Source organism: Erythranthe guttata, chromosome 4, assembly GCF_056151865.1.
Source record: "Erythranthe guttata isolate IM_541 chromosome 4, IM_541, whole genome shotgun sequence".
NCBI classification, from domain to species: domain Eukaryota; kingdom Viridiplantae; phylum Streptophyta; class Magnoliopsida; order Lamiales; family Phrymaceae; genus Erythranthe; species Erythranthe guttata.
The window spans coordinates 14,394,359-14,455,306 of NC_142536.1; the positions used below are offsets into that span (position 1 = coordinate 14,394,359).

At 35.2% G+C, this 60,948-nt stretch overlaps 4 protein-coding genes and 2 long non-coding RNA genes across 9 annotated transcripts; 1 reads left to right on the forward strand and 5 right to left on the reverse strand.

The window, feature by feature from the left end:
- Window positions 1-9,582: 9,582 nt before the first annotated feature.
- LOC148771213 (uncharacterized) lies at window positions 9,583-12,864 on the reverse strand. Of its 3 annotated transcripts, none has more exons than XR_016030872.1 (5): window positions 12,232-12,864; window positions 11,204-12,125; window positions 10,995-11,127; window positions 10,212-10,296; window positions 9,583-9,822 (listed from the first exon to the last, which is right to left on the reverse strand). It is a non-coding gene; the product is annotated as an uncharacterized LOC148771213 (long non-coding RNA). The 3 variants fall into 3 exon arrangements; XR_016030871.1 differs by lacking the exon at window positions 10,212-10,296 and having other exon boundaries at window positions 9,583-9,647; window positions 9,744-9,822; window positions 12,232-12,861; XR_016030870.1 differs by lacking the exon at window positions 10,212-10,296 and having other exon boundaries at window positions 12,232-12,863.
- Window positions 12,865-15,650: 2,786 nt separating this feature from the next.
- On the reverse strand, window positions 15,651-23,131 carry LOC105973538 (cycloartenol synthase). 2 transcript variants are annotated; one of them, XM_088816952.1, is made up of 18 exons: window positions 22,846-23,131; window positions 22,241-22,435; window positions 20,625-20,714; window positions 19,429-19,623; window positions 19,216-19,300; window positions 18,972-19,138; window positions 18,705-18,893; window positions 18,513-18,626; window positions 18,238-18,360; window positions 17,917-18,030; window positions 17,705-17,803; window positions 17,565-17,621; window positions 17,388-17,434; window positions 16,662-16,805; window positions 16,393-16,570; window positions 16,232-16,312; window positions 16,074-16,157; window positions 15,651-15,982 (listed from the first exon to the last, which is right to left on the reverse strand). In XM_088816952.1, the coding sequence occupies exons 1-18, from the start codon at window positions 23,044-23,046 to the stop codon at window positions 15,869-15,871; spliced, it is 2,277 nt and encodes a 758-aa protein (XP_088673078.1). In that variant the 5' UTR covers window positions 23,047-23,131; the 3' UTR covers window positions 15,651-15,868. The 2 variants fall into 2 exon arrangements, with proteins under 2 accessions (XP_088673078.1, XP_088673077.1); XM_088816951.1 differs by having other exon boundaries at window positions 18,972-19,144.
- A 4,133-nt stretch (window positions 23,132-27,264) lies between these two features.
- LOC105973418 (cytochrome P450 71A8-like) lies at window positions 27,265-30,129 on the reverse strand. Its single transcript, XM_088816953.1, has 2 exons — window positions 28,388-30,129; window positions 27,265-28,057 (listed from the first exon to the last, which is right to left on the reverse strand). The coding sequence occupies exons 1-2, from the start codon at window positions 29,303-29,305 to the stop codon at window positions 27,440-27,442; spliced, it is 1,536 nt and encodes a 511-aa protein (XP_088673079.1). The 5' UTR covers window positions 29,306-30,129; the 3' UTR covers window positions 27,265-27,439.
- A 6,555-nt stretch (window positions 30,130-36,684) lies between these two features.
- Window positions 36,685-37,760, reverse strand: LOC148771214 (uncharacterized). The gene is made up of 2 exons (XR_016031052.1): window positions 37,619-37,760; window positions 36,685-36,971 (listed from the first exon to the last, which is right to left on the reverse strand). It is a non-coding gene; the product is annotated as an uncharacterized LOC148771214 (long non-coding RNA).
- An 8,849-nt stretch (window positions 37,761-46,609) lies between these two features.
- Window positions 46,610-47,530, reverse strand: LOC105973302 (inactive disease susceptibility protein LOV1). The gene is made up of 2 exons (XM_012998324.2): window positions 46,896-47,530; window positions 46,610-46,733 (listed from the first exon to the last, which is right to left on the reverse strand). Exons 1-2 carry the CDS (start codon window positions 47,528-47,530, stop codon window positions 46,610-46,612), a joined length of 759 nt encoding a protein of 252 aa, XP_012853778.2.
- An 11,605-nt stretch (window positions 47,531-59,135) lies between these two features.
- LOC105973430 (transcription factor MYB8) lies at window positions 59,136-60,523 on the forward strand. Its single transcript, XM_012998448.2, has 3 exons — window positions 59,136-59,342; window positions 59,448-59,577; window positions 59,886-60,523. Exons 1-3 carry the CDS (start codon window positions 59,210-59,212, stop codon window positions 60,355-60,357), a joined length of 735 nt encoding a protein of 244 aa, XP_012853902.1. The 5' UTR covers window positions 59,136-59,209; the 3' UTR covers window positions 60,358-60,523.
- Window positions 60,524-60,948: the final 425 nt, after the last annotated feature.

Genomic DNA, 60,948 nt, shown 5'->3' on the forward strand with positions numbered 1-60,948 from the left:
TAATTTTCATTTGGATTCAAGAAATTTCGGTTTTAAAAAATGGCATGATTAAGGACTACTATTGTAATTCCAAAATGTTTAGGGACAGTTTTGAAAAAGTGGGTAAAGTATGAGGACGAAAAATGTAATTTTCCCTTACATTTGACGAAAAAAAATAACAAATTAACAATCACCCTAATAACCCTCGGAAGAACGAAGTAAAAGGGGAAAATTACATTTTTCGTCATTATAATTTACCCATCTTAAAACAACAATTTTCATTCGAATACAAGAAATCCCGGTTTTAATACATTATAATAATTCTTTAGACAATATTTCTAAAAATATTTTGAAACAATTTATCATGTTTTACATTATTAAATAATTAGGGTAAAGATTGGAACAAATGTTTCTCATTCTGCCTGATATGCCTAATTGGCCCAACCCAATGGGTTTACAAATTATTTACCTACTGGGCCACGAGCCCAATATCGAAGACCACTATCACCGAGGCCCAATCACCTTCAAGTAAGGTTTGGGCCCGACAATCTCGACTAAGCTATAAATAAAGGTTTGAACTCATTCCTTAAGGTACGTCCTATTAACTGAGCAATACTATTAACTGTATTCTCGGGACTATTTCCACTATCAGCACGTCTGACTTGAGCGTCGGAGGGGTTTCCGCCGGATCAACCCCCGGCGTAGTTCACGTGTGTTCATTTCGCAGGTACCTCAGGATCATCAAGTTGTCAAGCTATTGATCTGCTTTGCTCTCCCAGTTCATTTTCTACACTACCCCAGATGATCTAAACATTTTAGCATCATCATTTTGGCGCCGTCTGTGGGAACGATGCAAACCAGATCACGTAGCCAACAAGATCCTCCTGAGGCGTCAGCTCGGAGAAAAAATAACACAGCTAATCAAGATCCTCCTGAGGCGTCAGCTCGGAGAGAAAATGACACAGCTAATCAAGATCCTCCTGAGGCGTCAGCTCGGAGAGAAAATGACACAACTAATAACCTCCCAGTCCGTGGAGGATCTGGCATGCCACCTCATCCACGTGACGCGGAGCCACCTCCTCCACATACCGCGGAGCCACTTCCTCCACGTGCCGCGGAGCCAGCTCCTCCACGTGCTGCAGATCCACCTCGCGAGGTTCAGGTGATCCCCTCTCGGGACCCACCACTCGCCGATCCACCACTCCATGCTCCTCGAATGGTTCAAATAACCGAGGATGCGCTTCAACGCATGATAGCAGAAGCTTCAACTCGCGCTGCCAAGGAGGCCGTGTTCCAATATATCGCCACGATGGAAGCAAATGCTCCCAACGCGATACCAACACCTGTTCCACATGTGGAGCCACATATGGCACCACCGCCATCGACTCCCTGGGGGCTTAAACTGCCCCCAAAATATTTCGCTCGCCAAGGGTTATCGACTCCCTGGGGGCTTACATCTGCCCCCAAAATATTTCGCTCGCCAAGGGTTATCGACTCCCTAGGGGTATACAGTGCCCCCAAAACATTTCGCTCGCCAAGGGTTATCGACTCCCTGGGGGCTTACATCTGCCCCCAAAATATTTCGTTCGCCAAGAGTTATCGACTCACTGGGGGTTTATAGTGCCCCCAAAATATTTTGCTCGCCATGGGTCATCGACTCTCTGGGGGCCTACTTCCGCCCCCCTCGAACGGTTCAGATAACCGAAGAGGACTTTCAGCGTATGATCGCCGAAACTTCAACAATATCAACTTCTACTTGCTCCTCTAACGGTTCAGATAACCGACAAGGACCTTCAGCATACAACCGCGAAAGCTTCAACTCGTGTTGTCACTGAAGCAATGACACAACCGTGTGCATTCACCTCAGACCATAGGTTTCGAGCGCCTCATCCTACAGTGGGTGGTTAACCCATCACAGGGTTGGGCATCACCCTTACCTTTCAACCCCAAGTGGGTTCACTTCACATCACATCGCAAGAGACGAATATAATCTTCCTACTCAAAAAATAGAACATCCCAAAGGGTGAACATCAACCACCAAAAAAAAAAAAAAACAAAAAAAGGGTAAAATCGCGCACGCGAAACCCCAGAAAAAGAAGAAGGTGAAAAAAGAGCAGAAGAAAGAAAAAAGAAAAAAGAAGATTAAGAAATAGAAGAAAAAAGAAGGAGATGAAACAAGAGAAGAAGAAAGAAGAAGAAAAATGAAGAAGATGAAAAAATAGAAGAAGAAGAAAAAAAAAAAAAAAAAAAAAAAAAAAAAAAAAAAAAAAAAAAAAAAAAAAAAAAAACTAAGCCGGTCGCGCGCCCCAACCACCCGCAAGCGCGCGCCCCGCGCCCTAACCGCCAGCAAGCGCGCGCCCCGCTCCCCTACAGCCATCGCGCGCGCTCCCCGCTCCACAGCAGCCCGCGAGCGCGCGCCCCACGCCAGAACCGTTCGCTCGAGCGCGACCCGCGCCTTAGCACCCCGCAACCCGACCGCCCGGCCGCGCGCGCCCCAGCAGCCCCACGCGCGCGCCGCGCCCCTGCTCCCCGACACATGCGCGCGCGCGCCCCTGCTCCCCGACACGCGCGCGCGCCCTGCTCCCCGACACATGCGCGCGCGCGCGCCCCGCTCCCCAACACGGGCGCCCGCGCCCCACTAGCCGCGCGCGCGCCGCCCTCCGACGCGCGCACGCCCGTGCCCCCGCTCCATGACACGCACGCGCGCGCCCTACTCCCTGACACGCGCGCGCGCGACCCCCTTGCCGCGCGCGCCCCGCCCTCCGACACGCGCGCACGCCCGCGCCCCGCTCTCCCACGCGCGCCCCCCCTACGATCTTGCCGGGTGCGCCCTCGCGCCCAGCTCCACGCCTAGCGCCCCGCGCCCCGTTCCCCGCGCGCTCAGCTAGCCTGCGCCCCGCGCCCTATCATGCGCGCACTCTGTGCCGCAAAAAGAAAAAAAAAAAAAAAAAAAAAAAAAGGGTAGAAACTGCAGCCAAGCCGAGCCCCGCGCGCGCGGCTTTATTTATAAAAAAAAAAAAAGAAAAAAAAAAAAAAAAAACAAACTCGGGCACGATTTCCGAGACTCGCGCGGGCACGAATCCCGAGGCGCGCATCCGGCACGCTTGCCGAGGCAAAAAAAAAAAGGCACGATTCGCAAGGCAAAAAATACTCGGGCACGATTTCCGAGACTCGCGCGGGCACGAATCCCGAGGCGCGCATCCGGCACGCTTGCCGAGGCAAAAAAAGGGCACGATTCCCGAGGCAAAAAATACTTGGGCACGATTCCCGAGGCGCGCACGGTCATGAATCCCGAGACGCGCATTCGGCACGCTTTCCGATGCAAAAAACGGGCACGATTCCCAATGCAGAAAATACTCGGGCACGTGCACGAATCCCGAGGCACGCATCCGACACGCTTCCCAAGGAAAAAAAAACGATCGCGGTTGAGGCGCACATTCGGCACGCTTCCTAATGCGCGCATCCGTCACGCTTCTTGAGACAAAAAAAAAACAAAAAAAAAAAAGAGAAGAGAAGAAAAAATGAGTAAAGCAACATGCTGCGTCACTCTCGAGGAAGTCTCTATCAGCTCCTCATAAAATTCTTAATAGCTCCACACTCTCTCTCTCCGTGCACTACATGCGCGCGTGCCCCCCCCATGTGGGCTACTGCGAGCATGGACCCTAAGTGCACGCAAACTCAGGCACATCAGCGTCCTACAATGCGTGCCGCCTCTCCTACCTCGTAGCGCGCGCATACCTGAGGTCGCGCGCAACTCTCAAAATTCTACATCAAATCACGTGAAGATTTTGACGCACTTTACTAAATCGCGCGAGAATTTCTGTGCGCTCCACCAAATCACTTGATAGTTTCACCTCGCTTAACCAAATTGCGCGAGCTATTCAACGCGCCTACCAAGTCGCGCTCGCTATCAAACGGATAAAAAAAAAAAAAAAATCTCCACGCCATGCCAACGATTAACGAAAGACTACAGCACCGATGTACTCTCGACACGATCCGGTACCCTTTTCGACTTGGCTCCCACATCGTCTCGAGAGTGGGGGGCTTGCGAGACAACTCCCACGAAGAGCCAACTCGGTGAGTACTACAACCCACAACGAGATTAGTCCCACGAGGAGCCAACTCCCTCGGGTCTACGAAATCATAGCGAGATAACTCTCACGAGGAGACCACTCGCTCTGTCCTACAACCCGCAGCGAGACAACTCCCACGATGAGCCAACTCCCTCGGGTCTACGAAACCATAGCGAGATAACTCCCACGAGGAGCCAACTCGCTCGGTACTACAACCGGCAGCAAGACAACTCCCACAAGGAGATAACTCGCTCAGTCATATAACCCGTTGCGAGGCAACTCCCACGAGGAGTCAACTCCCTCGGGTCTACGAACCCACAGCGAGATAACTCCTACGAGGAGACCACTCGCTCCATCCTAGGACCTGCGGCGAGGAATCTCCCACGAGGAGCCAACTCGCTCGGTACTACGAACCCGCAGTGAGACAACTCCCACGAGGAGCCAACTCGCTTGGTACCACAACCCGCAGCGAGACAACTCCCACGAGGAGCCAACTCGCTCGATACTACAAATTCGTTGCAAGGCAACTCCCACGTGCAACCACCTCGCTCAATAATAAGACTCGCTGCGAAACAACTCCCACAAGGAGACAACTCGCTCAGAGCAACCTCAATCCGCACGCGCCTCAATAGCGCATCATCCAATGCTCCTACAACTTCGCTGCAAGACAACTCTCTCGAAGAGACAACTCGCTCGCAATGCACTACATAATCGCAAGCTCAAGTTAGCACGATTACAACCCTAGAAACACTTAGAGATATTATGAGAATCTATATAGCCTGGCCAGCTTGATTACTCAAAATATATCTACTTGTTTTCGATGGGTCCTTCATTAAAACGTGGCCACGGTCCAAACATACTTACGACCCACGAGGTCTAACACAGGGCACGATCCCCATAAAAAAAATCTTGAGAGCCTGATCCCCTCCTCAAGTACATCACGCACAAGGCTATATGTAAACACATACAAGCACCGCGTCAAAACATTGACAATGTCGATAAATAACAACTCCCACGAGGAGAATACTAGCTCCGCGCTACTACATTATCGCGAGACAACTCCCACGAGGAGATAACTCGATCAACTCTATTACCCCACGACGAGATAACTCCCACGAGGAGATAACTTGATCCGCGCTACCACATCGTCGTGGGACAACACTGACGACTCAAGTAACTTACATCGCGACAACTTGGTCGCGCTACGCGCCAACGCGCCTTCACACCCCTCCGACACACGCTCTAACGTGTTTCGCACACCATCGACTACTACATTTTTTACTCTCGACACGATATGTCACCCATTTCAGCATGGCCCCCACATCGACTCGAGAGTGGGGGGCTTAATGATATGCCTAATTGGCCCAACCCAATGGGTTTACAAATTATTTACCTACTGGGCCACGAGCCCAATATCGAAGACCACTATCACCGAGGCCCAATCACCTTCAAGTAAGGTTTGGGCCCGACAATCTCGACTAAGCTATAAATAAAGGTTTGAACTCATTCCTTAAGGTACGTCCTATTAACTGAGCAATACTATTAACTGTATTCTCGGGACTATTTCCACTATCAGCACGTCTGACTTGAGCGTCGGAGGGGTTTCCGCCGGATCAACCCCCGGCGTAGTTCACGTGTGTTCATTTCGCAGGTACCTCAGGATCATCAAGTTGTCAAGCTATTGATCTGCTTTGCTCTCCCAGTTCATTTTCTACACTACCCCAGATGATCTAAACATTTTAGCATCATCACTGCCTATTCCTATTAAAGTTTTATTTTATTTTGAAACAAGGTTTCTCATTCTAATTCTGAAAATCGTGATTTTGAAGCAATATTTCCTTTTTTTTAAAGAATATTTCTCAAAATATTTTAAAACAAGACACACACACACACACACACACACACACACATATATATATATATATATATATATATATATATATATATATATATATATATATATATATATTGTGTTTAATTTCGAATTTCAATTATGAAAAATATATTTTAACAGAACGTAATGCGTTTTGTTAAATGTCCATTTCATGTAGTGTTGTAAATTGAAGTCACTTGAGAGTTGAGAGACAAATGTCATTTCAATCCAACTTAATTGCATAAATAGACGGCGGACCAATTCTGTCATGTAACTCCATCATGTTTGGGTACAGTTTTTTAAAAGTGGGTAAAGTATGAGGACAAAAAATATAATTTTCTCAAGTAAAAGCGATGACTTCTCTTAATTATCGCATTGGGTTGCAATTTTTCTTTTATGGTTTATTTATATTTAATAGTGACTTTTTGCCATTTCATTTATTTAGAACTGAAATATTATCAAAAATCTATTAAAAATAATGAAAATACTTGAAACCTTAAGAAATACAAGAATATTTCCAATATATGTAAAATCGATTTTATTGAATAAAAATAATAAAATATAAACAAAAAATACAAAACAAATCAAAAAATTGAATGTTACACGATATGTGTAGTTCATTTATATATATACTAGCATTTTTTTCTCCGTGCAATGCACGTGATCGTATTTTAAAAGTGAAAAAGAAAAAAAAATCAATTTAACAAATCGAATTTTTATCTTTATTTCTTAAATTTGAGATATATTGAAGGAAAATAGGAGATTGATGCCGAAATGATTTGTCACATTTCAGTTAGTTTTGTTAATTGTTCAAAATATAGTTAGAAAATTAGTACAAGGAATAATAAATTAAATAATTATAGCAATGACATTAGGGTTTCTTAGGGTTGCCCGGCATTTCTTTATTTTCTATATATATATATATATATATATATATATATATATATATATATATATATATATATATATATATATATATATATATATATATATATATTCTATTTTGAATACTTATAAAGTGAAGAAATACAATATAGTTTTAAAATAAAAAATAACTATGGTTTTCTTAAATATATTATAATTTACCGGCCCCCAAGTAATTAATATGCTTACAACTATTCCAAGGGGATTTTTTTTTTTATTATTATTATATTTTGCTTTACGAGATTTCCAATAATTCAAAAAAAAAAAAAAAAAAAAAAAAGTAACAAAAACAAAGATGACTATACTAGACAAAATAATTGAGCCTAGGGAGTGAACTATTCATTTAAAGCTAAAGGGTTGGTTGAAATAGAACGCATTTATAAATTAAAGATTAGATGAGCGAAAGATTACAATACTAGACATAGTAGTTGAAGCTGGGGAGTCAACTATTGATGATATAAAAGTAAATGGGTAGTTGAGATACAACTTTCATTATGAATTATATATAGAGATACAGAACGTGCACACCATGATCTCAAATCATTGTTAATGATTCACGAGGTAAGTACACAATATTTTTAAAATCGGAGCAGATATTAATGACTTGGACATCCAACTTATTAATTACAGTCCTCGTCGGACCGGTTCACTTATTAATTATTACTCCCTCCGTTTCTTTATAATTGTAGTTTTTAGCTTGTGAACAAGGATTAAGGATCAATAAATATTGCTTGATTTTAGAAAAATATATGTTCTCATACTAAAATGCCCTTGCCAATAATTAATGTGAGAGAATGTTGGAGATAGTTTATAAGGGTAAAATTGATAATTACACAATTAATGCAGTATTGGAAATATAAAGTGACAAGATAATATGAAATAAAAATATTTAAAAAAAGAGACAGTTAGTTATTGTGGAACAGAGAGAGTAATTATTAAAAGAATGAGTAAGGCGCAAATAGTATCCATGTGTAATCTCCAAATAGCAAAAAAAAAAAACCCTGTGCAAAAACCCTCCTTACAAAATTATTCCTATAACATACTCTGCCATTATTTATTTGAGTGTTGACTTAATATAAAAAGACTCAAATACCCCTAGGGTTTTGCAATTAATAAATACATATATTTTATAAATATTTTAATATTTTATTTTTGTTACATCATAGTTAGAAAAGTGCAATGGGGTCTTTTATTTCTATTTTTATTATCAGATAATTCCTGTATATATTTTAAATTATCCATACATCAAAAATAATTCATGTATATATTTTAAATTATCCCTACATCAAAAGAAAACTTAAATTCCATTATTATGTATTTCTTTATTTTGTATTTAAAAAATATATATTTAACTTGATTACCAATTTTTTTTTCTATATTTTCAATTTAATTGTTTACTAATTTTTTAATAATATTTTAATTTCTAAAATCAAATTAAAAAGAAAATATTTATTCATATAAGTACATTTTGAGGGACAATTTTGTCATTTCACGTCCAAAAATCAAATACCAGCCCCATATCCCGCGTGTAAGCTGCACGAAACTCAACCAGGGGGGTTTCTGTCTTTAACTAAATTTCACATGGGGTTTATACTAGTTAATATATCATCGGGGTTTTTTTCTATTTGAAAATTACACAGGGGTACTTTCACGGTTTACTCTTAAAAGAATGGGCTTATTTTATATACACCCATGGGTACCAAATAAACTAGGGATAAACCCAAGCCAAAATTATCATTTGACATGCCCCCTGGAGAGGCGAAACTCAAAAATACTATATTACCCTAATATGCAATTTTCGGCCAAACTGCATTCAACATTTCTGGTCCTGCATTTAGCATTTTCACTAATTTACTCATTATTATTTTTCTTTTTCTTTTTTTTTTATAAACCTATTTCTTTAATTTATATATATTTTTTATTAATTTTTTATTATTATTTTTTTTATAATTTTATTTTTTAAAATCATGTAATTGTAGTAAACTATAGTAATTCGTACAAGAAATATTGGTTTTAGTGACGATTTTGAATGGTCGCTATAAGTTAGAAAATGGTAGTTAAAACTTCTAGCGACCAAATTAAGCTTGGTCACCGGTGGTCACAACAGGGTAGCTACTAAAAGTACTCAGTGACAAAAAAAATAATTGGACGCTAAAAGATGAGATTTAGCGGCGAACTAATAATGGTCACTAAAAATATAATTATTAACGACCAGTTTTTGACTCGCTAATGTAAATTTTATGGTGGCAATAATATTAATATGGTTGCTATAGCAACATATATAGTGGCCATATAATTTTGGTCGTTAAATGATATATGCGTATAGTGACCATATTTTATTGTTGCTATAGGATATATATATTTGGCCACCACATTTTTTGGTTGCTACATAATATACATATAGTGACGGTATATATTGGTTTATAAATACTATATCTGTGGTTGCTAAATATATACATATAGTGACCATATTATTGGTTGCAATAGTTTTTACATGGTTTCAACAATTATTAAATTTACTGACCAATTCAAACCAATAATTAGTTGGTTGCATTAATCATTAATATTTATTTGCAAAAGTGGCTGTAAAAAAAATTAAAATAAAACTAAAGATTGCAATCAAATGTGAATATTATAATTTCAATCTATCGTACTAAATACAATAATAAATCAATCATTCCAAATAACAAGAAATATTACTATAATTATTTCATAATAAACTCCACTTCATAAATTGTTAAGCGACAACAAATATGACTTCCACGATAACGTTCTTTCACTTCATCAAACAGTCCAACCTGAAAAAGGGAAAAACAAAATCAATTAGAAAATAAGAAATCATATGATAGAATCAATTCCAAGTATGCAATCAAAGTACATAATACTAAGTATACCTGGATCCACGATAAATAAATCTCGTATAAACGTGAGCAACACCCGATAATCTAATATTATTTTCTGTATCAGCTCCATCTAAAATAAGAGTATTGTTTAAATTTATACATGTCAAACAAAAAGCCAGCTTCTTGTAGTAACAAAAGAGAGAACAAAATATATGGTACCAAAGAATAAAATTGTGACGCCCACTATCGAAATACAATAATCCTAAATGGTCCAAGAGTCGAGAAAAGAACGATTTGCGTTCAATGAATCACTGTAGAAACAAATCATTTGGAATCATAATAGAAGTGGTTCCAACTAGTATACAAGTAAAGATGTGAAAACAATTCCAAATTGATAGATAAACAAATTGAAACTCGTTGAATTATTCAAGGTAGATAAAAGAACTCAATTGAGTAATCAACGAATCGGGATGAGAAATTACTCGAATAATTCCCGAATCAAGAAATAGAGATCCTCACCTGAAGTCCCATGCAAGTGCTATAAAAACACCTCACTCTCGAGTCATGCTCAAGTCTTGAATGAGAGCATAAATATACTCAACACCTATCAAATATTAGAATTAAATAAGTTATCGAATGTTAACATAATCGTTTACTATTCGGTTCTATTTCATATAAACATCCTAAATTAAATCTTATGCCATAATTGACAATCGAACATAATACACAATTTCTATGGCGTTCTATTTACCAAATACAACACACTCCAGGCATCAATTCACATGGTACGGAGTTGACTCGTGTTTGTTTGACAAGTTCTCGAAACAAAGGTTTAAAACATTTGTTTCCACAATTTCTTTGAAAAATCATAACAATTGGTACAATTATCCAAATTGGGAACGTAATATGCCAAATGAAAGCTAACAACTGCATCTACATGTTCACTGGAGACTCTGATCACAAATTATGATCCCAGCATATTCAAAACAGGCCCAAAAGATGATTACAGAAAACTACCAGAATTTCGGATAAATTCTCTTTTCTGGTACAATTTATTGTAAAATTCATAACTATTTGTAAAGTTATCCAAATTGGCCAAACAATATACCAAATCAAAGCTGACAACTTCATCTAAAAGTTTACTTCATAAATATATCCCAAATTATTATCCTAAGACGGTAATAAAACCCAAAGAATATGATTCATCAAAACTGCCCTGTTTTTGGCAGACTCACTGCCGTCAAATTCTCATATCTAAAAGGCTATAAAACTTGCTCGAATTAGAAGAAATTTAACACTTACATATAATTATCAAGGTCCTCGACGAGTTTTGTGAAGAGACTGATTCGAAAATCTCACTCCAAACCCTTTGATTTCGACTCCGAAAACAGGTGCGGTAGAAGGTTTACTATTTCTCCGAATTTCGCCAACATAGCTGTCGGGTTAAATTTGGTTATATAACCTGAAGAAATAACTAACAAAGTCTTTCTCAAATAACAAAGTCTTCTCACCTCGAGTTAGCACCAAAAGCAACATCATAGACCGAATTTTCTTAGGTACACAACCACAAATGACACACCTGAAATAAGAATCCATTAGTTTCTTAAGCTTCACCTTCGATCACATTACTTTAAACTTCTTGCTCAATGTGCATAAGACAAATTTCAAATAACTAATGACTCAAATAACTAATGACATAGATAGATGCTAACTATGGACATTAAACTAGAAACCAACGTTATTTGTTGTCACATTTTCTTCCAAAAATCGTAGCAGGCCGTACGCTTATCCAAATTGGGAAAACAATATACCAAATAAAATTTCACAACTTTATCTACAATTGTGATGAAGATACCAACCACCAATTACTAAGATAACACATCAATAACAGCCCAAAAAGTTGAATACAGAAAACTGCCAGAATTGTTTTGGACAAACTTGTTTGCTGTCACAGTTTATTTGAAAAATCATAACAATTTGTAGAGTTATCCAAATCGACCAAATAATATACCAAATCAAACCTCACAACTCAATATACAAAACATCAGAAGACACATAGCCTAAATTATAACTCCAACATAACAAAAACAGCTCCGTATGATGATTAGGCAAAACTGCCCTTTTTTGACAGATTCGCTGTCGTCTGATTCCGACCCCTAAAAGTCTATAACACGTGCTCGAATTGGAAACAATTAAACACTTACTCACAGTTTTCGAGGTCTTCTACGAGTTTCGAGAAGGAATAATTCCCAAATTCACACTCCAAACCCTTCGATTTTGGCTCCGAAAACAGATGCGTAGCAGATTTTATTTCCCTTTCCGGCGAGCAGGCTGAATTTCATACCAAATTTCGGCGTGCAAATTTTTGTTCATTTTTTAAGATAATAAGCCATGATAAGTAGTGTTTTTCCCAATAGAACTTTTGACAAACACCTAGCGTGCACAATTACATCATAAGAAGAAAAGAAAAAAGGAAAAGGGAAAAGGGAGGTGGGAATTGGGTTGGAGTTCGGAGAAGAGGGTTTGTTGTTAGTCATACCATAACCTCCGCGATCGTTGAGCTTGGCCTGAACGATCATGGTTGAGATGAAGCGGGTGGCCTCATTCGCCTCCTCGATATGGCGGTTGAGATCGGCAGGGGAGGTCACGAGACAGTTCTCCTCGAATTTCTTCCGGGCTTCGGCGACGGACTCACGGAGCATAATGGTGTCACCGGCAAAAGTCTGACGTGTTGCTCTCAGCACCGCTCTGTATGCCCTGATCGACGAGATTCATTCTCGAAGGTCTCCAAACCATTGTTTTTCCTTAAAACCCAAATCTGAAATTGTCTTTTCAAATCCCCAATTCTTTTCCTGTAATCAAATCTTCCGAATCTCCTTTATAGAATTCGAAATTTTTTGAATAGGGATAGGAAGTAGGGCTTGGGGATTGGGTGAAATCGGCGAATACTTTTTGGGAAAACAAAAGAGGTAATATAAGAGGGATTTTGGTGCAAACATAATGAAGAAATTAAGAGATAATTTTTTCTTGATTTTCTGCAATATTATGCGAGAATTGGTAGAGATTGAGAGAAAGAGAGCGGAGAGAGTAACAGAATGTTGTGTGATGAAGAAACGAAGGAAAGATATGGCTATATTTTTTCATTATTTGCATTTTCGCCCTATCTTTCTTTTATTTTATTGATTTGTCTAGTGACCAAATCGAATTGATTTCCGTAAGTAGTTTCATAGTAACCAAATTCAAGTGGTTGCTAGCAACCCAATTAAATGGTTGTTAGTAATTAAATTAAAGACTCGTAGTAACCGTAAAAAAAATTGATCTTAAATTGGTCACTATTAACACAAAGTTATAGTGACCATTAAAATTGTCGCTACAAACTTTAATTTTAGTTGCTATAAGATGTCTAACTATTAGTGACCACTTATAGCTACCAAATGTTCGCTGGTCGCAACAAGATTTAACCTTTCCCACTTTTGCTACAAAATTACGTTTGGTCACTAAATGTGAACATGCAGTGACCATTTAGTTATGGTCGCTGAGAATTTGGTCACTGAAACTAGTTTTTCTTGTAGTTATGTTCTTTTGTTTTACCACATATATTATTAGTCGATCTATTATATACACACACGAATGCTCGCTTATACAAAAGAAATTCATAAACCCCAACAACAAAAATTTACAAGTGTCAATATTTATATTATAAATCACCTCAGAACCAATAAAATGCAAATCGAAAATACACAAATATATACATATATATGTAACTACATGTCACTATATGTAACTAGCAATGTATAGTAATGTATAATGTATATTAATGTACAGTAATGTATACAGTCTGTTGAACACTGTAACTTGAAGCAGATGTAACTTCAACTAAAATTTTTGACACCTGCAAGGAGTGGATCAATGGCTTTCATTAAGCTCCAATAGCAAAATCAAAAACACAAAAATATTTTAGTTCAAATCAACGAAAATTGAAAAAACATCAAAACACTTAAAAATCAAAAAAACACTATGAGAGAGAGAGAGAGAGAGAGAGAGAGAGAGAGAGAGAGAGAGAGAGAGAGAGAGAGAGAGAGAGAGAGAGAGAGAGAGAGAGACTAGAGCTGCGAAATGCTACGAATTTTAGACCAAACCGCCAATGACTCTTCACTCCAAGCGCCTCCTACTTCCATACTCACAAATGAAAAAAAATATAGAACTAAATCTGAACATATAAAAGTAAACGAAATTTCCATCCAATTCCGACTGGCGGAACACAAATTACATCTCCGGCAAGACCCACCCTCGTTGAAATACGCGTCGACTGAAAAACAATTACAAAAACAGATCCAGCATTCCAAACTGAATGAAATCACCAAAAAAAGAATAAGAGCTAGACGAGAGGAATCCAACGGTAGTTAAACCATCAAATTCCGACAATCCGAGAGAGAGTTATGACTCCGAGAAACAATATCGCTGGTTAGAGACCTTGGGGGTGGGATTTGGATCTAGGAGTTGAGAGAGGAAGATAGAGACCGATATGAGTTGGCTAGGGTTTAAAACTGATTTAAAAAGGTATTATGGGTACTTCAATATCTGCCGAGGGGATATGTCAAATTATTATTCAAATGGAAGGGGTTTGCACTAGGATGCAAACAGTATGATGGTTAGTTATATATATTTTCAATATGAGGGGTTCCTAAAATAATCCCTAAAAGAATATCTTGTAACGAAGAACCGCAGCATATTAATTCAACTTTTATAATCATTTATTTAGTATTAAGAAGTCTTACACAAATACCCTTCAAATGTATCTCATTGAAGGGGCATTTTTGTAAGCACAAAAAATTAAGAAACCTTACGTAACATTCACACTTTTATACATAAAAAATAAAAAATAAGGGAAAATTTAGCAACAACCCGTATCTAAGTGAAAATTCCCCTCTAAAAAATAATTAGAGAAAACATCGTTAGATAATATTCTACTCAAATGTTATTTTCATGATTCTAAAATTACTCTTAAATTGTCTAATATACCATTCTACAACCCTAATCTTCTCCCGTCTCTTCTCTGTTTTTTTTCTTTTTTTTTCTACTTTTTTCACTCAATTCTCTAGTTTATTCTCTCTTGATCGGAGGATGAAGAACCAACCATCAGCATCACCGCTAGAACAACTACACCAATTCCGTTGAAGCCGTCGTCGCCGTCTTCGTCCCCGTCCGCTGTCCATGTTAATGCATCTTCTTAGGCTTTCAATTCCCCTATTGAGACGTCTCCTCCCGCTCTCTACCCCTTTTGCAAATCTGAACAGAAGCTCTAAAGATGATGATGATTTTGATAGCGATTCTGAATTCGATTACGAAGATTGGTACATCGGCGGTGAAAAGGGGTAAAATTATCGATTGTTCTCGGAATTGGATTTTGGTGGGTGGTGGTGCTGCTTTGGTTGGTGGTGCGGGTTGTGATTTACTTTATTTGTAATAAAAAACCGTCAGAATATCGAAGTGGGGTGGTGATGGTGTGATGTGACGGCAGTGTGGTGACGATGGAAGCAAATCTAAGGTTTTTTTATAGATTGGGCAGAGGACGGCGCGGGTAGAGAAATTGGCGCAGGTTGGACCCTTAATCGACTATGCTTTATCAAAGTCGATTATGTTAATCGACTATGCTCTGATAGTCGATAAAAGTGTTAATCGACTGTTTTGGTAGTTGATTAAAATTACTCGATTTCATTTTTAAGTTCGTGTTTGGATTGTTGTTTATTGATTCCGATTTGTATAAATCAATTACAATTTATGTATATTATTTATTTTGTAGAAAAAATGTTGATTTTCGGTTTTAAGTAGATGTGTTTTTTTTTAGTAGTTAGTTCCTTAATCGACTATGTTTATCATAATCGATTAATATGCTTGATAGTTGAAATACCTGATAGAAAAAAAAAAAAAAAAAAAAAAAAAACTGATGGGCAGAGATAGTGTTGATGAGATGGTTGGAAAAATTGATAACTGAAGTTAGGAGTAAACTTTTCTCGAATGGTGCAAAATAATTTAGATTTCTATTGGAGATTATATAAAAGAATAAAAAAAAACATAAGTATAGATATAGATAAACTCACTTGTTTAAATATTATATATACTAGAATTTTGTTTCACCACTCTTAATTTGATATGCATAACATTGGCCGTGCTTTTCACGCTTTCAAGACCTTGTTGAGGTAAGCTCCAAGTGCCCATATGGGGAAAATGTTTCTGTAAGCAGTGCAACTTATCAAACTGTTTATGCTGACGAACGTGCTTATAATTTCCTGCCAAATTAATATCATAAAACAAAAGAGATAAAATAAATACGTACGCACAAGTTTCACAAACTCGCCATTTCAAAATAATTTATGAAACCTGTTGTGGGAAACCGCCGTTCTCTGTTTGGGAATTAATCAGCACTTTAGCAGCACGGTGCAGTGGGCCCGGATCCCGGTTTCCCTATACAATAAAAGGGTTTTTATAAATAAGTCCCTGACCAACCATCTTTGTCCTAAAGAATAAATATCACTTACTTGTCCAGCTTCAATAAGCGCCAGCATAGCCCATCCGGTGTTTACATTGTGCGACTTGTCTTTCGCAATGTTTGTGTATACCTGTTGCAATCAATATCCGAACTAGCTCGTATAATTTTCTACGTATGTAATTTTGAAATATAATAAAAAATAATTTATACCTTGTCTTGGCTTGAAAGATAACTTTCTCCCCAACCACCACATGGGAGCTGTTTGGATAGCAGAAAATCGCAAGCTTTTCTTACAGATAAGCTGTTTTCGTATGTCTTACCACCTGCGACTAGCCCTGTTATCCCGAACCATGTCCCGTAGGTATAGCATATTCCCCAAGATCCATACCTATAAATATTAATAATAAATTAAAAATGGAGTTATTTTCGAATTAAAGTATCATATATATATCCAGTAAAAAAGAAGGAAAGAGACTTGCCAAGAGCCATCAGATAACTGTATCCTTTCAATGAAGTGAAGTGCCTTGTCAATGCATGCCTCTATTTCTTTTCTCCGATAATTGGGATAAACTTTGTTGAATTGTTTCAGACCTTGAATTGCTGAAGATGTGCATTCTACGTACCTATATGTTTATATATAAAGGAGGAAATTAGCTCAGAAATATTTTTTTATAGATAAAAGGACACGCGACTTTTTTTGTTTTTTGCTAAAGCGACTTTTTGAGAGGTTACTTAATTAAACAGCTTAGACTAAGTGTTACACATAGAGCTTAGTTGCATAGTTTAGTGCGACCTTAGTTATGTTCAGTGGTCATCTATTTGCAATCATCTATCTACCATATCCTATATAGCTAACAAAATACGTAGATCTGATTTTCCAAACAACGATTGTGCGTGAATGTGATTTACATGGTACGCGTGTGAGGTGCGCGTGCGTGTGGGTCACTACGTGGGCGTGCGCGTGTGTGTGTGGCTTTGCATGGAAGAGTTTCGATGATGGAAGTAGATCTGCAAAGATGGATGGAGTGGTGGAGAAGAAGACATGGATAAAAGATTTTTAGCAAAATACCAAAAATCTCATATTGCCCTTTATATAAATGTTGACGGTTTAATCAATCTCAGACAAGTACAATACAACATATTTGGTTCTTAAGTTACTGTAGGAATTAGAAAACATGGTTAGCAATAAATACTCGAACACTTACTGGTAGTCGATAACTATGTTCCCGAATGTTTCTGATGGATTAATCACCTGTTCGTCAATATAAGTACACTCTGTTAATATCATAAAACAATTACTATAGTTATTATTATTTAATTTCTTCTTTCTGTAAATTAAACACTCTGTATGTATGACTACATGTTTCGATTCATTTCATTACCTCAATCCAAGCGTACGATCGTGTGAGCTCGTATGTTGCAAACCCTCCACTACTATTCTGCATGGAAAAATATACCGTTATTTAAAATTCGGTTAATAAGCACAAATGCAGGGTAGTTAGAGATTATAAATAATGTACACCTGAAGGGATAAAATCAAATCTACTGCGTCGTGTAGCTTATTCTGCTCTAATGCTTGTCCAGCAATCTCTGATGGCAGCTCTGATAACATAATTGCTGCCTGCATTTTGAGCAAGAAATTAAAAACAATTATTCTAAATAACTAATTTTTTTTTAAAAAAAAAAACATAAATTAAATTCACATCACATGTGTTCTAATTAGGAAAATCAGACCTTAAGGCCTTCGGCTGTACAATCTGAAACTGGCCAGCCATGGTCTGCGGTAGAAAACGGCCACCCACCTTTAGAGCTGTGGCGATACCGGGAACCCGAACTATCGCTTGTAATCTTTCAAAAATTATAAATTAAATGGATAAAAATAATGTAAGGTATATGTTATTATGCTACATAATCAAATAAAGGGTAAATCGATGCAATCGAGAGTAGAAAGGGGTAAAGTGATATCGAACCAAAGTACAAGGGGGGAAAGTGGAATTTACCCTTAAATAAATATATAGAAAAAGAAGTAGCTAAGTCTTTTTTGGTGAATCTTACTTGTGATATTTTGATGAACTCATGTGCCCTTTTAAGCATGAAACCATATTCTTGAGGAAGGTTGGTTCCAACTATTGCTCGAACAGCCAATGCTGTATCCCACAACTGACTCCCATTGTATCCCTATACCATAGAGTTATACATATATTTGTTTTTTCGTTATAGTATATGATTAGTGACGGAACCAACATAGGGCTATGTGGGTGGGGGCCGGGGGTCATGGCCCCCATTATTTCTCAAATGATCGAGAAGAAAAGTATTATATATTTAATTACCTTCATCTTCAGCCCATCTTCAGCAACCCATAAGTAATCCTTTATTCTTGAGAGATGTCGTTTGACGGCCACAGATTCCGGATCGTCTATCCAGCAGCATAGCATGTTCAGTACCTATATTTTTATTTTTATTTTAGTTACCATGAACGGAAAAAGAAAAAAAAAGGGGAGGATCGGATTAATTATAAGTACCTTATTTACGGGTCCGGCACAGAGATAATTAGTGGTTACATCTTCATTATGGATATGTTTGATGACAGTGGTAAGTGCTGTATTCCTTAGCTTACAGAAAGGCCACTGCATTGCGAGTGGTTCTCCAAACTTGTGCAAACAATTCCATATAATCTCTTGTAAAAGTGGACGTGGGAAATATACATCCTCCTGCAACCAAACTTCAGATATTACATAAATGTATCATTTAATATTAATATCTCCAATAATATATATATATATATGTACCTTAGAACATTGGTTTCTGGCCAAATTCCAGTCAATCATATGGTAAGATTGAGTATAAAGTTCTTTACGAAGAGATAGGATAAGGCCATTGATTGGCCCTACAAATCTCTTCCCGTATAAATACGACATGGGCAAGTACACCAGCCGAGTTTGACACCACATACGCCCTACATCTATAATTAAATATCCGGGTTTTTTCTTTCTATTACCATAATTAAATAATAAGATAAAAAGTAAGCAAAACCTGGATGAACGGGAACAAAGTACGGAAGGAGCCACAGCTCCGGTGGTAGAGGGTTGCTGCCTTCCCATTCATACACGCCAAGAACCTATAGTAAATATATATATCTATCAATATATATATAATAGGCAATATTAATTATAGAGTGTAGTGTGTGTGTGTTTTGTTAAGAGTATATATATGTATATGTATATGTATATGTATATATGTATTCACCGAAAGCCAGCACTTTCCCCATGAAGAAACAAAGGTAGCACCACCATGAACGAGAATCCATGTTCTTGCTTTATGCATGGCTCCATCTCCACCGTCCATTTCTTGACCTAGAAGCCTTAAGGCAACATAATTCAATGTTGTGGAAAACATGCTGCTGCGTGCTTCTGTATGCAATCCCCACCCTCCATCAATATTCTACACAATATTATTCCTTAATCAATTATAACTATATTTATTACACTCATAATTCAATGTAGGGAAAATTGCACATCAGCCCCTGTACATTTCTAATATATTTTCGCAGTTTTCCCCTTCAATTTTTTTTAAAAGTGAACGCCCCCTTTAAAATGTTAATTCTTGTTGCACGTTGCCTCAAGAGCAAAACTCTAATGGATTATTCATCGGAATATAGTATTATTGTTGCACATTGCCCCTTAAAACACTACTTTTTTTGTACGTTGCTCCATTAAAATGTTATTTCTGTTGCACAATTTGCCTTCCAAAAACTGCCTTCTGGAGCAAAGTGCAACCAAAATAATATTTCCAAGGGACTATATCCATTTTTTGAATTTTTGTGGGGGGATAGTGCGAAAATGGAATATTTATAGGGGGAAGTGCATGTAGGGCAAATTGCACTTCACCCCCTCAAAAGAATATTTTTTTTTCACTTCCCCACCTCAAAATACAAAAAATGAGACTCCCCTCCTTTCAAATATAGAACTCGGTGTAGTTTACCCCAAATTTGTGTTTGTGGTCTAAGTCTCCCCGAATTAAAGGTGTATATGTCATTTTATTTTTTTCCGCTTGAAAGTCCTACTTTCAAAGTTACTTATGGTTCCCAAGCTAACAAAATTCTTTTCCCAATTTGATGAAATTCGCTTCCAAATTAGACGAAATTCTCTTCCAAGTTCGACAAAATTTGTTCATTGTTCTTCATAATAGTCGTAAGATGGGGTGAAAAAAAAAGGTTAAATGACATTTAAGGCCTTGAAACATGAAGTTACCCTTCCAATTTACTCAAATCAGATAAGAATTAGACCGAAAAAACACGTTTGGGGCAAAATGCACCGAGTTGTATATTTTGAAGGAGGACAATCTCGTCTTTTTATTTTGAGGGGGAAAGTGCAAAAAAGGAATCTTTGAGGGGGCGAAGTGCAATTTGCCCTTATTAAACGGAGAACAATTAAACTACGTACCTGATGGTTATAGAGATAACGAAGTATCTCTTTCTTATGCTCGTCCGAGATGATGCTTTTTACAGCACCCATTACAGTCAAAGCTATCACCTGTTCATGAAAACGTTGAGATTAATTCCTTTTTTTTTTCTTTTTCTTTTTTTTTATGACAATGTGTTTGGACATTTTCTTGATATTTTGAATTGAGATTAACCAGATGTTGATTGGTTGTCAATATAATGTCATGTGTTTTGATATAAGATTAGTAATAATTGTAGCTACATATCTCAATATAATTCCTTAACTTGTTTAGACATGATTTATGCATGGGTAGATATCATTTTGTCATCCGTACTTTATCCGTTTTTTCGCATTGTCAGCTTAACCAATTTTTTATTTTTTATTTTGCACGGAAACACCTAAAATTCACATACTCTCTATTTATATTTATATGTATATAAAAATACCTGAATATTCTTCTTATCTCAATAATAATTTATATTTCTTTTATCTATAAAAAAATTACATTTCTTTTACAACCTTTATTTTATATTAATATATTAATGGGACAAAAAATTAAAACTTGCACATTAAAATATTTTATTATACTTCATTTTATTTTTTAAAAAATGTCAAATGTCATATCAACATACATAAAAAAAAAATATTTAGTTTATTTAATGTATAATTTTATATTATTATTTTTATTTGAAAATTAATTTGTAGATACTATAATAATATTTTAGAAACAAAAGTATTGTGTCGAATTAGTTTGAGAGTTATAATGGCGTCATGTACTTCTTTGTCATTATAGCGATAAACAAACTTTTTATTTCCAAACACCTGAACAATTTATAAAAACAAAAAGTAACTGATAAGCTACATATTCAAACACCTGAAAAATAATTTTTAAAATAAAATCTAACAGCTGATCAGCTCCTAAAACATCTTCTCAGACATAGGAGCTTGTAAGATGTTTTAAATAAGCTTAGCCGAACAGGCTCTAAGTAGATAATTTTTTTTGTCTTTTTATTTGAAGATATCAAATAGGCTGAAATTGTAAGTTTCAATGACTCAATTAAAATTAATTTAAAACTTTCCCAAATTCCAAATGAATAGAAAAGGAGTTCTGGTCCTCCTTCTTCTTCTTCTTCCATAGGAGATTCTATCAATTGAAAAAACTAATATTATTTGTGTGAACTATGACGGTCCGTTTGGATGGAGGGAATTGAAATCCATAATAATAAATTTCTTGGACATGTTTGGATTGATTAACAAATTATTTCAAATTCCTTTCCCCAAATTAAATCTCCCTCCAAATCCCTCTATCCAAATAGACCCTATATAAGTTCATATACGTAGGAATTGTGTGTGGATTAAAAATGTGCATTTGCTAAAAGTCGTCATGTATTTATTATTTGAGATGAGATATATATGATAATAATAAATTAACAAAGTTTAATCATTATTAAATATGTTGTCCATGATCAAGAACAGAGATGCATATACATTATATCTTTTTATTTTTTTTATTAATCTGTTTTGTCTATTTTAGTACATAGATCTATATCACATGTATGTTTTAAAGGGAAGAAAGAAGCTGTAATAAATAAAATAAAGAGAATTTTTTTTCTTACCAAGCCTGGGAGAAGAAACAAAGGTCCAGAATAATCACCAGGCCAGTGTCCATCCTCAGCCTGAAGAGTTGAGTAGAATCTGAGAGCCCTTGTCAATGCCTTCACCACTGTTTCCTCACTTTTAATTTCTTCTTCACTTGCTACCTTCACCTGCTCCATATCCAACTCACCACAATTCTTCTTCTTCTTCTTAAACTACAACAATTTCATATAAAGAATTAAAAATAATAATAATATTAATAAAGAAACTCGACAAATTTACAAAAAAAAAATGTTTGGATTCGTTTTGGGAGTTATTTTCATTTTATTTTGGGGAAAGATGTTTTGCGGGAATAATTGGAGAATAAAAGTATCGTAGAAGAAGAATTTGAAAAAAATAAAGTAACGTCTGTTTCTTTTTTTAGTGACGACGATTTTAGCTGCAACAACAGTCAAATATATTTACCGTAGCAACACTGCAAATCTTGTCCAAAGATAGATGAACTTTAGAAGTTGTTCCGGGAATTTGTTTTCGGAAACTTTAACAATCACTAATTCGTTTCGGCGAAAAAATAAAAGTGAAATGAAAACAGAACCAAACATTGTCAAGAGAAGTAATTCGTCACCTGAATTCCCATTAGGGCATCAGAACTTTGTTTGATATGATAACGGCGACTCCGAAAACAATCACGAGCTTTTTCTACCTGAGCTTGTTCTTCAGGTGTTCCTGGTATTCGATCAAATTCCCAAAACTGCCTTCCGGCATTGTTATTCGTGCTCGTAATCCATGGATCTTCACCTCCTTCAGAAAGCTTCAGTCTCCACATTTTTCTTTCTTACCACCTTAAATGCTGTTCAGTAATCTTAAGTTTCAGAAAATATATGCGTGCTATTCATCTTTACATAACTATATATATACACCTAAAATCAAGATGGCCCATATAATATAATGGGTAAATTACACCCACACCCTTGAGGTATGCTAAAATAACTTTAAGGTCCCTGTGATATCGATAATTACACTCATCCCCTTGAAACATAGTTAGAAACTCTAATGGAATAATGCATTGGATACGTTATTCCTATAGAGCTTTAACGGACTATTAGTTTACGGAAGTGGTAGAGACAACCAATGAATTTTCCCATTAGAGTTTATAACGAAGTTTCAGGGGTGAGTGTAATTATGGATATCACAGGGACCTATAAGTTATTAAGTTATTTAAGTATATCTCAGGGGTATGGGTGTAATTTACCCTAATATAATATATATATATATATATATACACACAGATCGAGAGATAGATATTTAAGAAAAAAATTCATCAATAATTGTACAGTGCACAAAATACGTAGTAAAAAATTAGAAGTCAAATGCAAGCATCTTCCTTCATAACAACTCATAGATATATAAATAAACAAAATAACTCGTATCACACGCAAGATGGCAGGATCTCTAAAAAAATAACTCGTGTGCCACGCTATTTGGACCGCTTAGCTTAATGATTAACTAATTGTTTATGTTTTGAGTTTTGAACAAAATTGTTTATGTTTTGAGTCATGTCTTTATTAGAAAAAAAATATTGGCCCTTAAAAATTAGCGGCTATTAGTAAAAACTCCCTCTAACATTTTTTTAATAAGGATAGATCTAGTCACTTTTTCATTATTAGTGATAAATCCAACTTTTGTTTATTCTCAAATTTACCCTTTTCTATTATTTGCTGCACATGTCTTTTTTATTTTTTTCTATTTTCCATTTTTTATTTTCGTTTTGTTTATTTAAGAAGATAGTTTTTTAAATAATTTTTATAAATATTTTTTTAATAACTAAAAAATAATGTTATTTTCAGCATTTTTTTAGTTTCGTTTCTCCAAAATAAACTATAATATTTTCAAAATTAGCTACAATTTTTTCTGAAAATCAACTAAAAGATTCGTTTTTTTTCATATCATTTACTTCGAATCCAAAACAAATTATTTTTCCAACTAATTTATCAAATTGACAAATTACTACATATTATTGAAATAACTATAAAAAATCAAAATCAACTAAAAATGTGGAAAACAACTAAAATACATCAACTAATTATTTTAATTCATATTTTTTTTTTCAGCAGGTCATATAATTGGAAAACAAAATAAAAAATCAAAATCAACTACCAAAAAATTGAAAATCAACCAAAAATGTCGAAAACAAATAAAAAATATCGAAAACAACTAAAAACTATCGAAAACAACTAAAAGAAATAGTAGGATAACGAAAATGGCTATAAAAATAGCAGAATAACAAAAATAACTATATTGCTGTAAAAGATACCTAACATCAAAAGTATCAAAAAAAAAAAAAAAAATCAGAACGATGGCGATGATGGGGCAAAGGCGGCGGCGGCAAAGTCACTATATCCGGCGGTGGAGTTGAGGGGTGGAGGGAGTGAGGGATTTTTAAGATTTTGATGTTCTCTTCTACAACTAAATCGAGATCGCAGCGATGGCGGCGACGGGACGAGATCTTCAGATCTGGCGGCTTGGACATCAATGTTGAGGGAGCGTAGATGCGCTACGAGCCTACGAGCACGTCCTTGAGGCTGTTCCTAAAGTCGTCGGCTCATGCTATGCTTTTCAGGGGTGGGTGATGGAGACTACGGTGGAGTGGTTCTTGCTGCACCATGGATTTATTCAATAGATAGAAAAAAGGGACATAAATCAACATATATTATTATTTAGACTACATTTAGTATTTTGTTTTTCTATTTAAAATATTTCTTTTTTCCATTTCTCTTTTGGAGTTTTTTCCCGATAAATTTACTACATCGAATATAACTATATTTGACTACAATAAGCTATAGTCCATTGGAGATGGTCTTAAGGGTACAATATATATTCTCCCCTGGGTCCCAAATACGCCGGACCGGCCTAAACGCAAACCAAAACTGGAATTGAATAGTAAGGTTCGGTTCAAGTTAAGAAAAATGTTGAACTGAATCCGGTGGTTCAACGAAAATTAAAATTATAAATAAGAATTAAATGAAAATTGTAGAATGTAGATTAGTCGTCCACCAGGTCCAACGGTCAGAGTTTTTAAATAAATAAATAAAAAAAGAAAAAGAAAAAATCAGCAATAAACCAACCACCAAGGCTCAAGAACGGTCATGTTTACAAAAGGAAGGAAAAAACAAACAATTAAGTGCAAGCCCTTTTAACTTTTCTTTACAAAAGGAAGAAAAAAACAAACAATTAAGTGCAAGCCCTTTTAAGTACAAGTATGAATTTGTTTTCAGTGCTTTTACTAGTATAAATATTTTGTTTTTAAATTGTTTACAAGTATAAAATATTTTATATTTTTTTATAAGTACGAATTTTTTTTTAAGTTTTTACTTTTTACAAGTGTAACTAATTATTTTAAGTTTTTAAAATATTTTATTTTTAATTCTTTAAAGTACATATAATATTTTAAAAGGTTTTTCAGGCATAATATATATATATTTTTTTAAAACAAATCATTTATATACAAATAAGAACAATTCAAAAAAAATTGAGATAACCGATGCAACCAATTTAGTGGGCAACTCATGCCACATTTTTGCCAAAAATGGACTTCTAAGTTAATGGTCCAACCAATTAGTAAGTTCAGGCATGATCATGCAATTTTTTTTATTTAGGGGGGCAAAGCGCAAAAACGACCTAAGTTCGTGAATTAAAGTGCATTTAACCCTATTTTTTATTGTTAGCCGAATTCGTTTTGATCCTATATATGAAATATACAATGACTTGCACACATTCTCCATTTTTTTGGGATTCAAAAGTCATAGAAACTCAATACATTGAACACATCGTCTAAGCTCATCGGATACAAGTTATCAAGAGACAAACACATTTGCAAGATTGTTAAAACAACAACATGCATTTCATTTATTCAACAACAACAATAATAGAAATTCGTATAAATTAAACGGGTTTTTTGCAAAAACCACCCCTCTGTAATCTCGAATTGCTGAAAAACTCCTCGTGTTAAAAATATTAGCACAAAACCCCCTATGAAAAATAGTCAAAGTCAAAAATAACCCTACGAGCTCGATGTGTTATACACTCGCGCTTTATGCAACTGGGCCTCGTATTTTGGAACGAGAAAGACCTAAATACCCTTTAAATCAATTTTTGAAATTTATAAATTTACCCAAAATATTTTTCATAAGCTCAAAATGAAGTTTTCAGAATTTTCAATTCAATCCCCAATGATTTCAGAAAAGCCCTCTCTCCAAATTGCATAGAACCAAATTGCAATTTTCATAATTTCACAAAACTTCATCATCTTCTTCCCCTCTCCAGATCTGCTCCTCACCAAATAAATAAATAAATAAAATAAATAAATAAAACAAACAAAAACCAGCAATTCATCTTCATAACCTTCCCATTTGCAAAAGAAGAAAAAAGGACCAAAGTTGTTTCCTCCATCTAATCTACCAAATTTTATTAGTATTTCAATTTCTAAACAATTAAAATAAAAAATATAATATTAAAAATAAGAAAAAAATCAGAAAAAGAAACAAAGAATGAAAATTCTGGACAAACTTGGCCGCTCCATCTCCGACAACACCACCATCGTCTTCCCACTCTGAAATTGAATTCCAAAATACAATAAACCAAAACTTTCAATCTCCCTCTTTAATCAGATCGAGAAAAAGAAAAAAAAAAGGGAAAGATTTGAGCTTCTGCAAAACCCAGCAACAACCCAAAAAAAAATTCCACAAAAATCCGTCGAACATCAACGCAGAAGGCAGGTGGTGATGCGGCGGTGGTGCCGCCGTGGTGGTGGTGATGCGGCGGAAGTGCGGCCGATGCGGCGGGGGTGCGGCCGTGGTTGTGGTGATGCCGCGGTGGTGCGGCTGTGGTGCAGCCGTGGTTGTGGTGATGCGGTGGCGGATGATAATTTTATTTTTCTTTCTGCATTTTATTTATTTATTGGAACATAAATTATTAAAGAATATAAGGGTTAGTTTAGTCATTTCATGTAAGTCAACTACTAATTTCGAAATAAGGGCCAGTGTGCTTTGTCAAAAATAATATAGGGGGGTCTATGCTAATATTTTTAACATGAGGGGGTTTTTAGCCATTCAAAATTTCACAGGGGGTCTATGCAATTAGCTCAAATTAAACGGTGCATGCAATAATAATAGTAATAATATATATAAAATGCAAACAACATTTCCACCCCAATTTATTGTTTACTTGTGATCGGTGGCAACTGCAAGAAGAGGAATAGCTCTATGAACTATACCCCCAGGGCGTTCACTCATGTCCAAATCCTGTCCTTGTGCTCCATCGGGCAATTCCCAGTTAAATTTATGCACAATATTTGCCAACACCAACTCAATAGTAGCAACAGCAAATGAAATCCCCGGACAACCCCTTCTCCCGGACCCAAACGGAATAAGCTCAAAGTCGAGGCCCTTATAGTCTATTTTTGAGTTCTTCAAGAATCTCTCTGGATCAAACTTTTCCGGTTGGTCCCAAGATTTAGGGTCCCTCCCTATGGCCCAAGCGTTAACCAATACCAATGTTCCTTTAGAAATATCGTACCCGTTTAATTTCACATCCGTGACAGCTATCCGGGGTGCTAATAAATGGGCTAGGGGGGTGACGAGACGACGAAGAGTTTCCTTTATCACTGCTTTCATATAATCCATTTTCTCCAAGTCCTCATCTGTTATGCCGTGTTTGCTTCCAACGATTTGTCGTACTTCATTTTGCAATTTTTCCATCACATTAGGGTGTCTCAAGAGTTCTGCCATCAACCACTCCAGAACAGTGGATACCGTATCAGTTCCACCAGCAAACACATCCTGCACAACAACCGATAATATAAAACAAAAATAAAAAATAATTAAAAGTAGTGTTTTAAGGGCCAACGTGCAACAAAAATAACATTTAAAGGGGCGACGTGCAACAAAAATACTCAATTCTGATTTAATAATCCATCGGGGCAATCTGCAACAAGAATAACATTTTAAAGGGAGACATTCAGTTTTAAAAAATTGAGTGGGTAAAGTACGAAAATTTAAAGGGGGTGATGTGCAATTTGCCCGGAAAAAAAAAAGATGAATTAACTAATCATCTTACAATAATTATACTCATCAGACTAATTAATAAAAAAAAACACTAATAATTATTACCAGAAGTAATGCTTTGATGCTATCTCTGTCAAAGGATGAGACATCTGCAGTGTTGCTATTGCAAATCTCAAGCAAAATATCGACAAAGTTTTCTCCGGTTTTCCCCTTTGGAGTAATGGATGCCATGTGTTGTTGAATCACATCCTCCAAGAAATCATCCATTTCTTTGGCGACTCTATTCAATCTCTTATCCAAACCATTAACACGAGTAATCCAACCAAGCCATGGAATGAAATCCCCGATATTAACGGTTCCCAACAGCTCCAAAAATTCCGAAAGCAGCATCAGCGCTTTCTCGCCGTTTTCCGACACGCTGTACTTTCGGCCGAATGCAGATCTACAAATTCCATCGTTGCTAAACTCAGAAAACATCTTACTCAAATTGACCACACAAGTTTTTCCGTCCGAAGAAGAATATTCTGCGATCCTTTTCACGAAAAGGGCAGTTTCTTCTTCCCTGATGGAACGAAAAGACTGAACCCTTTTCCCGCTAAGAAGGTGGAGAACAAAAACGCTCTTGGCCTGCCTCCAGTATTCGCCGTAAGGGGCAAGCGATATGCTTTTACCGTCGTAGATAAGCTTCTTGAAGGCCTTTATCGGGGGCCTGTTGGCAAAGTTAATATCATGAGTTCTCATGATTGCTCGCGCCGCGTCTGCTGACGACGCGATTAACACGGGGACACTGCCCAAGTTAAGAAGCATCAGTGGCCCCTGTTTTTGGGCCAAGATTTGGAGATTCCGATGGGGTAGTATGCCCATTTGGTGGAGATTTCCGATTATTGGCAGCTTTTGCGGTGATGGTGGCAAGTTTTTTTCGTTTCGGCTCAACCATTTCCATTTGGTAGTAACAGACCACAACAAGAACAAAGATATTACAAGAACTGGATAGGTGAACTGCAATATTTGAACTTCCTCCATTTTTTTTGTTGTTGCAGTGTGAGAAGCTGAGGTTGTGTTTCTGAACAGGGCTTTTTGTGTTGATGGTATGTCTCCACTAAACTGAGGTCAGATAGTTACTTGGGGATCGATATGCATTATATTTGTGTCTCGTGGAGCCGTTAATGCTATAATAAAATAATAAAGGATTTAAGAAAGGGTTTTTTGCAAAAACTACCCTTGTGTAAGTTCTAATTGTTAAATAAGACCTCGTGTTAAAAAAATTAGCACATACCACCCTATGAAAGTTAGTCAAAGCTAATAAGGTCCCTATGAACCGAAAGTGTGCTACACGCGCGAATTGTGCGACTGAGGTTGTGCTTTTAACGTGAAAAGACACAATTATCCTTTATCATAAATTTCAAAAATTATAAATTCACCTCAAAATCTTTATGAGGCCCAAAACAAAATTCCAGAATTTTCAATCCAGTCCCTAATATTTTCAAAAAGGCCATCTCTCCAAAATATTCCCCCAGTCTCTCGTCTTTTCTCTGTTCGCTCGTTTCTGAGCGCTCCTGTCATCACATGGAATTGGACGGCTCCGATGACCCCATTAACGCCACCATTTCAGCGACAGAGCTCGTACCGTAAATTGGTCCGGCGAAGGGCGGCGTCCAATCTATTTGGGTTATCGATCGGACTTTTGTTGCCAACTTTATCGGAGCAATCGAAACAAAAATCGACGCCGCCGTCGATATGGACTGGGGAATGGAGAAGTTTTTTGGGGTGGGGGGCTGATATGGTGGTGGTGGTGCGGTGGCGGGGGCTGGATGAGGAAGAAGGCTGGTTTTGGGTGGGGGAGGAGTGGGAAAAAAATAAAAATAAAAATAAAATTTATATATTGATTTTCATTTTCATTTTCAGTTTCTTTTAATTATATTATATTGAATTTACATTTTTGCTTATAAAATTAAAATGTTATTAAATATTAATTTGGATAGTTTAGTCATTTTATTCAAGTCAACATAAAATTTTGAAGCAAGGGGCAGTGAACTTTGTAAAACACAACATAAGGGGGTTCTTGCTAATTTTTATAACATGAGGACTTTTTTAGCAATTCGAAGTAACACATGGGGTTATGTGCAATTAACTCATTTAAGAAATGTTAGGAGAACCATGTTACTCCCTAACTCTTTGTTGTCTTTATCACTGTCTGAAACTAATAGTCTGTTAGAATTGTAACGGAATAACTTATCCAATGCATTATTCTCTAACAATGTTTCAGAGGGTGATTATAATTACTGATACTATAGAAACCTTAAATTTATTTTAGCTCAGAGGTATAAATATAATTTACTTGTATTATTATATTAAGTCACCATGTGAACTGCATAGGAGAGATTTGACCATTTGGCTATTGACCCACCCTATCTCTTTTTTAATTCTAACATTGTGGGAGAGTGCAATTTTAATTTTTTGTGCAAAATTATATTATACCGGAAATCAACGCAAGAGATGTTAAGCCAGAACCCTCAGAAACCAATGAATGGCCGAGAAGAATACAGCGTCAAGAAGGTGGCCATTAACAGACAAAGTAAGTTATAAGTAACCAACCCTCGCGAGGAGAGTTGTGTTGAGTGTAGATTTTACGCTTAATACGCTTACTTTACGTGGATCTTTTGTTTAGATTTAATTATATTTGTGCTTTAATTGATTGATTTTGTGTTTTATAGGTGAAAAACAAGAATTAGGTGTTCATGAAGGAAAATAGATCAAAAAGGAAGGAAAAAGTTGCAATTAAACAAATAAATCAAATTGGAAGGAGGAATCTCGCCACAGCTTTGGCAGTGTCCACCATTTCGAGCATCTCTCTCTCATAAGAACTTCAAATCAGCTGATTTTGGCGGCAATAGAAAGCTAATTTCAAGGGCTACAATTCTTATTTACACAATATTCCAAAATTCGGACTCCAAGATGGCGAAAATCGAAGAACAAGTCATGATGGGGGAAAGTGGCGGAAATTGATTCCTATTAGGTTTCCACTACTTCCTTATCAAGAAAAGCCTATAAAAACAACAAGTCTCTACACCATAAGCACGAAATTTTACACCACAATACGCGAGGAACGAAGATCAACGAAGACTCAAGCATTATTTTTCTTATTTAATTTATTTCTTTTATTTTCTTTATCATAAGAATCACGAGTAGCTAAGTCTTAAGTTTCTAGGATTTTATTTGGAACCCTATGTGGGATTTATGAACCCTTTTCTATGATTTTATGCAAGTTTTAATTCCGGATTACTTCTTCTACTTGTTTTATTAAGTGCATGAACTTGATCACCTTATGTGCTTTTATGTTATTGTTAATCGCATGAATCGGAAGATCGGGTTAATAATTAGAACTGTGGTAGAAGAGCATTTGTGGTATTAACATAGGAATATAGTTAATCTCTTAGGTAGCCATTATTGAGATTTATGCTTAATGCTATGTTCTAGAATTAATTGCGTAGGAATACAGTAATTGAATCTAGAGTATTAGAATCGTAATACACGCGGAAGCGGGTTATGATTAATTTAGCATCTCAGGTTAATAATCCGGGTTAATTACTTGCATAATTGAAGGAATTGGGGGAGTAATAATCACATAGGGGGAAGAATAAAATCCTAGGCTTGTTTACTTTGATTAAATCTTCGTTTTAAATTGCTTTCTTGTTTTCACTTGATTTTTAATTTAGTTTAATTTAGTTAATTCTCTATGGGTTCGGATACGATATCCGGATTTAATTGTCCACTATATTACTTGTACGATACGTGCACTTGCGTGTAGGTTTTCGGCCAACAAGTTGCTACCTAGAGTCTCTATTATTGGAGTAGAGGTCTATTGGTCTGCATCAACAAACAACAACAAAAATCCAAACTTAAAATTTAACCAATCTACCCACTTGCAAAGTGGATTTGATACTCAGAAAATAAAAACGCAATCTTCGAAGATGGGAAATAGTTGGTGTTTCGGGAATTTGAACATGGGAAAATTGAGGTTTATGTAGAAGAGTAAAAAGTGGATTTGTTGTAGGGTGATATGAGAGAAATATAGAGAGATAATGAGGTATTGTTTAACTCATCTTCCAGCTCAATTTTGACTGCGACATGGACATCGTGTGTGGCGACAATGAAAATTCAAGTTAACTGTGAAACTTGACGGTCGGACCAAAAGTGTCAAAATATGGTAAGCTTGAGGACTAAAGTCGTGGCGGCAAAAGTTCAACGACTAAAATCATTTCAGGTGACAAATATAAGGACGAAAAGTGTAATTATCCCACATTATCTTATGTGTACTCATCAAGCTGATGTATACCATTTCAAATACTATTAGAATATGAGACTTATGCAATCGATGAACTGACAAACAATCAATATGTATTAAAAGCATTTAAGTACTTAATTGTAGATTGTCATAAACTACTAACATTAATAAACTTTATTAATCATATGATTGTCTACATGGATAAAAACAAGACTTTTAGTCTACTATCATAACACTTTTTGTGTATGTGCATAATGCTTTTTGTGTGTGTGCAGTGGCGGAAGCAGTAGAAATATACAGTAGAAATATACAGTTAGGAGCCCCGGGTCCCGAAATTTTAGGTGATGCACTAAAAGTCATTCGTAGAAAAATGACTTTTTACTACGATTTTTTTTTTGGCTACGGTAAAAAGTTGTAGCAAAAGGTTTCTTTTTACTACGAATTTAGTACATTTTACTACGATTAATGATCATAGTAAAAAAACATTTTTCTACAAGTGAATTTGTAATTGTAGTTGTACAGCAACACGTTACAAAATTAACGTCATTACATTTTTTTAAAGTTTGACCAGAAAACATAAGGTATATTTGATATTTTTCGTAATTGAGGGATGTGTATGCGACACGCCTAGTAGTACGGATGCAAAATGATCTTTGCCTTTGAAAGTATTATATTGAAGGGACAATTATCTATAGGCCCACTATGGACTTCTTATGAACAAATAGGCCCATCCAAAAAACAAATTTACGTAAAAGAACATACATGATACAACTACACAAAGTTGACTTTTTTATGTATTTCTTTTTTCTGAGATTAATTTGTTTCCCTGCTGTGGACCACCGGCGCGGATTTTTTTTTTCTTCTTTCTCTAGACCTTGTTATTATCAGAATTCTTAATCCATGAGTTATAGGGAGGGATTTATGTCACCACAAATAGAGACCAAAGCAATTGTTGGATTCAAAACAGGTGTTAAAGAATACAAATTGATATATTGTATAATCTTAACGTGTTAGACATAATATTAACTATATTACTATGGCTCTGTAGATGTTAAACCCTTTGAAATATATCGAGTGATGATAACCACTGATCTACACATAATAATACATTCACCCATGTATATCTATCCTTAGACCATAAAAATAAATTGGTATTAATAACACACTAATATTAACAGTAACATTAACAGTATATAATATTACTTTGCTACTAAGTAATATTAGTGTGTTACTAACGATGGCTTCGACGAGAAAAAAAAAAACGAAAAACTCAACACTCGTGACCGGTATTGACCACGGTCAAGAGCGAAAGGAATAATTTCTAAAAAGATAAGACATAATCGAGTTTAGGGTTAAAATTTGTGAGATTGTGGTTAAATTTGAGTTTACAATCATGAATTGAGTTTAAAGTGTTGGGAGTAATTTCACATAAATATCATGGTTGCATTTATTTACTTATGTACAAAAGAGAACAAATGGCTGAACTTAGATTAATAAATCTAAGTTGTTAGAGTTGAATGACCACCGCTCAACTAAAAGTTTAAGCTGTTAGCGAAATCTATTATTTAATATTAATATCGTCCATACGCCGCCCTCTTAAGTGCAGGCAGGGGCGGAGCCAGGACTAGAAAGTAGGGGGCTAAAAAAAATTTAGGTTCACAAGACATTAAAAAAATAGGTTTATACTGCGAATTTTGAATTAAAATAATATATATATATATATATATGTATATATATATATATATATATGTATATATATATATATATGTATATATATATATATATATGTATATATATATATATATATGTATATATATATATATATATATGTATATATATATATATATATATATATATATATATATATATATATATATATATATATATATATATATATATATATATATATATATATATAATTTTATCATATTTCAAGCATGACAAAAAAATTTAAATTATTCTAATAATATATTGCTCTTAATGGGATTCATGGCACGTCTCGTATTATTTTTTAGAGACATTGATATATAAAAAATCAAAGATCGATAAGTAAATATTCATAAATTTTATTTAAAATAGTACAAGTTTTAACCATTTTATTTTATATTTTTATATTAAATATGATATATATCTATAATTTATATAAAATTATGGAGAATAAACAAAAAAATTAAGGGTTAAGATACATATTTACAAAATCTTTGGGGGGCCAAAAGTAATATTCAGAAAATATTATCCCAAAATAGCAAAAAAAAAAATTATTGGGGGGTCAACTGCCCCCCTTGCCCATTAGTAGTACCGCCCCTGAGTGCAGACGAATTATATTTAAAGTCTTACACTTAAATATTTAAAATTGGTGACGGTGGGATTTGAACTCAAAACCTTTCATTTGGCCTGACTCTAATACCAAGTTGAATGATAACCTTCCACAAAAGCTTTTAGGGGTTGTCTAGGGTCCGAGAGGCATTGTACTTCTCGGACCAAAACGATTGAATCTGGTGCATTGATAATATTTAGTAAGTAATTAAAACCGTTGATCTTAAGTACGACCTAGTACAACCTAGTACAAACCCTATGAATTTATAAAATAAAGTACGAACCTAGTAAAAATGGATGGTACATCATCGTACTTACATTGTACTTTGTGTAAATTACGTTTTTAACCTTAAAAATCAATTAAGAAATTCAATTTTCGTTCCATTACTAATATTAAATCAAACTAAATACTAGTAATCATATTAATTGTAAAACAAAATTATTAACAAATTAGACGTCCAAAACTTTTTCCCCCAAATCAAAATCCCCCTCTACACAAAGGCAGCAGATCGAGAAATGCCATCAAGCCACCTTCCTCACCTCCTTCTCGCCATGGAAGTTAAGGAAGCGGTTGTTTTTCGGCTGCCGAACCACTGTCAAGATTGGGCAGAAACATATATAGGACTTCTTCAAAACCACCAAACGTAATTCTTTCATCAAATCAAACACGGTTCTTCGACGTGTAATACGTTGTAGATAGATTCTCCAAATAAGAATGAAGTGAGTACTTGTGTATTATTGTGATTCGTTTCTTCATTGCACTTATCGAGATATGATTTTTTGTATTGTGATTCTTGTTATCAACTTAAATTTGTACATATCAAGTGAAAAATGTTCAATCTCGTTGAATGAATGCTCAAAACATAATATTGTTACTTATGTCTGTGTTTTTTACATAATATTGTGTTCTTTGTAGTTGTTAATTACATGATTCCTCCATTTTTTAATGTTAAGGTCACATTACCCATGATGAGAGCAAAATTGAAATTAGAAATTGTCCAGAAGAGCATACAAATGCAAGATTTTCGAACAAAATGTTGGGCTGATGTTGGTAATGCTCTGGGATTTAGTAGCCATTGATTATTCAGTTACGTTGTCTGGTTTGAGAGCATGTGAAAAAACTGATCAAGATAGCAAAAAAGCAGATACTGTGGAACTGCACCAGATCCAGGCTTCATTCCTTGGGCTTGATAAAATTATTGATTTGATTTTGTTTCCCTATATTATAATTGTAGACAAAATTAATAGAATTAAATATCATGTATTTTACATTAACTTCTCAAACTGTAACTATTGTAAAAGAACAAAATTTATGTATATCTTAAACTTGCAGTACATAATGTAACACAACTAAATATGTAACCAATATAGTTAGTAATAGTTTGTAAGTGACAATCTAAAATCGAGTAACAAGTAGAACACCAGATGGTAAAAAAAAATCTTCAAATAAATTTCCAGTTTAAAGGTTGTCATTACATCATGGGTACTAAAGTAGTTTACAAATATAATAAAAATGTAGAAATTATAGAATTGAATATCAAACTGTTAATGATAGTAATGTTTCGTTTATTACTGTAGATTGTGTCTTCTTTGTAGCAAATCATAATCAGACTAACAGAAACATAATTGTTGTTAATCTAAACATAAATGAATTAAGGTACATGTTCTGCAAATAAATTAGGTTTATATATTCCATGTTTAGGCCATCCTCTGGACCCGATTTATTTACCAATACAATAGGTACATGGTCTGCAAATTAAGAAAAGTGTAATACAGTAAATGTCTATGTAACAAAAAGATCGAAAAAGATATTATTACAATGACAGATTATTAAAGAATAGAACCGCTGAATACTATGCCTATCTTCATCAACTAAAATTGTTAAACATAAGTGGATTTGTCCATGTGGAACAATTTTCTTAAATGAAATCTACATGAGAAACTCGGCTCCAAGACTAAGTTATAGAAGCTCGACGTCTCTTCAAATTTGTTATGCAGCCCGATCCCTCCGAATCTTTGCCTCAGCGACCCAATTCGTATTCAAACAACAAGCTCGATGTCTCAATACCACTCGGATTCGCTCGTTTCCTACAAGAAAAGTTTAACTGTATCAGATGGAAATAATAGTTGTTGCAACAAGGGCTTTTGCTGAAAAAACTTGATCTAACTGTATATGTGCAATTATCAACATTTTTTGTTCTTTTGATTGTTTTATCTTGTATGACATGAGAAGCTGCTAAGAATTTTTTTTACTGATCATTGAAAAAAAAAGATAAGCTACTAAGAATATTAAGAATAAAACAAGGACAAAAACTCAATAAGTACAGGTATAGCACTAAATTAACAGCCAAATACGCCTAACAACTAAAAGCAATAGATTGAGACTTTGAGCAAATTAACAGAAACAATCTCCCAGAATAATGCACAAAGCATTCAATCCAAAAAAAAAAAAAAACAAGACTGAAAGTCTACATCAACAAGATCAAAACCAAAGAGAAAAATTAATTGCACATAGAGTGACAACACAGATACATACAGGCTACACAGTTTATAAATATACTCTTTTAAATTCAAGCATGGAGCGCAAAAACAAAAGAAAGAATCTGCAATTTCAAACAGATATCTATAGTTTGCTGCTTGACGCACTAATTAAACTGACAAATACTCGAAACATATCCATTATAAGAACAACGAAGAAATTGATAGGAGATTATAACTTTAAGCAACTTTTGGACCTTGGATTTGTGATTCTGCCAATTTTTTTTTGGGGGGAGACGATCTGCCTGCGGGCAAGTAGTAAACGATGATTAGGGTTTATTAAAAAAAAAAAAAATGATAGAAGAGAGAAGCAAGATTCTCATTTCTTCAAGCCGATTTAATTGATAAGTAGGTTTTTGTTTTATTTTAATTATTATTGTTATAAAATCCAATCTTATTTACTGATTAATAATTACTAGTTTTTTTAATTATGTTTAAGTTCTAAGGATTTTTATGTAATTTCACTAATGAGGTAGGTATCGTATTTTTTTATATGGGGTTCGTACTTATCCTATGTGGCGTAATTTTATTGGTAGATTACGGTCCGAGAAGTACAACCCCTCTCGGACCCTAGACAACCCCAAGCTTTTAAGCTATATACATGTACACAATTGTGTCTTGAATTTCAAGTAAATATGTAAGATAAAAAAATATTATTTAATTACAAAAGAACTATGGAATGGCCTTTCTTTCGGTCCAGATAACTCTTAAGTGGACCGGTCCGACGCAGGGGCGGAACCACATTGTGATTTGGGGGCTTCCGCCCCTGCAGGAAAAAAGATTTGGTCATTTTTTAAATGTTTTTATTTCTATATATAATTCACAATGCAAGTTCTTTCTCAACTACCCATTTACTTTTATATGAATACTGAATAGTTGACTCCCCCCACCTTCAATTATTCTGTCTAATATAGTATCTTTCGCTCGTCTAATCTTTAATCTATAAATGCATGTTCTATTTCAACCAACAGTTTAGTTTTAACTGATTAGATGACTCGCTAGTTTCAATTATTTGGGGAAATTTGCTATAAGTCTTCCTATAGGTGATTATATGTGTATAAATTCAACTAATGAATTTCAATTTTCAATTAACTAATTATTTATAGGGCTAATATTACATACCCCTAGGTATCAAATAAACTAGACTACTCTTATATGCAATTTTCGGCCAAACCGTATTCAGCATTTCTGGTCATGCATTTAGCATTTTCGCTGATTTATTTATTGTTATTATTATTTTTTATTTTTTTTTTGTAAAATCAATATGTTTACTGTATTGAAAATAACTACATGTAACTGTAGTAAACTATAGTTATTCGTAGTTATGTTCTTTTTTTTAACCCCGTATTTTTAGTCGATCAATTATGTAAACACATGAACACTGACTTATACAAAAGAAATTCATAAACCCCAACAACAAACAATTACAAATTTCAATATTTGTATTATAAATCACCTCAAAACCAATAAAATACAAATCGAAAATATTACACAAAATATATGCATATGTAACTACATGTAAATGTAATAAACTACAGTCATTCGTAGTTATATTCTTTTTTTTTTTTACCCCATATTTTTAGTCAATCAATTATCTACACACACGAATACTGGCTTATACAAACAAAATTCATAAACTCCAACAACAAAAAATTACAAAAATCAATATTTATATTATAACTCACCTCAGAACCAATAAAATACAAATAAAAAATACACAAATATATGCATATGTAACTACATGTTACTATATGTAACTAGTAATGTATAATAATGTATACAGTCTGTTGAACACTGTAACTTGAAGCAGATGTAACTTCAACCAAATTTTTTGACACCTTCAAGAAGAGCATCAAATGGCTTTCATGAAGCTGCAATAGCAAAATCGAAAACAAAAAAAAAATTAGTGCAAATCAACAAAAAATGAAGAAACTTCAAAACTCTCAAATCAACAAACACTAAGAGATCGAGAGATAGAGAGAGAGGCCGTAGCAGCGAAATGCTACGAAGTTTAGACCAATCCGCCAATGACTCCTCGCCCCAAGCGCTTCCTACCAAAATCCTAGTCGTCGCTAACCACCAAAGGTTTTGCGCTCACAAATGAAAAAAAATTATAAAAATAAATTTGACAGTAAAAAAATGAACTAAATTATCGTCAAAATATAGATCTCGACGAGAGGAATCCAACGGTGGGCAACCCGTCAAATTCTGACTGCTGGAACATAAATTACACCTCGGCGAGATCCACCGTCGTCGAAATACGCACGAATTGCAAAACAATTGCAGAAACAGATCGAGTGCTCCAAACTGAATCAAATCACCACGAAAAGTAAGAGTTCGACGAGAGGAATCCAACAGTAGTTAAACCATCGAATTCCGAGCATCGGTGAGAGAGTTATGACTTCGGGAAGCAACTTCGCCGGTTGGAGATCTATGAGGGCGGGATTTGAATCTGAGAATTGAGAGAGGAAGAGAGAGATGACTGTGAGAATGCTGAATTTTTTTTATTTTTTTCATTAAATTTCAAAATACAGTAATTTGAATAAAAAATAAAATAAAATACAAGTTGTAGAAAATGCAAATAGCAAACTCGTAAAAATAACAAAAAAATAAAAATAAAATAACAAACTGTATTTTAAATTTGCACATTGAATTTTTTGAGATTAAAGTTTTGATTGTTGCTACTTTGAGTTTGCATTTTGTTATTCTGAGTTTACATTTCGCTATTCCAATTTTGCAGTTCTTAGTTTACAATTGTTGTTCGTAACTTAAAATCATTTTTTTTTTTGCTGAACGTTGAACAACCACTGTTAAAACCGGAACAAGCCATTAAATGCCTGTAGAACATCATCCAAGAAAGGGAAGACAATAACAACTGTACCTGCAATCGGAGCACTGACGGGGCAAGAAATAGAACCAACAGTTCCAAATTGTAGATTATAACTTGTTCTTGCAAATTGTAGATCTTTATTGTAAATTGCATTTAAGATTTTGTTGTTGCATGTAATTTGCATTTTGATGTTACAACTTGGAAAAAAATATTTAGTGGATAAAATAGTCGAATATTCAAAAATAATATCAAAAATTTATGTAAATAAATATATGTGAGGGAAAATTACAGTTTATGTCCCTAAACTTTACCACTAAAACGATTTATGTCCTCAAATATTTCAATCCACGAAATATGTCCTCAAACTTGCCACTTTTGATCACTTTATGTTCTGCCGTTAACGTCGGCAGCCAACTTCGACGGAAATAGCACGCGTGGCTCACGTGACGTCTATGTGGCCGTTAAATGTCGAGTTGTACAACACACAGTGCCTACTTGGTCGACAAAACGTGATGTGGAGCGACACGTCATTATCCTCCCCTATTTCTATTCTAAAATCCCTAATTCTCCATATCCCCAATGAACCCGTAAATCCAATCCCTAAAACCTCATTTCGAATCCTTCAATTGAGGTGAAATTCGAAAATAGCAGAATCGTCTGTGAATCCATGGCCATTTTTCGTTTTGTTTTACCAGCAAAATAGCCCAATAAACAAATGCCGAATGTTTCCTCGATTTCACTTTCATATACACTAGTGAAGGAAGATTCATACACGAGATGGGCTTGGAATTAAGATTGCAACCACCACAAAGAGTTCAAAGTTGAGATTTTCTTCAATTCCGCCGGAAGTGCAAATGGAAATGAATTCAATGAAAGAGCAAATGTAACTTAAAGATGAAAAAATGGAAAGATTGGAAGCGGAATTGAAAGAAACCCGAGAAATTGTGAAAACCTTGGTCGGCCGTTTTGGACTACAAGCCTCGACATCGACTCCTTCCAATGATGGTGGAGTATAAAAAGGGATGAACTTTGTTTGGTTTTTGAATTAAAGTTTGAAACACTACATTATATGCTTTTAAGTTTTTATGTACTTTTTTAATTTATGTTTTGTGCTACCTTGATATTTAATCCTTATAACTGGTTTTAATATTTTTGATATAAGTGTTTTTTTTTGTACAGCTGCTGAATACAGGTTGAATTTTTTTATTGAAAAAATAAATAAACCAGAATTTATATATATATAAAAAAAAAACTTGCGACTAAAATACAAAATAGTCGCAAACAGAAACTGTAGTAACTAGCGACGAATAAATAAAACAAATGGTCGCAAATAACTCGTGGGTCTTGCGACGAAAACGGCTATTAGTCGCAAACATTTTCGAAAACGTAGCGACGAAATCGTGACAAAACGTCGCTTAATCTAGCGACGAACATATAATTCGTCGCAAAAGGTGGCGACTTATTATTTGTTCGTCGCAACTGAGAAGCGACGAAAGTATAGGATCCGTCGCGAACATTAAAAAAACATTTTTTCGAGAAAATACGAATCTTGCGACGATTTAAGACATTCGTCGCCAAACTTTGCGTCGCAAATGGCTTTTCATCGCAGACCTTGCGACGGGGCGTTTGGCGACGTTTTCTGTAGGATTTGGCGACGAAAAAAATTCGTCGCAAACAGTAAAAAATCGTCGCCAAATATACATTTTCGTCGCCAATTTTCGTCGCCAGTCGACCATTTTGGCCTAGTGCATCTTCGGGCTGAAATATCATGTCTTCTTCCACTTCGTTGGGGAAGTCGGGGAGCTGGAATCCGTTCTTGGGCACTCTATTCTTGGCGAAAAAAGAATTATATGTAGCTTTGACAGTGCTGCATGTTTTTTTTTTCGGAATTGGTTCAGACATTTTGTCGAACACCTGCTGGGCAGATTCTGAAACTACTGAGTTGGGTAGAATTTGTGCCATCTTCACCATCCTTGTGCTCGCTTCATCGAGACCACAAGGGGCACAAGCATCAGCAGGCGAAGAATCACACGACCCCAACGTTCTAGAGACGGAGTTGGGAGAAGAATTAAAGCTTCCTCTAAAATCTTTTTCAGAACCAGAAGAGGAGTCGCGTTTACCTTCTTCCTCTCGATTGCAGGCATGTGTTTGCACGTGAATCTGCTGTTCTTTGAGAAGGGAAAAACTCTTCAAATGTGAGATTGTTTGGAATGAAACATGATTTGGGATTTGGGATTTGGAAGAGTGAGTTAGAGGAAATTAGTATATTCTTGTGCCACGTCAACATTTAACATTCAATATATTATTCCACGTCACATTTAACGGCCACATAGACGTCACGTGAGCCACGCGTGCTATTTCCGTCGAAGTTAGCTGCCGACGTTAACGACAGAACATAAAATGATCAAAAATTGCAAGTTTGAGGACATATTTCATGGATTGAAATGTTTGAGGACATAAATCGTTTTAGTGGTAAAGTTTAGGGACATAAACTGTAATTTTCCCTATATGTGATGAAATCATACCAAAATAGGGAAAATTACAGTTTATGTCCCTAAAATTTACCACAAAAATGATTTATGTCCTCAAATATTTCAATTCACGAAATATGTCATTCAACTTGCCACTTTTGATCACTTTATGTTCTGCCGTTAACGCCGGCAGCTAACTTCGACGGAAATAGCACGTGTGGCTCACGTGACGTCTATGTGGCCGTTAAATGTCGAGTTGGACAACACCCAATGTCTACTTGGCCGATGAAACGTGATGTGGAGGAAGCAAAAAAATCAAAAAAAAGAAAGCAAAAAAAAAAAGCAAAAAGACAAAAATTAGACAAAACAAAAATCACATTTTCACATAATTTAACAACATAACTACAAAGTTAAGGATACTTACTGTAGTTTGGAGTCCACTGAAGGCCGGATTCACTCCTTGACATTTTCTTCTCCAGAAATCACCCAAAGCAGCGCGGCGTCTGAGTAGGGAAAAACTCTTCAAATGTGAGAGTGTTTGGATTTTTTTTATTGGTTTATTACTTCGATTTTGGTATGGGTGACCAAGAATGCAGATTGAATTGAAAATTTGGGAGTGAGTTGAGGAGATTGAAATTGTGAAGTGTAGAAAAATTAGGGTTTATGGGAATGAAGCGTGAAATGTGAATTGGTAATTTAGGAAAGTGAGTTAGAGGGAATTAGTATATTCGTGTGCTAGGTCAACATTTAATATTCAATATATTATTTCATATCACATTTTACAGCCACATAGACGTAATGTGAGCCACACGTGTTGTTTCCGAAGTTAGCTGTCGGCGTTAACGTCAGAACATAAAGTGATATAAAGTGGCAAGTTAAAGGACATATTTCGTGGATTGAAATATTTGAGGACATAAATCATTTTAGTGGTAAAGTTTAGGGACATAAAATGTAATTTTCCCTACCAAAATATATAACAAGTAAATACCATATTACAACAATTTTATAACATTATTATGCATTTTCAAATTATTTTTGTTGTTTCACGTTTGGTATTTGTTGAACAAAATTAATTAGAAAAATGCTGACAGAAATTATAAAGTACCTTAAAAAAAATGAAAGAGGGGGGGGGGGGGGGGGGGGGGGGGGGGGGTCCAGTTCAATCTGATCACGGTTCACATTTTCAGGAACTGAAACCGACCTATAAAACACATGGTTCAACGGTCCGCGCCGGCCCGTGGTTCACTCCGGTTCCAGGCCAATCAGGTCCTGTTCCGCGCTGGCCTGAAAATTTATATATATTTCTTTATTATTTCTTTTTAGAATATGGGCAAAATATAATAATATATTTCGAAGATTTAATGGTGAAATATAATTTAACAAGAGTTAAAATAGTAAATATTTTTGAAATAAAAAGTTTTGAAAGTCAGTATTTATTTTAATAAATAAATTAAAGGAATTATATTTAAATGGGAAAAAAGAAAATAAATGAAATATTTAAATTCTTAATGTTCATCCTATATTTTTACTTGAAGTATTTAAATTTCTTATGTTCAAATATTTTAAAACCTGAATGCATTTTTTATTAAAAAAAGTTAAAGTACTTTTTTTTCAAAAAATATTTTTTTTAAGTATTTAAATATTTAGTATTCAAATAATGTTTTTATTTGAATTTTGAAGTATTTAACCATTTAATTTTCAAATATTTTAAATTTTTAAATACTTGATGTATTTCTTTTAATTTTATGTATGTGAAAAGAAAAGTTAAAAGACTTAATTTTTTGGATAATAAGAGTGAAATTAATTCAAATATTTTGAATTTTGAAATACTTGATGAACAAATAAATTAAAAGAATTACTTTTAAATACGAATAAAAAGGAAATAAATGAAAGGACTTGATCCGGGTGAACCGCGTGGCTGAACCAACGGTTCACGGTTCAACATATTCTAGAACCGGAACCGTTTCGACTGAAATGGGACCGTTGCGACTGAAACGGGCCGGTACATGATTCCGATACCGGGAACTTGCCCATGGCCATGGAGAGAGAGAGAGAGAGAGAGAGAGAGAGAGAGAGAGAGAGAGAGAGAGAGAGAGAGAGAGAGAGAGAGAGAGAGAGAGAGAGAGAGAGAGATAGATGTGATATGTGGAAGAGAGAGGAGAGATGAGAGAGGAAGATAGAGAAAATAAACGTGAGAGAGGAGATAAAGAGAGTAATTTGTGGGATTTATTTTCTCATTTTACTAAGGTAAATAGACACTAGGGGAACTTAAGTCTATGTATAATTAGTTGAGTTTATTGCATTTACTACCCCTGTGAAAATCGTAACTGCGCGATTCCCCCCTATCATAAAAAAATTAGCAAATACCCCCCTGTGCTTATTTTTAGGATGCACACTCGACCCATTTACATTTTAGCCCATTGACCAGCTGTGTAAAGACCAAAATACCCTAGGGGTGTTTCTGCAATTAAAAAATGTAGATTTTTTTTTTATTGTAATAGTTTTATTTGAAAACACAATTTGGTTTCTTATTTATTTTATTTCCGTAAAATTTCTATAGTTTAATTGTTTTGGTTAAAAATATATTGTAAACTAGAGTTTTTTATATTTGTTTTGAAATTTTATTCATTTCCATTTTATTAAATATGAACAAATAAATTAAAAAAGAGAAAAAAAAGTAAAAAAAAGTAAAGAAGAGACATCATCTTCTACGGTTCTACCCCGTCAAACCACCCCCCGACTCCACCCAAAAAAAACATATTCATCTTCTTCCCAACCACCGCCGCCGCCGCCGCCACCCCTCACCATCGACTTTAGTACTATTATGGACCGAAACCATCTTCCAGGTCTGTAATTAGTACTAGCAGATATAAATTGGAGTTAGAAATAATTATAGATTCATATCTTCTACCAGTTGCTCACCATCCTTCCACCACCGCCGTTGCCGCCCCTTTCTCGACTGCCGGAGCGCTGCTGCTGTTGATCTTTTCCCTCATCGCGGCCGCAATTCACAACACCATTTTCTTGTTTCTTGCACCTTCAGAACTTGCAAACCTGAGTTTTGAATCTAAATGGCGGAGAGGATAGCAGAGACAAAGCGTCGGTGAATAAGCCTATTCCCGTGATGACAATGGCGCCGGCGATGGTGATGATTTGTAGGAGTAGGCGGCTGATTTGGGGCTGGGGTGAAGATTGAGGGTGCAAATTAGGGTTTTTAAAAGAACTTTATAAATTACAAATTGATCCTTAAGAAATTAGATTATTCAAACTTAAACCCAGCTGAGTTTATGTTTATTTGTGTGAGGCTATTTTTGTCATTTCATAAACAAAACTCTCATAAAAAATCGCAGAAGATGCGCGTGTGGGACACGATATGCTCTGAGGGACCTAAATGGCTTTGACATTTTTTCTTAGGGGGTATTTGCTAATTTTTTTATGATAGGGGGGAATCGCGCAATTGCAATTTTTACAGGGGTAGGAAATGCAATAAACTCATAATTAGTTTGATTTATTTTATAATATTTTTTGGGTGATAGGACATAAGCCTAAATTGATTTAATAAATAGAACCCTTAGCCCTATAACTTCCAGAAATAAGACATTTAGTCAATTTCCCCTAATTTAGTATACTCATTGTTGTTTTTGTTGCCTTATTTTTAGGGAATTATCAACGAAAATTTCTTTTGTATTATTAGTCATACCTCTTCACTTGTTATTTAATATCAATGTTTAACAAAATTTTACACGTTAATTATTTTACCCCTGATTTATAATTTACTTATATTATTTCAGGTTTATTATTTCTCAAATTGCCAAACCCTATCACGTTCCAATTGATATTTCCTCTCCGTCTTTCTCTTTGCTCTCTACGCCGCCATTTCTCCCCTTCTATCTCAACCCCATCACCGGCATCTCCCCCTTCCACCTTAGCCCTAATGCCGCCATCTTTTCCCTTCCCACGCCCCTTGTTGCCGCATCTCTACTGCTGTCTTTGAGCCGCTTCGCCGAAGAACTGATCAGATTGCCAAAAATAAGAGTAATGAGCGGATGAGAAATCTCATTGTCATCATTCTTTTCAATTCTTTCAGGTCTCCTTCCTTGAGCAATATTTTATCTGTCTCGGGATTCACTTGAGCTAAAATATCCTCAAGGATATATCGTTTTTAAGTGATACTTTTTCCCTATGGTGACAAACACATGGCCGTCCAAATGACTCGTAATTAATGGATCTTCAAAAAGTTCGACAGCAAGAGTAATCTTACCAATCCCCGCCATTCCAACAAGATACACAGCCATGAGTTGACAAGTTTCCATTGTATCAAAAAACCGCGTTTTGATTTCTTCAAATTGATCGGATAATCCAACCATCTTCGACTTCTTCCGCCCAAAACAAATTCTTGATGAAACGGCATCATGATCTTCAATTTCGGTAGCGTACTCCCCCTCCATCTTCTCGAGCTTTTTGTTCAAGGAATCAATCTCGTTCTTCACCTCCACCATGTCTAGGGAGAGTACTAGTAGCAATGGATGGATTTCTTCAGATTGAGAAAGGAACTGATTTGAGACACGGGATTCTATTACGTCTTCTAGTTTCCGTACGACCTCTCTGATTTCTCCATCCAATGCATTCACCCTCTCGCTGCTGATTCTGCTGCTATTATCAAATCGCTTGAGGACTTCTTGTAAGGACAAAAGCTGTTTGTATGAAGATTTTAGGATTTTCTTTGAGGGCGGAACAAAAGAAATTTCGGAAGATTTTAGAAGGCGCTCGATTACGGATTTTAGAGAGATCAAAGCAGCATAAGCCATTTCTATGATCTCTCTCTTTAATTTCTTTCTCACACAAATTTCACGAAGGGATCGGATTTCTGAATTGATTGAGTTTGCAGTAATGTAGAAAGTCAACCATATATGTAGAATGGTATTTCATTTGGATCGTCAACTACTTGTTGCCCAAGAAAGTGTTGGCCATTATTGGACAACTAAATCATGAATAATTCTCCATCTTACAATTTTTTTATCACATAAAGATTATGACCGATTATCATATATCAGCTAGAGTTCCTTCTTTAATCTTCTATTTCAATATTATTTTATTTTACTTCATTTTATGTTATAATGCGCAGTACATGAATTACAACTAACTTAGTGCCCAAACTGTAAGCCAAACTGATAATATGATCACACACTAATATAAAAGATCAAATTTAAATGGGGCGTTTGAGATAACTCTCTTGTGCTTTTTTTCTTTTAATAGGGATATATTCCACTCACTATTTTCATAACTAAGAAGGTGGGCTTGCGTTGCACATCTCTGCTTGATGTTAATTATTTTATATATTTTTTTGTGGTGCTTGATTTATTTGTTGAAATTATATGTATAGATATTTTATGATGATAATTTGTCCATTTAAATTGAACAACTTTATTTGACGTTAAAATCTAAAAGTATGATATATTTTACCATTATATTTTAAGGTTAATAGAATTTTGTCACTCGAACTTTGCCCGTTTTTCCACTTTACCACCTTAACTAAAAAAATTCGCACGCACAAACCCAAACGCATTATTTTGACTCACTTAACCACCTAAAAGGAATATTTTGGCGAATCTTCACGATTCCAGTGCGAGTGAATTGCACATGCGAAAGTTCATGGCCTTTTCGTCATTTTCTTTTATGGTCTGAATTTCCCTCGATCAGTTAACTGCGCATAGACTTTGGCTCTGGATTTCCCCATTGATTTTCCAACAGATACACACGAAACCCTTTCTCAGATTATTACATATTTCAGAATAGAAAAAATCATGGTTTGATTATTCTTCTTCCCTATTCAGACTTATCAGTTATCAGTCATCTTTGATTATATAAAAAAATAGATTTTTCACAACTGAGTTTAGAGAAAAAAGAATTAAATTTTCTAGAAAATTATTCCTTGGAGTTAAAATTCAGTTCTTGATTTGAAGTATCAAATCAGTTTCTGCCATGGCTGCCAACACCCAGTGGCTCTTCTGAATAAATGGAGGAATTATTTTAGGGGCACACATTCTGTCTACCCCAGGAAGAAGACGCTGTCATTACTGCCAAAATCCTAGCCGTCGTCGTCAAAATAACCGAGCACTGTAAAACGCCCATATGAACATTTCCAGAGCTCCAGAATATACGAAACTATATATCAAAAGAAAGATCTCTACTAGGAGAATCCAATAGTGGGTAACCCGTCAAATTGCAATAGCTAGAGAGAAAGTTATGACTCTGAGAAATACTATTGTCGGCCAAAAGAATTGACGTCGTCGAAATAGACACACGGTAAAACAACCACATGAACGGATCAAGATCCCAAAACTTATACCATCAAAAGAAAGAGTTCGACGAGAGGAATCCAATAGTAGTTAAGCCATCGAATTCCGACCACCAAAGAAAAAGTTATGACTATGAGAAATACCATTGTTGGCTGGAAAACTATAAGATGGAAATTCGGATCTGAGAGAAAAATGAAATGCAAAGAGACGATTGTGGTTGGTTAGAGTTTAAATCTGACTCTAAAGGGTCTTAGCTACTTCATGTGACCCACGAATAATGTCAATTTAAAAAAAATAAAAAATTAGGCAGTATCTATCACCAACGTTATAATCTCCTTAGACCTTGTTTAGTTGCCAAGATAAGATTAACAAAGATAAATTAAATAATATAATGAAACCCAATTGTATTATTGGACCTTTGGAGATTCAATTAAAAAATCTCCCTAAAAAGCAAGATAAGGCATTATAATATAATATTTTCAGGTCCACCTGACAAGTTATTGGGATACCAAACATCAAACAAAGTCCCACTATTTAATTAATTATGATTAATCTCCCCGACCAAACGTTGCGTTAATAGTTACTTCTATATTTTTCCCAATTAGGGGCCTCCGTAATAATCCCTATTTCTTATATGCCTCGACGCATCATATTGGACACGTGGTTTGATTAGTCAATAAAACAAAACTTGGTCAACATGTGAACACACACTAAATTTTCTTTAACAAGTAAATATGAGCACTCGTTGTTTTACACGTTTGGGTCTTCTTCTTATTATACTAATATTGCTTTGTCGATAAAGGTGACGTCATTGGTTAGTACTTTGAACATTGATCAAGGGTAGCAGCAATCATGCATCGGTATTATTATCAGTTGAAACTTTTTTCTTTTTGAAATTTCTCAACTTTATTTATTTGAATATATATATATATATATATATATATTGTCACCAACCTTCAGTCCTTTATTTTAAACTATAGTAATATAAAGATACAAAAATTATATTTTCAAATTATGATATATCTTTTATTTCTTGCATAGGTTTCCAGATTGAAGGTTATCAGGAAAGATATTTTAAAAGTTGCTCTCATTTATCGTTGTTTATTTGGTTTGAATAAAGAGCGATTAAATTTGGACGGATAATTATTTTTTCCCTTCGTCTAAGAATAATATGTAAAATAAGGTGAAGTATTTAATTTACAATGATTTAAAATTATTCCGAAAAGGTTACCGAAGAGGATTGAGTTTTCCGATAGCAAAATTCAAGATCTTTACATTGAATAGATTCATATTATATTATATATATGTATATTTTTTTGGTTCTGATTATTTAATTTTTGTATATTTGAATTCGACAGCTTGAGAATGATTATTCATGGTTACCATTTGTTAGAATCTAGTTAGATTCTACTTAAGAGAAACCATGGAGAATTCTAAGAAATTGGGATTCCTTAATACCATGTGACTTGGAAAGAAGGTTGTTCTTCTTTGACAATACACACAGCCGTGTATCATGATTAAAGGGAAGAATATATTTATTTTCCAAATTTTGGTTTGCTAAATTGTCATTAATTGATTTATTTATTTATTTCATAAATTAGCTATTTTGGTTTATACAGAATTTGTATTTCAATATAATACAAATTCTTTTGGAAATTAGTGCTTGACTAGGACTTAATATCTTTTGATAAGATTTATTCCTAATAAACCTGATACGTATTTTGATGTTGGTCTTTTGTAGGATTCTTTATCAGGCTTATAAAAGAGAAGGAAAGACACATTACTATGTGTGCCTTTATTTTGAGAGAAAAAGATTTCTCTTTTCTTTGCTGCTCCCGGAACGTCTTTGATCGAGAGAAGTTTTTCACAGAAAATATTTTTCCTCTCGTTTTTTATTGTTCCATCGTGATACGTGATTTTCATAGAAAATATATCGGCTTCAAGGCTTTGTGGTGAAGACACCAAGATTCAAGAAGTATCACAAGTTTGCTTCTTCTATATAAAAAGAAGATCGGTTCTTCGGGAGAGGGGCTTAAACAGATCTCGGGAGGAGATCGATCCGCCGACTGAGGGATTCAGCGTTGAAGGGAGTTCAACCGTGCGGAGCAAGGGACGTGATGCAAATTGAAGATTTATAATTCAGCGTAGTATACAAGAACGGCGTCAACAAAGAGGGAGTCTTTGTATTTTGATTAAGTCCTATTATTGTATTCGTAAAACTAAAAATTAGTAAATTTTATTTGCAGGTCCCCGTGGATGTAGGGTACAATTGTATCCGAACCACATTAAAATTTGTGTCTCGTTTATTTCTGTTTTTACGAACTGCCTCACAAACAGTTGCAATTGTTGAAGCAACGAAACACAATTCAAAGAAAAGGTTTATTCCCACTTGTTTTTTCTGTCAAAATCCAGGTCACATACGTCCTAGATGTTTCAAATATTTAAAACTTGTGAAAAAGCTTGTGGCTCGTTCTCTTTACTCTGCTAGGGCTGATTATTTTCCTTCACCCTCTCAAAAACCCAAAAATAAAATTGATATTTCAAATAGACCTCAGCAAAAAATTTGGGTTGAAAAGTCCACGTTTAAATGTTTATCTGCGATTACTTCTTTAAAAGCAAGTACTGCTAATGATTGGTATTTTGACAGTGGCTGTTCACGACATATGACCGGTGTTAAAGAGTTTCTGAAAAACTATCAACAAATCACCGGTGGAGCTGTTACCTTTGGAAACGAAAAAAAGGGTGAAGTGCTAGGGAAAGGATCGCTAAATCATGAGAATCTGCCAAAGCTAAAGAATGTACTACTTGTAGAAGGACTCACGTCAAATCTGATAAGCATCAGCCAGTTATGTGATCAAGATCTTGAAGTCAGATTCAACAAATTCGCATGTCGAGTATTAGACAAAGACGAGAATTGTGTTATTCGAGGAACTCGATCATCTGACAATTGCTATATTCTTGTCTCTGCTGGTATGAACTGTTTCAACAGTCTTTCAGACTCTACAGTGCTTTGGCACAAAAGGTTAGGACATCTGAACTTTGATAATCTCGTAAAAATTTCCAGCAGTGAGTATGTTAGAGGGCTGCCCAAACTCACTAAAGAAGTAGGAAAAATCTGTGGTGATTGCAAAATGGGTAAACAAATCAAAAGTTCACACAGGGCTTTAGCTAATGTGAGAACCAGTGGAAACCTAGAACTTCTACACATGGACCTTATGGGACCAATGCAAGTAGAAAGTATAGGTGGAAAACGGTACATATTTGTGTGTGTAGATGATTTTTCTAGATTTACTTGGGTATAATTTATTAGGGAAAAATCCGATTCTTTTGATGTGTTTAAAAAATTGTGCAAAAAGGTGAGTGTTGAGAAACAGCAGAACATCGTGAGAATTAGGAGCGATCATGGGAGAGAATTTGAAAATTCCTTATTTACTAACTTTTGTGAAAAATATGGAATATCCCATGAATTCTCCGCACCTAAAACACCTCAACAAAATGGAGTGGTTGAACGCAAAAATCGCACTCTGCAAGAGATGGCCAGGGTCATGATGAACGCAAAGGAGATTGCTCCTCGTTTTTGGGCAGAAGCAGTTAACACTGCATGTCATATTATAAATCGAGTCTATCTTCGACCAGGTACCACTAAAACTCCGTACGAAATATGGAAAGGTAAAAAACCCCAACTCAACTATCTTCGTACTTTTGGTTGTACTTGTTATATCTTGAATGACAGAGAACAGCTTGGGAAATTCGATGCTAGAAGTGATCAAGGAATATTCTTAGGCTACTCTCGAAATAGCCATGCGTATAGAATATTTAATCTTAGAACAAAATCTGTGATGGAATCTGCATATGTTCAATTTGATGATTTTAGCAATGATGCAGGACCACTGGAAGAGGAACCAACAAAGGAATCGGAAAACAGCTCCAGTGTCGCACCAACAGTTCCCACAGTTGATGCAGCCTCTACCATTTCAGAAGAAAGTGACGTCAATTCTGAAACAGGAGACGAAGCTGAAGTCAGGCCTCTCGAATTGGATGATCAAACTCACAAGGAACCCTCAAGAAGAGTCAAGAAGAATCATCCAGTGGATCAAGTCATTGGTCCGGTCGAAGAAGGAATTCAAACCAGAGGTAAACCCAAGGTAGACTACAAGGAAATGGCAAGGTATGTTTGTTTCACTTCGACTATAGAACCCAAAAACGTTAAAGAAGCCTTGTTAGATGAGTATTGGATTCAAGCCATGCATGAGGAACTGGAACAATTCGTTCGAAATGACGTTTGGGTCTTGGTTCCTAGGCCTGATAATGTCAATATAATAGGTACAAAATGGGTCTTTAAAAATAAGTCTGATGAACATGGAAATATCGTTCGTAACAAAGCTAGATTAGTTGCACAAGGCTATAGTCAAATCGAAGGCATTGACTTCGATGAAACCTTTGCTCCTGTTGCTAGACTAGAATCTGTTCGATTACTCCTTGCTATTGCTTGTTTTTTAAAAATCAAACTTTTTCAAATGGACGTCAAAAGCGCTTTCTTAAATGGTATTTTAAAAGAAGAAGTTTATGTTGAACAACCCAAAGGATTTCACGATCCTCATCATCCCAAGTACGTTTTCAAATTGAACAAAGCCCTGTATGGTCTCAAACAAGCACCTCGAGCGTGGTATGAGCGTCTTACAGAATTTTTATCTCACAAGGGATACACTAGGGGTAGCGTTGATCGAACTCTCTTCTTTAAAAAATCAAAGGGAGACATCCTGATTGCTCAAATTTATGTTGACGATATTGTTTTTGGGTCTACCTCTCAAACAAAAATTGAAGAATTTGTTAAACAAATGTCTAGTGAATTTGAAATGAGCATGGTTGGTGAACTTACGTATTTTCTAGGCCTTCAAGTTAAACAAATGAGTGATGGAATTTTCATAACTCAATCTAAGTATGCTAAAAATCTTGTCAAACGTTTTGGTTTAGAATCTGCAAAAACTGTTCGAACTCCTATGGGAACGAATGACAAACTGTCGCGACAGTTGGATGCAACTTCTGTAGATCCCACACTTTATCGAAGCATGATAGGTAGTCTACTGTATCTTACTTCTAGCAGGCCAGATATATGCTATAGTGTTGGAGTTTGTGCCAGGTATCAATCAAACCCCAAGGAATGTCACCTAAGTGCTGTCAAACGAATCATTCGCTATGTAAGTGGAACCACTGATTTCGGTATTTGGTATTCCATGGATACTAACACAACACTTGCAGGTTTTAGCGATGCTGATTGGGCAGGTGATGCAGACGATCGAAAAAGCACGACGGGAGGATGTTTCTATCTTGGGAATAATCTCGTCTCTTGGTACAACAAAAAGCAGAATAGCATCTCACTTTCCACTGCCGAATCCGAATATATCGCTGCAGGTAGCTGCTGTACTCAACTCTTATGGATGAAACAAATGGTATGTGATTATGGTATTAGTCAAGATTTATTGCATATTTATTGTGACAATATGAGTGCAATTAACATTTCCAAGAATCCAGTACAGCACTCTCGAACTAAGCATATTGAAATTCGCTACCATTTCATTAGAAATCTGGTAGAGGAAGGAACTGTCTCATTAGAGTATGTCACAACGGAGAAACAACTTGCTGACATCTTTACTAAACCCCTAGATGCACAAAGGTTTGATTCCTTGCGAAATTCGCTTGGAATTTGTATTGTCTGACCTGTGCAGTTGCATAAACTGTTGCAACAGTCTGTGTCCAGACTTGCAACTTTTAAAGATTTTTGGACACATCACGCATACTGCATTTTGTTCATCTAGGTTATGCATTAGACATACTGCATGTGATGAGACCCCTCGTGTATTGGATACTATTTGTACTTTCGAATTTTGTGAGGTAGAACTTCATCAATCCCCAAATGATAGCTACAGAGGCTTTAGCTTGTTTACTACCCTTCACAGTCTTGTCATGGTTGAACACTCTCATAAGGAAAAGCTGCCGCTCCAAATGAGTGAAAGCTACTCTTGAATTTTCGTAAATTCTATACATATAATGTCAATCAATTGGTCTGTGAATAGTTCGAAGCCTTTTTGAGTTGAGTCAGTAAATCACGTGGCCGAAAGCTCGCTACAGGGCTCAATTAGAAAGCCCAAGGGACTACACATTGCACGACCATTATAAATTTTATATGTGGTCAGTGAATAGTTCGAAGCCTTTTTGAGTCGAGCCGGTAAACCACATGACCGAACACTCACTACACGACTCAATTAGAAAGCCCAGGGGACTACACATTGCACGACCATAACTATCTCGCTATCTTAATTGCTCTGCTCTTCATGAAAAAGCTACCATTGGTAGTGTTTGTATGCTACCTAATAAGAGTGTTTTTGTGCTTGATTTGAGGATACTAAGGTTACTGTTAGTCTCTTTAGTCTATCTCTTGGAGCTTGCTTTTTGTTAAAATTGAAGATAAACCCCATGTTTTTGATAGTCCTAATAGTATCCTATTCACTTGTGTTTATTCACTCATATTTTTTTCCTTCTCACGTTTATTCTTTTTGTCCTAGTTATTTGACTTTGCATGATTAGGCATTTAGTTATTTAAATTTAAAAAAAAAAAAAAAAAAGGAGAGAGAGAGACGGGATTTTTGTTTATGTGCCGGTTAAATTTGATTTTTGTTGCAACCGGATCTTTTGGGCCTACTACTCACATTTCCACGTTTCGTATGAAGTTTGGCAAAGTTTGTAGCCTTTGTTATTTAATGCTGGATTTGATATCACTATCCTATTGATTTTCGCCTTTCAATTATCGTGTGGTATTGAGTTTGTGAGTTTGTGATTTTGTGTGCACGTCATGTATGGTGATTCTTCTTACTTACTTTCAAAATTCTCTCTTCGTTTGATCTTTTTGTTAAGTGTTTGAACAGATTGCTCGACACATCAAGATCATTAGTCCATGTTAATTTATCTATGCATCGTGATTGCCCAGAAAGGGGGAGAAAAGAAAAAGAACAGTAAAGTTGGTATGAACACAGGGGGAGTTCAAACAACTGTTGCCACCGTGCACTAAACAATTGCTGGAACAGTACTGGAATACATGGGGAGTTCAGACAACTGTTGAGACAGTTCATCCGACAGTTTTTGGAACAATAAAAAAAAAATAGGAGGTCATTCAAGGAGGAGGTCATTTAAGGAGGAATTCATTGTAAAGGGAAGTTAATTCTGCTACTGCATTTTTTTTGTTGTTCCCTGCTTAATTGAACAATTTTACCTATATGCTTTCCTAAGCTGTTTTTGCTAAGAGCTTAAACTGTTTGATAAACTGTTGCAACAGTTTATATGTGCAGATGTTATTCTGAATTTGCTAACCCTTGTTCATGCATGTATCATATATTTAGGAGGAGTAAATGTTCTGACCAATCAATGCCAAAGGGGGAGAGTGTTAGAATCTCGGTGGGATTCTAAGTCCACAACACCAAGTGGAAACCTATGGAGATGTTTATTGTCATTAATTTGTTTAGGTCTTCACAAGAATATAAAAGGGGGTGCTAATGCAGACGTTATTTGCTGAGTTTTTTATCACGTGGATAATTTACCACGTTGTCATCCACCGCCTTCCAAGTCTATCAAGCCGAGTAAGCAAAGGGGAAGAATGAATGCATTTACAAGAGGAGCTGCCTAAAGATCATTCACAGAGGGAGATACACATGCAGGGGGAGCTGACTCCGTTGTGAACCACCTGCCGAAGCCACTACTGTTGGAACAGTTGTTGAAACTGTGGCACTTGTTATTGCAGCAGTTGATGCCACTCTTGTTGTTGGCTGTTTCTTTAATGCTGAGGATGATCCTTAGTTTTATTGCTTTCGTCTATCATCTAATTGTTTTATTTCCATGTATTTGACTAAGGGGGAGGACTTAATTATAATCAATAAATGACAAAGGGGGAGATTGTTAGAATCTAGTTAGATTCTACTTAAGAGAAACCATGGAGAATTCTAAGAAATTGGGATTCCTTAATACCATGTGACTTGGAAAGAAGGTTGTTCTTCTTTGACAATACACACAGCCGTGTATCATGATTAAAGGGAAGAATATATTTATTTTCCAAGTTTTGGTTTGCTAAATTATCATTAATTGATTTATTTATTTATTTCATAAATTAGCTATTTTGGTTTATACATAATTTGTATTTCAATATAATACAAATTCTTTTGGAAATTAGTGCTTGACTAGGACTTAATATCTTTTGATAAGATTTATTCCTAATAAACCTGATACGTATTTTGATGTTGGTCTTTTGTAGGATTCTTTATCAGGCTTATAAAAGAGAAGGAAAGACACATTACTATGTGTGCCTTTATTTTGAGAGAAAAAGATTTCTCTTTTCTTTGCTGCTCCCGGAACGTCTTTGATCGAGAGAAGTTTTTCACAGAAAATATTTTTCCTCTCGTTTTTTATTGTTTCATCGTGATACGTGATTTTCATAGAAAATATATCGGCTTCAAGGCTTTGTGGTGAAGACACCAAGATTCAAGAAGTATCACAAGTTTGCTTCTTCTATATAAAAAGAAGATCGGTTCTTCGGGAGAGGGGCTTAAACAGATCTCGGGAGGAGATCGATCCGCCGACTGAGGGATTCAGCGTTGAAGGGAGTTCAACCGTGCGGAGCAAGGGACGTGATGCAAATTGAAGATTTATAATTCAGCGTAGTATACAAGAACGGCGTCAACAAAGAGGGAGTCTTTGTATTTTGATTAAGTCCTATTATTGTATTCGTAAAACTAAAAATTAGTAAATTTTATTTGCAGGTCCCCGTGGATGTAGGGTACAATTGTATCCGAACCACATTAAAATTTGTGTCTCGTTTATTTCTGTTTTTACGAACTGCTTCACGAACTGTTGCAACACTTCACGCAACAGTAACGAAAAACTGAATCTGACACAAATAATTTATATCTGCACGAAATAAATTCTAACACCATTTATTCTGGTTGATATATAGTAATGAAAATTGAAAAAGAGTAACGCGGTTTCTTGATATGGAGTAATTTTTTTCTAAATTAATTAAGAGTTTAATTAATGCACGTGGTCAATTATCTTTTGTTTTGTTAAGATTCTTCTATATTAATAAATAATATAACAGCATGTGAATATGTGATTGACTGATTGTATTTGTATGGTATGATAATGTACATTAAATTAATTTTAATGTTTAAAAAATGCCAGTGGTTGGCTTGAAACAAAATAGATAATAAATCATCACTGATAAATAGAGATCATAAAACAACATAATTGATGATGCTAAAATGTAGATCACTTGGGGGGTATTGTAGAAAACGAGCTGGGAGAGCAAAGCGGATCAGTAGCTTGTCAACTTAATGATCCTGAGGTCCCTGCGGAATGAGCACACGTGAACTAAGCCGGGGTTGATCCGGCGGAAACCCTTCCGACGCTCAAGTCAGATATACGGATAGTGGATATGGTAGAGAGAATAATACTCTAGCTTAATTGTGAATGAATAGAACGTACCTTTACAAATGAATAAAACATCTATTTATATGTCGTTGATTGGGTTGGGCTTACTTTGTTGGGCCCAATTGTAAGTGATTGGGCTTTCGTGTATCGGACTTATTTATTAGATAATTTATGGCCCATTAGGTCGGCCCAATTAGGTATATCAATGATATATCATGCAAATAATAATTTTACCATACTTCAGGGTGGTTGTAATTTACCCCATCAATATATATATATATATATATATATATATATATATATATATATATATATATATATATATATATATATATTAGGTTAAATTGACATTAATTAGTAGAAGTCTTATCTGGGAAGCTGTGTTTGGTTGAATGAATTATATATCTTATTGAAATCTTCCACACACTTATACTAATACTTTAATATTAATGAGGTCATTTGAATAAAGAAAGTCTTCTTGTTTTGTAGCACGTTTTTAAAATTAATTCGAAAAAAATTATTTCCCAAAATACCAATCTTCTATGTTGCTTCGTATGTGATGGATGTGAGTATTACTATTTTATATCATAATTAAAACACCTGCACTTTGTTTGTATATACATATATACATATATATAGAGAGAGAGAGAGAGTGAGCTTATTAGTAGGTTGTCTTACACCAACACTTAAAGAAAAGGAAATTAATAAAAAGAGAGAATGGTGAGAAAAGGTAGTTATGACAGAAATGGAATAAAAAAAGGTGCTTGGAGTGAAGATGAGGATAACAAGTTGAGGTCTTACATTCTCAGATATGGTCACTGGAATTGGCGATTGCTCCCCAAATATGCTGGTACATTTTTATTACATCTTTTTAGCTTCTAAAATTCAAGAAAATCTAGATTAATTTTTTTTTTAGCTTAATTAATTGTTTTTAATGGTATAAAATGCTATATAGGATTGGCAAGATGTGGGAAGAGCTGCAGACTTAGGTGGGTAAATTATTTGAAACCAGGTGTCATAAAGGGCAATTTCACCAAACAAGAAGAAAATCTCATCGTCGAATTGCATTCCCAGCTTGGACCAAAGTATGTACCGTAATTTCGATCTATAATTAATTACTTGTGATCATATACATACATGATGTAGGTTAATATATATTTATAATGATGAATTTTTCTTTTTTTTTTTTTTTTTTTTTTGCGTTTTGGTTATACTCATTTCACATTCCTTGATCAAATCATATCCTAAGAAATGGTTGACTTAGTGTAAAGATAAATAAAATTAAAAAAAAAAACCCTAAATGCCTTGAAAGAATAATGAAAGTAATTTTCGTAGACCAAGTTACTAGATTGAGTTGAAACTAATTTTTTTTTTGTTTGTTGTACGGATACAGGTGGTCTTCAATTGCAGCAAACCTTCCGGGAAGAACTGACAATGATATCAAGAACTTCTGGCACACTCGTATACATAAACGCCGCCCTAACCGAAACCAAATCCCCAAAATTATTACAAGCCCTATTACTACTGCTGAATTAGCTTCTTCCAAGGAAAATTGTGACCATGTTACTTTTAGCAACGAAACTGGAAACGAATCAGCTTCGTCGTCTATTAATAATGCTAGTTCCACGGTACTATCCTCTGATGAAGCTGATTTATGGGGTGATGATGTATTTCTGGTGGCAGATATTAATACCACCAGCCAAAATGATTATTTCTCACCACTTCATTACGCTGAAATAACCGTTGAGGCCGGGAATTTGTCGAGCGAAATTTTTGCATCAAATTTATCGGTAGAGGAATTAGAGGGAGGGATTTATGATGATGATTTCAGTTACTACGATTATGGAATGGATTTGTTTAGCTAACATCTATCATAAATTATTATTGATGAAAATTAATAAACTTAGGCAGTTTATGTTGTTGTTGTGTGATGTGAATTACGCCATAAGGTACGTATTAGAATAATCAATGGATAACATACCACAATAAGAGTTGCAGACAATAAGAATAAAAAAATAAGAGTTACAGACAGACTCATGTGGATATATTTATATATGTTGTCTAACAATTAAAATAGCAATTATTGTCACATGAAGAATATTCGTAGTATAGTATGTTTTCATTATGTTGAGGGGAATTTTTTGAGCCAAACTTTACATCAAATTATAATATGAGAGTAGTTAATTTTTTGTTGGATTCATTGACACTTTTTAATGTTTATATGCATCAAAAGATTCTGACACTATTATTAGAGTGGAGAAATAATGAAGAGGAGATAAAAACTTTACATGTAAATGGGGATCATACTACATAAATATTCTTATGAAATATAAGAAGGGCGAATGGCAAAAAGGTCTATCACATGTGACTTAAATGCATTTTGGTTAAAAAAAACAGTCTCTCAATTAAACTCATCCCCATGTCTGTAGTCTAAAATACCCTCCATAATAATTCTT

Excerpts from the sequence above, each read along its gene's own strand:
- LOC105973418 (XM_088816953.1), bottom strand. The coding sequence starts at position 29,305 with ATGGAGGAAGTTCAAATATTGCAGTTCACCTATCCAGTTCTTGTAATA. Across the intron at positions 28,058-28,387 it reads GCATCAAAGCATTACTTCTG|GATGTGTTTGCTGGTGGAAC; the intron begins GTAATAATTATT and ends GTTGTTGTGCAG.
- LOC105973430 (XM_012998448.2), top strand. The coding sequence starts at position 59,210 with ATGGTGAGAAAAGGTAGTTATGACAGAAATGGAATAAAAAAAGGTGCT. Across the intron at positions 59,343-59,447 it reads ATTGCTCCCCAAATATGCTG|GATTGGCAAGATGTGGGAAG; the intron begins GTACATTTTTAT and ends AATGCTATATAG. Across the intron at positions 59,578-59,885 it reads CATTCCCAGCTTGGACCAAA|GTGGTCTTCAATTGCAGCAA; the intron begins GTATGTACCGTA and ends GTACGGATACAG.
- LOC105973302 (XM_012998324.2), bottom strand. The coding sequence starts at position 47,530 with ATGGCTTATGCTGCTTTGATCTCTCTAAAATCCGTAATCGAGCGCCTT. Across the intron at positions 46,734-46,895 it reads TTTGTCACCATAGGGAAAAA|TTCTTCGGCGAAGCGGCTCA; the intron begins GTATCACTTAAA and ends CAATCTGATCAG.
- LOC105973538 (XM_088816951.1), bottom strand. The coding sequence starts at position 23,046 with ATGTGGAGACTGAAGCTTTCTGAAGGAGGTGAAGATCCATGGATTACG. Across the intron at positions 20,715-22,240 it reads TGTTTCTTCTCCCAGGCTTG|GTGATAGCTTTGACTGTAAT; the intron begins GTAAGAAAAAAA and ends TTTCATGAACAG. Across the intron at positions 17,435-17,564 it reads GATCGTACGCTTGGATTGAG|GTGATTAATCCATCAGAAAC; the intron begins GTAATGAAATGA and ends ATTGACGAACAG.